This window comes from Gallinula chloropus (genome assembly GCF_964237585.1).
Source record: "Gallinula chloropus genome assembly, chromosome: 3".
In the NCBI taxonomy this organism is placed as follows: Eukaryota; Metazoa; Chordata; class Aves; order Gruiformes; family Rallidae; genus Gallinula; species Gallinula chloropus.
The window spans coordinates 42,858,624-42,913,656 of record NC_140087.1 but is presented as its reverse complement, the minus strand read 5'-3'; the positions used below and the strand labels follow the sequence as shown (position 1 = coordinate 42,913,656).

Sequence of the window (55,033 nt, the reverse complement as noted above, 5' to 3'; positions counted from 1 at the left end):
GAGCTCCACCTTTCTGTAAAGGAAAGTGAATTGAGGAAAGTTGGGTTATCTTTGCCTGAATACAATGTCAGAACTTTTTGGTTGCCAGGTTCTTGCAACAAAGGGGCTGCAAGATTCAGTTCCATCTCACCCATGCCCTGAAGCATTTAACCAACATGATGGAAAGAGTAGTTTCTCTAAAGGAAATAGTGACACTTTGACCTTTTCAGTTCTTTGAGTGTCTCAATAAAGGAGAACACAGAGTAGAATTGGTAGTCATGCAATATCCAGATTTTTTTCAAGGGACATTTATGAGTCTCCCTTAAGAGACCATTAAGGAAGATAGCCATGGGCAAAATCTTGTTAGATTCTTGCCTCCTTTCAGTGTACAAATGAGCCCAGGTCTTATGCCACACTGGCTGCATGCTGCGTGCTGCCCAAAGCTTTCTAATAGCGTCTCTCTTCATGCACGTCCACCATGGGCCTCAGAGCTGGCTGGTCACGTGCCATTGACTTTTCTTTGCTGCTGCTGCTAGCGACATGAGCTGGCAGGCCTGTCAGCATGACAGCCTGTTTTCCAGAGATCAGTTTTCACAGGATTCCTTTGTCTGTCCTCAGAAGACCCTAGCGACACTGACTGTATTAATAGCCTAAGCTGAGGAGTCTAGGAACTCCTCTGAGTCTGCACTTCATCGGATTGGAAAGCCAAAAAGGGAGGCAGGCTGACATCTTTCTGTTTGGGAAAATAATCTATTTCTTCTAAAGTTCCTAAGAAAGGTGAGGAAAGGATTGATAACTCCTCAATACAGACAGTGAAACTGTTTAGGTTATGGACATTGGGGGAAAAAAAAGAAGACAACACATTGTTGGGATGCAAATTTACAACCCATTAAGCTAATAAAATCCTTCATACCCTTTTTTTCTTTTTTTTTTAAAAAAAATGAATGCACAATGATTTCATAAGTTAATATTTCAGTATTACTGCAAGGTGTGGAGAAAGGTAGGCCTCAAATCCCCAAAATGGAATTTCTCTGCAGTCCTTCCTGTGCTTTCAGAGGACGCACACAGAGATCAATAAAACACACAACTCCCTGGGGACAAACTCTGCTGAAACACACACAGCTCTACCCTTCTTCTTGCTCATCTCATCTCCTGCTAGTGTCCTAAAAAAACCTGAGTCACCCACTCGGGGCAATAATTAGGCTAACAAACATTAAAAAAATGAATGTTCTGAACTGGCTAGCTGTGGTATATAATTACAGTTCTGGTATTCATCAAGGCGCGTGTGTCCTCTGTATTAGACAGGAGATACTTACCCAGAGACAGTATGCAAATTTAACAGAAGCATCTTTAGTTTGCAAACAGCTTGGGGACAAAAATGTCTGTCTCTTCTATCTCCAGCTCTTGTGCCCAACATGCACGTACATGCCTGTATTGTACTTTGCCAGAGAGGTAAGACTTGAGTCTGTAATATCAGAAGAGTAAATCTTCTCAAAAAACACAGAATGAAAATGGTGTATTTTTGGTAAATGATACCTAGAATTGGGATAACCCAAACCAAAATTTGCTGTCTTCCAGGAAAATACTTTGACATTATGTAGAAGTTAAATTCCAGATCAGCTTGTCTTTTCATAGTATATGTAGTCATGATTCTTAAATTGTAGAACCACAGAACAGTTTGGGTTGGAAAGGACCTCAAAGATCACCTACTTCCAACTCCCTGTAATGAGCAGGGACACCCTTCACTAGCCCAGGCTGCCCGAAGCCCCATCCAGCCTGGCCCTGAACACTGCCATGGAGGGGACAGCCACAGCTTCTCTGGGCAACCTGTGCCAGGGCCTCACCACCCTCACAGTCAAGAACCTTCTAATCTAAATCTAAATGTAATCTATATATCTATCTGTATATATAGTATAAAGGTTTATGTCATTGTTTTTTCCTTCTCTCACTTGCGTTGATGAAGATTAATGTTTGAAAGGACTTTAAGCATTTTCCAAACAATTTTCATGGTTTGAGGATTTTCAGAACAGATTTTTGTCTTCTTTTCCTAAAAATTCAATCCTTTCTGGCAATTTTACTTCGTATATATCAGGTTCTTTTATTACATTTTGTGTTTCTGATAGAATAGCATCAGCAACTGTTCATTTAGCCCTTACGACTATTACACGTAAACTTCAAGTTTATACATTAACTTCTGAAAAGCCTTTGCTTATTTGCCCAAATTGTGGGTTTTTTTCAGGTAGGTTCACCCTCCAGGAGTCCAGGAAACATATCTTTTTATCTGTGTTCAGGCAACTTCTCCATCCAGTCTTATCTAAACCTCTTTGGCCGGGGTGATGACGTTCTGCAGACGGCTGCCCTCTTGGTGGATCAGTCCGTAGCCACCCCACTGGTCCAAGCACTGGCCGTAGGTAAGATGCCAAGCTGAGCTTGGATTATTGACATCTCATAACGATTTCTACAGGAACAAGGCTGCTACCGCCAGTTCTTGACCACGATCCAGTCGTAGTTAAGGACACTTTGTCTAATCCCCCGCCGCCCTGGAATTTCACTCAAATAACATATGACCTGTTACTTGCAGGAATAAAATACTCCACAGACAGTTTGTAATGCCATCGCAGCTCTTGGCCAAAGGGAAACTCTCTTGTCTTTACTGGGTGAGGAAAGGATTGTTCTGGAAAGTTTATTTCTGAAGATTTTATTTTTTTTATTTTTAAAGGCGGATTCAGCAGATAATCGCAGCGTTACACAAGTGAAGATTAACCGGGGAGGGGTTTTCTGCCTGCTGGTGCCCTGGCACAGCCCCGAACCTCAGTCCTCCGCTCCGGCAGGGCCAGGCTGCACAGCCACGGGCACGGCCGGCCCGGCGGGAGGGGAGGCCGGCGGCTTGGGGCCCGAGGGCTGCCCCGGCGGTCACAAGGGAAGCCCCGCGGCTCCCCGCAGGGGAACAATCCGTAAGGACAGCGTGCTACTACGGCCCCGGAGACTCTCGCTCTCCCCCGACGCTTCCCCGCCATGCGAAACGCGAGGTAAAGCCGCGCTCCCTCGGCGCTTCCCCACCGGGGAGGTCGCCCGCTCCGCTCCCCCTGCTGAGCAACCCCGCCGCTGCCCCGCCGTGCGCGGCAAATCCGGCCCCGCTCGCCTCAGCCTCCCGGGACCGCCCCGCGGCATTGTGGGGGCTGTAGGCGGCCGCTGCCGCAGCCCGCGCCGCCGCTGCCCGCCGGGGTTGAGACGGGACTGCAGCTCCCGGCGGCCGCGGGGCAGCAGAGCCCGGCCCGGCCGAGCGGCAGCACGGGGAGGAGCCGCGGGCGGCCGAGTCGGCCCGTCGCCCCGGCGCCGCTGGGAGAGGCCGGCGCGGAGGGGAAGGGGCTGGCTGCGGCCGCGGCCAATGCGAAACTGGCTGGTGCTGCTGTGCCCTTGTGCGGTCGGGGTCGCGCTGCACCTCTGGCTGCTGCTCAGCTGCCCAGGCGGCCCCGGGAGGCACTCGGCAGGTAGGGAAGGGGAGGGTGGCGGGAAGGCTGCTCGGGGCACGGAAGCTCCGTGTGGGCAGGAGTCCCCCCGTCCCCAGGAGCCTGATGAGAAGAGGCCGGGGCCATGGGGCTGGGTGAGAGGGGTGCCTCGGGCGGCTGGGGCGGTTAGCGAGGCCGGGGAGCGGGTGTGCGCGTGGGGGAAGGTGTGTGTGTGGGGGGTGTCTCCGGCCGTTAAACGGTCGGGGCTGTCCCGCCGCTGCGATGCCGGCGGCTCTGGCGTTTCCGCGGCTGCGGGCAGAGCTGCTGCTGGCGGGTCTGGCTGCCGGGCTTGGGGAGTGCCGGGGGGGAGTTGGAGGGGCTGGGACAGCCCGCCGGGGAAAAGCTCCCGGAGTGCCTGCGTGGGGTCCATGGGGAGGGGACGGCTCCGCCACGGCGCGAACGGAGAGAGCAGCGCCGGCTCTGCGTGTGAACCTGGAGGTGCCGGTCGCGGTGGGCGGCTGCCCAAGGTGCGCCGCAACTTCCTGCGGGGCAGCGGCACCTCCTGAGCGCTCTCCGCTCCCACCGGTTTCCCTTGCCTCGCGTCACGCCCGGCCTTTGCGCGGCGCCGCGCCTGTGGTGCGGGAAGCTGTTCATAGGAGCGGGTGTGAGCCGGCACAGGCGGAGTCAGACCCCCCATCCCCCCTAGGGCTTACTCTCCGCTCCTCATAAAACGAGCGGTAGTTTTTAGGCCCTGAATCTGTGTGGCTCCTAGAAAGGCTGTCTGCTGGCCGGGAAGCTGTCAGCTGCCCGCAGGTGCGGTTTGGGAGCATCAATAAATACTCCACAGGACACCTGAGAAAGCGATAAGGAAAAACAACGGTGTGCTGGTGTTTCACTTAAAATCTGCTTAGAACTCGGTTTAAGCAACCCAGTGGCCTGTTTGTCACTCGTACCTGTTCTTGTGCGGTGCGTGCGACAGCTGCGAGGGGACGAGAGTCTGGCCATTTCCAGCAGTAATTAATGACGCAGGTGTGAAAGGAGCAAGGGCTCAGTGCATTTGGCAGCCCGAAGGCCACAGAGGGGGGCTGGTCTCGCTGTGTCTCTGTTCAGGCCCTTGTGTAACAAATGAGTGAGTGGTGGTCACACTTGAATTATAAAAGAACGCCTGAAATTGACTGGAATTGCCTGGTTGGCTTTGTGCCTCCTCTTTCACGGTGCTGCTTTTGTACCTTCCGTGCGTTAATTTGGAGTTGGAAGTGGCAGTGTGGAGTCTTCATGGCGATCTTTCCTGCAGAAATGTGTGTTCCACTAATCAACATTTCTAAAGAAAATCCAGAAGTTTCTCCCATTGGGAAGGGAGAGAGGAAGCTTTGCTCTTCAAAGATGCAGTTACTATTGGAGTTTGTGTTTGTTGCAGTGAAGCTATATTGCATTTGAAAATGTTAATATAACTAGGATTAAAAAATGTTTGGGGTTTTTTTGAAGAGTACATTTTGTTTGTGCAGGGTTTATTTAGTTGTAACTCAGGTATTCACACTGAGGAGAGAAAAGCTGATGCCTCTTACTAAAAGAGAGCTTCCATCATGTGTAGGAAAATGCTCAATGCTGTACATGTGCTGTCTCTTTGTAGGCCTGATCCTTGCATGGTAGTTGAAAGAAGTCTACCTCTTAGCCCTCAAAGTACCGGAGAATGTCCAAGTTGTAGGTATGGCTGCCTTGGCAGAGGAAAGAAGGATGATCTAAGGGGCTGCTTTTGTTTTTGCTTCTTCTGTCTCTGATTGTTTTTATTATTCAGAGTGTTTTAGGAACTCGAATGAATACGTGTACACAAGACTAATAAATGACCCTATTTATTAAAATGCTTCTTGAATCTGAAATTGGTTAAGAGGATCTGGTACTGCCTGATAAAGCCAGACTTGTTTAAATTGATTATTGGGTAATCTTTTTTTTTTTGTTTGTTTACTGATCCAGCTGCTCTTTATTATCCAATACCTGGAATCACTGGTATGAAAAAAATTGAAATCTGATCATGGGACAGTATTGTACTATAACTGTGACATAAGAATGCATTATTTATATATTCTTTGGTATTTCTGCATACTCTCTTTGAGTCTCAACAGTTAGTTGTGTAGTGTCTCAAGACTTGCAAAATTCGTTACCAGTGGAGGTCAAAGGCAGAGTGAACAGCAATTTTATTTTCCAAGGAGTTTAATTCCTGTCTTAGTAGTCAGGTGCATGCACACAAATGGAAATTTGTTAAAAAGTCAATAATTTGTCTTAGTGATTAGTTACCTTGACATCATTGGCTCACTAATCCAAGACCAGAATAGACATTTCTGGCCATCAATTCTGAAAACTTTTCTTATAAGCAGCTCTTGATCTCTGTCTTAAAATGGCAGCTGGGCAGCTAATATTTATTTAGTGAAGGGCTGGGGTGGCGTTTTGTTTGTTCACTTGAATTCCTAGCAGTCTTAGGAAGAAGCTGTTCCAGAAGCTTGGAAATGTTTCCTCATTTCTGGCCTAAATTTACTTGCAGCTGGTTTGTGCTCTCCCATCCTTAAGCTGCTCAGTTAAGAGGTTCTTTCTCCTCCTTCAAGTATGCTTCCATCATGTAACCATAGAGAACAAAGGTATCTGTTTTAAATCTTTGTTTTCTTAAGCTGAGCAATTCAGGTACTTCTAATTTCTACTGACAAAGGTTTTCTATTTCTGGAAAACAGTTGGTTTTTGTTGTCTATTGGTCAGATGATTTTAACTGGTAACCGGTGTTCTAGTCTTCGCTTGTTCCATCTACACCTCTTCCTCTATTGGAAGTACCTCCTTTACTAAAGGTTTCTTTTTTACTACCCCTTGTGAAAGGCCTGCAAGTCTGCTTGCATGCTTTGGTTCTTGGCTTTGTCTCTTCCTGTGCAATATTCTGACTCTCTGTGTTCATGGTCACTTTCACCTCGGTGTCACAGAAGATAGAGTACGGTTGTTGCAGGCATGCTCATTAATTGGGAAAAAAAATAAATAGGATTAGTTCTGAGACCAAAGGCATTGGCCTTTGTGTCCCTGTCCTGACTTTGGTGGCTCCCTTTCATCAGTTAATGGGACTGTAATTCACACATCTGAGCGAGATTTGTGCAAGAACATGCTTTTAGGTTTAATTGAAATCCCTGTCTAACTGGTTACAAATAAGTGCTACCCAAAGGAAGTTTGTGGGTAGGAGGCTTCGGTTGTTTTTTTATAAAAATAAAAAATATCTAAGATAAGTGCTAATTATAAAATGACCTCAGAAACTTGAGAAAGAACAGACAGACCTGCTTTTAGCACTCCAGGTGGATTCATTGCTAATTGTGTGTTTTAATTGATGGTACAAGTCTTATTGAGTAGGAAATTACTCATTGTAGGGCTTCAGTTGCAGTGCCTCTTCAGAAGCCCCACACATTCAGTGTAATATGCTGCTACTTTGCTGTTGCTAATGCCCTTTAAGATGTTATTCCTGTTACATTTGTGGGGGAGGGTGGCAGCTAAGAATTGGCCCCTTTGGTTTTGCTAGAGTCAATCTTTTATTAGTGAATAATTATGCAACAGATTAAAAACCACCATTTTCTAGAAACTGCTTGTATGCCATCTGTTGTCCTGTGGTTCAGCACGTATTTCTTCAGGCAGTGGCCTAACACAACCATATACATGTTGGTTAGGCCAGCATTTATTTAGTCTTTGTAAAATTAAAGCTGTACCCCTTGACAGACTAGCCTGTGTACATGAGAGGTCAGAGGAGAGAGACTTTAACCTGCTTCTGGCTTTTCAGAACTGAAATAACAGTGTAGAAACAACCTCTGAGCTTATGAGTGATGCCATAAGTCTGTAAGGAGAAATTCTGCCAAAATATGATTCTTTCTTAAGGAAAGATGTCTGAAATCTGTTAAGCCTGTCTGTTAGGAAGCAGTATGCTTGGTCACAAAGTTATTTCATCCTTTGTAGGTGTGTAAAGACCAGTCAGTTGATGACCTTAGAAATGGAAACCTTCCATCAGCATGTCAAGTTTGGCATTGGCTGTGTAGTTCTGCCTAAAATGCCAGTTTCCTGGCTTTCATCTGTCAGATCATGCTACAGCATTGTTTTCCAGGGATGGGCCATCCCCAACAAAAAACACCCTCTCACTTTTGATGCTTTGAAGTACTTGACAAAGAATCCACAACAAAGCTGACTATTTTCCAACTGAATTTGGATTTAATTTTTTTTAAGGGTTTGAAGTTATTCTGGAGACTGATATCTGATACACTGCAAACTACTAAACCAGCACTAGATGTGCTTGTTTGTGTTTCGGCATTGGAGCAGGGGCAAAGACTACCACTTCTGCCAGTGTTGGAGGCTTGTGGCTGAAGGAAGGTCTTCAGTTGTCTCTTAAATTGCCCACAGAGTAAAGAAAGTAGCCTTCCCTGGGAGCTGGTCTTTGTTTCACAGCATCAGGGATTGGTAAAAACTTTTCAAAGGATAAAGGTGCTGTGCTTCCCTGCTCCCCTCCCCGCCTCTCCCCCCTAAAAAAGGTGGGAGAATTAGTTCATTAGCTTCAGTGTTGCAAAAAGGGATTTGCTTTACTCCTTTTGTCTCTGTGCTTCTGATGCTTGGCTGTTGTTCCTAGATTTGTCTGGAAATGTGTGAGTGCGTTTAGGGCACTGTCACCTCACCACTATTATTACTGCTGCTTTGCAACTCAGAAGGACCCTGCTGTCCCCTTACTTGAAGGAAATGCTGTTTGGTAAAAAAAATGTCACCTACAGAGGAGGAGAATCTATAAAGCTTGTCTAGAAGCTTCTCTAAAGGCTTGTCTGTCTCAAAGAGGACTGTGCTCCTGCAGAAGCATAAGGTTGTACGTCTTGGTGATGTTTAGCTCTGGTGTAAAGTAGATACTGCAGGGGGGTCATGTACCTCTGTTTGCAGAGAAACCTGTAATGCAGATGAGCTATAGCAGATTAAATGAAGATTAGAGAGGGGGAAAGAGCTGCTTTAGCTCTTTGGTTTGTTCTTTTTCTGCAAGCGTCAGCATTCTGTGAATACAAACCTTCTTTATATGCAGTTAATTCCTTCCTCCCTGTTTGTTTGGATCTTTCACAAAGCAGCACAGAAGAAAGAGAAAGGCATTTAAAAGCAGGAATACGGTTGCAAAGTCTCAACAATAGGCAGAGATAACAACCTGGAATGTGTGGGACCTTTTTTGGGGGAGTATGGGATGCTGTTCTGTTTTAGTTTTATCTTAAAAAGTAGATTATTTGAGAATATTCCTAATAATTTATGTCTGTCCTACTTAGTTCCATTCATTGATTTTTATTTTTAAAGAAATAATGTAGCAGCACGGGTAGCAGCAGATAGAAAACCCAGCCTTCTGTGGAGTGTGCTTTTTTTAGTAGTCTCCCATGGTGTTTCTTTGGCACCTGACAGCGCAGGTAAGCCTACGCCACTGCGTTCCTCAGTGCAGACGCTAACAGGGAGTCTTTTCTCTGTCCAGTCCAGCCCCATGAAATGTGGGAACTTAATCACATTGGGGACTGCAGACTATGTCAAACTTACCTGAAAGTCACTGCCAAATTTAGTTGTTGGTAAGGGACCCTGTATCAATAGAGATATTTGCTGCAAGATTGTATTTACCTTGTTTATTGACAAAATCAAGCTAAATGATCTCTCAATCTTTTCATCTCCTTATAATGGCAGTAAATATAATTAACAGCTTAACTTGACATTTTGCTTGAGAACCAGACTCAGGGGAAGAAGAGTTGCATGGTGTTCTTTGTAGTTTGGGATTTTGGAAAACCTCAGGAGCCACTGACTGCTCCCGAGGTGGCTGAAATCTGCTCAGGGCCAGCAGGCTGCATGTCACCAGTGATGTCTTTCCACGGCCAGCTCAGCAGGGGAGACACACCTCTGCATCTTTAGCCTTGTCTTCTAAGGGCACAGCATTGTGCTCTTTGCATCTTTAGCCTTGTCTTCTAAGGGCACAGCATTGTGCTCTCTGCTTGCACTTGTTTTACCTCTTCCTATGTCCCATCCCTAACTTTTGATTCGTTGGTAGTTCTCAGTCAAGCGTGACAGACAGGTGGATGTCTCAACAACCAGCGTTTTCACCAAGTTTCATGAAAATTGGTGACAAAGAATCCTGTGAAAGCTTACTGCAGCTTATACTGAGGTGAAAAACTGTACTAATAAAAAGCCATATCTGGTCAGGCATCAGAGAATTAGGTGGGAGACTGTTCTTAACAAATACTCCCCAGCTATGTTATTAACCGTGTGACACGAGACTCTGGCAGGCTGGACTCTGGTAATCTTAGAGCTGACAGAAGTACTCCTTACAGTTGCTCTACAGAATTAAATGGATCGCAGCAGCTGAGAGAGGGTTGCTTCCTTTCATGTTTTTGTAGCTTTTGCTGTAGGTAACAGCCTCCAAGCAAAACAGCAAAGAGAAACCCAGTGAGTTTGTGATGCTACAAGAGCGTAGGGTAGGCATTGCACATTTGGCTACTTGAGCTCCACTGAGAAGTCTAGGGCAGCCTGATGCAACTGTGATGCAGATTTAAGGCAGTGAGAATTTAAAAGCAATGCAGCTAGTGATAGTGTGAGCTTTTGATTGGAAAGGCTTCCAACAGCCTGCCCAGAGAGGTTGTGGAGTCTCCTTCTCTGGAGACATTCAGAACCCACCTGGATGTGTTCCTGGGCAATTTAGTCTAGGTGATCCTGCTCTGGCATGGAGGGGTTGGACTAGATGATCTTTCAAGGTCCCATCCAACTCCTAGTGTTCTGTGATTCCTCTTCTGAATCCCTCCAGTCAGCAGCACTTTTATCACGGAATGTGGTATGTTACTTTGTTCTCCTCCTCTCCCTCTGGTCCTCTCCTTAAACATTACTGGGTTTTTTATCTTTGTAATTGGAAAATCTAAAGGCATAATTATTTTGCACAACCACTGCAAGGTAAGAGCGATATAGCATGTATTTTTTTAAAGCCTATTACCAAGACTTAAAATTCTGGCCTAAGAATGCACAAAAATAGAACATCTGACAAATAGGTTTGTTCCCTAGTGGCAAGTATCGATTCCTTGTATAAATACTTTGTTATTATGGACTTGGAGGTCAGTAATGTTTTCTCTTTTGTTGTATCAGAGTATGTATTATATGCACATACCTGAATTATCCTTTAAAATTAATAGTAGTCTTTTTCCCCTGCACCTCTGAGTTTATCTCCCCCTTTTTTAATAGTGCTGGTACAGAGAGAGGTGCACAAATCTCTTTTCCTGAAAGTTTGTTTTCCATAGGAAGTAGAACCCTTTGCTAATAAGGAGGGAGTTTATTCATATTTTTTGGGTGAAGTAAGCTGTCTTTTCTCCCCCCCCCCCCTTTTTTTTTCTTTCTTTTTTTTTCTTTCTTTTCTTTCCTTCCTCCTTTCCATTTTCAGTGGTTTTAAAAATAAAATGGCATAGCTCTTTAGACAGATAAGGCAGTGTTTTGAATGTGGGGTGCTGTAATGCTACCTTACTAAGCCTGAAGACAGCCTAAAACAAGAGCTGTCTGCTCTAAAAGCAGTAGGATATTAATTCAGAAACATCTGTTACATTAACATTGTTCCCACATGAATGGTTCATAATGAACAGCTTCATTCATTTTAAAATATAAACTAATTAAAAGTGTGTATATTCTGAGTCAAGCCACCCCATAGACTGTTGCTCTTAGTTTTGTTTTTTTTTCTGATTTTGGTTTAATGAAATGGTTCTGCTTTTAATTAAAAGTGAAATCTAAAACAAATGTGTGTGAACAGTGCCTCATGTGCAGTCTACAAACATGTTAGTCTTCTTATGAGTCTTAAATTGGAAGGCTTGTGATTAAGGCTGCAGAGGCTGTTTAAAGAATAGCTTCCATCTAAAGATGGAAGAAGAGCCAGGAAAGAAAAGGGTAAGAAAGCAAATTCCTCTCTAGTCTAATACTTCCATAGTGATGTAGCTTTAAAATGTGTGGCTGTTTCATGTACCTCTGCCGTGGTGGAGACCTTGTGAGTCTTGGCTATATAATGCCCTCTGAGGACATACAGAGCTTCTGAATAGTTGGTGTTTCCCAGCATGAAGGACAATTAAAATTGTGTGCAGAATAGGCAGCATGTTTGTTTTACAAGCTTCTTCAGATGTTATATAGGGCAGTAGGTTTGTATTTAGCTCTGTCAGCAAACACATTGCATTCCTGAGCCTTGCCACCAGTCCAGGGTATGGTTGTTATTAGAAGTGTAACAGTTATAGTGAAAACCTAAGGAATGGAACAAGTGGCTTGCTGCTTGGGTTTTGAAGTCATTCTGAGGATAAGTCGATGCAAACTTTCTCAGTAGGTTAATGCTCAGCTTAATTTATTGCTAAACATCTCTGTTAATACAGATTCATTTAAATAATTGTGGAGCTTTACCTTTTTCTTGAAAATCAGTGTTTGCATGCTTAGAACTAAACTATTTAGTGGAAAATAGACTGGGAAAGGTTTTTCAGTGGAAATGTCGCTCTGTACTTTACCTGTTCTTGCTCTGGTCTGAGAATCAGTTGCAGAGCAGTGTTTTATTGGGCTGTGGGACCAGGGACTCAGGTGCAAGCTGTTCTCAACAGCCTTTAAAGAAAAAAATAAAACAAATTTCTGAAGTCTCTTGATGTTGATTCAGTGCAGAAGGCAGTCGAAGCCTCTCCACTGCATATTGAAGATGGAATATCAGGCTCAATGGATGTCTGCTGCACCAGCAGTTCTTGTGGTGGGTGCTATGACATCCTAAGTTAGTAAGCAGTTGTAATGACCCATCTGTCTTCTCAGATACTGGAGAAAGGGGATGCTGGTACAGAAGGTAGAATCTGGATTATAATTCAACCCCCTTCTAGTGAGAGTGCACAATACAAACTTGGAGGTATTTTTGGTCTGTTTAAAATTAAATTTAAAATGATCTTGTCAATGCTTTATGCAGTAGTTTAGAGGGCCCTCACTCATGTTTATGGCTGTTTTCTTTATCTGCAGCCTAATGAAAAAAATCATGAGATGAGAGGAAAGCAGTCCTTTGCTAAAGCTAAACATAAATATGTCTTAACTCTAGAATGTCTGATAAATTAAGCTATGCAAATTCACTTCAGCTGTTCACTTGCCTGTTTGCAGGCCCTTGGACCTCTATCTGGTCATAATCTTGCTTGACATTAAGTCTAGCTTTTATGATCTCTAAATTAAATCAGCACAAGCTAAATCATAGATTACAGGTTTTGGTGGTGATATCCAGCTATGAATAAAGCCAGAGTATTCTCATGGGTAGGGCTTTAATACCCTGCATGAAGGCAGGGTGGTGTTCAACTTCAAACAGTGAGAAAAAACAGGCCTTGACATACTAGTTTGAAAAGGTGAGGCAAAAGGGTGATCCAGCAGTTTTAAAAAGACGGGGGAAAATGGCTCTGCTTATGAATCTGCCAGGACTTGTTGAAATATTTGTTTTTCCTAGATAGAATAGTGGGCCATTCTAATAGTGAAGGCCTGGTACCACTGATGTCAACCCCCAGGCTTTAGGGTAAACAATACAGGAGGAGGTATCAGTGAGCAAGCAGAAGGCCCGGACTGTCAAGAGTGTGGCAGAGTGAACAGCAGGACCTTTTGTCTTGCCCACAGGGTTTCTGATGTCTGATAGGAAAGAGAAACCCAGAAGGAGCATGTTCTCAGAGGGCAGTTTACTCATAAGACAAGCAGGCAAATATTTAAAGAATGGAAGATGCTATCAGTCAAAACTAAGCTTTATGTTCTTTCCTGCTTTGTGAGTCACGGTTTTGTTTGCTTGCAAGTGACTTGCTTAGTTCGTTGCAGTGAAGCTTTCCTAGATTGCTATAGTGAAGGTTTTGACATTGTATAAATGTTTCCCTGAATCTGAACAAGGATGTAACAGTAATTCTGCTGCTTGTTTTCAGTGTTTCAGGTTCCCTGTACTCTTGCTTTTGAGATGCATTTTAATTACTGCTGGCAACTCAGGCTTGTGGTGATATGTGTATATAATAAATCTTTGTCACTTTATGCTTCTAGGTCCACTGGCCTTCTTTCCTCAGTGGAAGCTGAAACATTATGATGTTATTGTAGGTGTTTTGTCAGCTCGACACAATCATGAACTGCGCAGTGTTATAAGGAACACTTGGTTCAAGCACCTGAAACAACATCCTACACTGAGCCAACGGTAATCTCCAGTGTTTTGCAGTTTGGGGCATTGTGAGGGCAGGGAAAAATAGCATTAGCTTAAATATCTTGATATTTAATTTTTTTTAAAGTGTTGTTTTTTCTTCTTTATTTGTGGGGATCTCTATTTTTTTTTTAAATCTGTTTAGTAATGTACAAGAATACTGCTTGTTCTGGGATGGAACTGTATTCTATACAAGGAATAAAATGTATTGTTTGACTGTTCACTGTTGTTTGTTTTTGAAATTAGTTGTCACTGTTCATTAATGATGTATAAGACTTTCCCTTTTTCTTTTGCAATGTATGCTTTGTACAGTATGCAACTTGAAATGCTTAGTAATTCAGGATATTGGAAAGCAGGCAGGATCACATTTGGTGAGACAACCATGAAAAAATCTTAAAACATCCTCAGATGTGAAGGTCAGGTTTGTTTCTCACTGCACCAGGTATGCCAAACTGGTGCAGTGTGAGTGACCAGCAGAACCCTTCCTGATTGCTCATATAGGCCTGACAGTCTACAGACAGCCCTGTTTTTGTTGAGAAAGTTCTGCTGCTGTTCATTCCTGGAAACAGTCATCTTGATAGGCAGGTACCAACATGCAAGGCCTTGCACTGAAAGCCATTTACCATTTGCAAATTTGGTGTCAGTATGCAATTTGGAGTGAAGCATAACAACTTCAGTTGCCTAAAAATGTGATCTCTCATAGCTTATTCAGAGTTCCTGGAGGATATTTAGCTGCTAGGTGAAAGACTGGGCTAAGGTGGGTGTTCTTGCTCTTCCTACTGCTTGTTATCTCCTGACTGTAGCACACCATGATTGGGGTTGGAAGAAGCAACCTGTTGGTTTGCTACTACCTGAAGTTGAGACATTTAATTGTAAGGGATAGTCTGGAGTCCTTGTTCCTCCTTTGATACTGTGTGTCTTTTTCCATATTCTTTTTTGCATTGCCTTTTGAAAGCAAAAAAAACCAATCTTGAATTTATAACAGTGCCAGGCAGGGAAAGGCAGGACTTCAGGATCCTTCAGTGTTGTCTTAGATTGTTTTCTGTTTAGTCTGCTGGCTGTCCTGAATCCCATTCTTAGTTGCCAATCTTCCTGCGTCCTCATGATGAAATGTAAAACGCTAATGTGAGTTTGGAATTGAGCCCCTATAAGGGGTCTAACATGGTTGGTCTACATAGAAACCCTCATTGTTGATTTTTAAGGGGTTCAAAATCTTAATCCTGTCAAAGACAGGCTGTTGATGAAGTAAGTTTATTGATGGTGGAGGGAGGAGGGAAGAGAACTGGTGTTAATAAAACCAAATTATTTTAGTGTCCTTGTGAAGTTTATAATAGGTGCACATGGTTGTACTGTGCCGGTGGAGGACAGAGAAGACCCCTACTCCTGCAAACTTCTGAACATCAGTAACCCAGGTATAGAAATTAACTTTCAGAAACTTTGTGATCTCAACTACAGCTAATGATCTTTGATTGTGAGAATAGTTTGGGGTGCTTAACTGAGACAGCCGGTCTTGAAAATAAATGCTGCCTAGACTTTGCTGTAACAGTTTCATAACCTTACTTTAAGTGCCACGTGCAGGCAAGAAAGTGGGGAGTGAAGGGAAGGCCGTTGACTTCTAATGGATTTGCATTTGCTTTGTGTTGAGGGACCGTCTCTCCCATATAACATATGCTTTTACTTGATCCTCATGAAAAATGAAGATGGGAGAGAGCTGGAATGACCCGAACCAATGTCATATGTGAAGACAGTAGTAAGGTGCCAGAGTCTCTTGAGTGTCAAGTGGACTTCTCTGGTGACTAAGTGAATGCTGTGCAGGTCTGCCTGATGGGTTTTTCAGATTCTGCCCTGGAGAGTAAACAATTAAGACATGTACCATGGGGAAAAAATGAAATTCTGTCTTATAAAAATTCTCAACTAAAATTGTAAATTCTTCCCATCACCTCTTTTTCCTATTTAATTTTTCTACTTTAATTGCAAGTTAACTGGGGACTGCTTGGCACTTAAGCCATAATTCACCATAAAATGAAACTTCTGTTACTTTCTCTTTGAATGGCAACATCCACTGTTAACCAATCTCCCATGAATAAATGGTACCTCAGTGCTTAGGAGGGAGATAATTCAGATGCTGGCTTTTTGGCATTAAGTGCAGGTGCATGCCATTTTGATACTTGAATAATTATTTTATTATGCTAATACACAGATACTCGTGCAATCAAATAGCATTTTTGTCTTCATTCAGTGGATTTATTGTGTTTCTAATCTTTTCACTGCAGATGTGTAGGGTCATTGGCCTGCAGTTGTGGGTAGCTGGCAGATTGCTATGTCACTCAGAGTTTCTCTATGCTGTAGTCTGCACCCAGTTGTATTCTCTCCTGTGTTTGATTATCCTCATGCACTTGCAAGCCACACTAATCAATCAGGATGCTTTGCATGTATCTAGTGGGCTTTGTGTGTATCCAGTTCAAGAACTATGATGCCTTCTCACGTTACCTCTGTCCTTTCTTCTTCATGCAGTTTTGAATCAGGAAATCGAAGCATTCAGTCTCCCTGAGGATGTACCTTCTGTACTGTCTGAAGACAGAATTGTCAGTGTGAACTTCCGTGTGCTTTACCCCATTGTCATTACCAGTCTTGGGGTATTTTATGAAGCTGATGGGGTTGGATTCCAGAGGAACATCACTGTAAAACTATATCAGGCAGAACATGAGGTGAGGTATTGTAATTCTCTTTTGAAAGTGGAGTAAAGCATGTGGTGTCTTTATTGTAGACTGAGTTCTTACAGAAGGCCACATGCTGTGTTGATGATTTAGTACTTAACTGATAAATATATGAATTACACTTTTTCTGTTGTGTTGTGAATTCTTATTTTACAGATATATACACACAGGTAGTCATGCAAAAGATGAAAAAGTTCACTGAGTGCCATGAGTAATGTATAAGAATCTGAAGATTGGGTATCTGGCAAGGTCCTCTTGTTATGTATGAGCTGCTTGATGGACTGTGTAAAATAGCAGCACTGAAGTTTTAAGGGTCAATATCCGTTGTTGCCATTAATAGTAGTCAGCTATGTAAGCAGAACATAGGAAATCTGTAGACTGGAAGATGAGTCTGAGTCTTCCAGATATGTGCTCTGTTGGTTGGATTCTAGCTGAGCTTGCTCTCCTATTCCATTGTTGCTTGCTTCTACCACATCAATCCAACATTTGAATTCTGTGGAGTCTGTAAGACTGTTGTGTGAATAAAAACGTCACTAAGTTTTATACAATCAGTAAGCCTTTTCCCATTATAACTTGACTGAGATGATAAGGACTTGCATTATCTCACAGAACTTTTAATGTGCATTTTAATTTTTTTCTTTTCTGTTGTTCACAGGAAGCTCTCTTCAGTGCTCGCTTTAGTCCACCAAGCTGTGGAGTACAAGTGAACAGACTGTGGTACAAGCCAGTAGAGCAGTTCATTTTGCCAGAGGTATGTGCCGTATTGGAACTGCCTGTGGTTCTCTTAAGTCATCTGAAGAGACTGATAAAATTGGCCTTTGCTTAAGGCAGGAAAGGGCAAGTGAAAACCTCTTGTTGAGGGGCACGTGCTGAAATCAGGAATTTCTTTTTCACCATCTCATTAGCACCAGCAGTTATAAAGCAAAACCCAAATTGATTTTAAAAAAATCACATTTGCAAATACAATCAATTTCAGAAATCTTTTCAGTTTCTGAGTGAAAAGTGTACCTGCTTTGATTCTGTGGAAGAGTTCACCAGAGACTAGGTAAAAAGATGCTTCTTTTTCCCTCCTGCTTTTACAGAAACTAGTACACAAGATAGGTAGGGGAAGATGGCACAGATTTCTAGGGAAAAGAGGTTTCTGCTGCTGATGTCTAGGACGTAACAGCAAGATACTGTGTGTTAATTTGCAATGATATAGTATTAGTTGAATAGTTGTAATCAGGAAGTGCTTACTTGAGGGCTTCTGAAATGTTGGTTATTCCTTTATTGGTGGCATCAGTGGGGAATTGTTTGTTCATTGAACCATGCAAGGAAACAAGAACCAAAACCTTAAGAAGATCTGCAGCAGGGTCCATCTGCAGTGTATTAGATGGAGCATGTGGCATACAGAAGACTGACATTTGGGTTTTTAAACCTGTCACCATCCTGTGCCTTTTTTTTTTTCCCAAAATGTGTGGCCCTCAGAAATTTAGGAGAAGACAGCTTTTTTTTTTTTTTTTTGGCAGTAATGAAAGTGTTGGGATTCTTGCTTGTTCTGAGCTACCATTAGCTAAGCTGCCAGCCAGGGTCTAAAGTCTTTTGTTCATTTGCTTTTGTGGGTTTGCGGTTGCAGTCCAAGAGTAGGGATATAGAACCTACCTGTGGCTGCTTAGGAAGGAAGGAAAGTAAATACAGAAGGAACACAGAAAATAGGTAGGAAAAACCTCCTGGTATTGTTACAGTGAAGGTTTAGTGAACACAAGTTGACTCAAACCAAGGTGTCTAGTTCAGCAGATGCTCACAGACAGGTACAAAGAATTGTCCCCGGTGGATCTCTCACTAGAAGTCAGCTGCTGTTTTAGGCTGTTCTCATCATTTAACTATTCTTCTCTGTGACTGGACCCTTGCTAGTTCTGCAGTTTGTCTTTGGGCCTGGATTGTTTTGTTATGCAAGAAAGCAAGTGTTTTATGAAAGAATGGAGCAAGAGGAGACTAAAGGGGAAGGACAGGACATGACATTTGGGGCCAGTTCAGAATCCTAGTTTTTATTCCCCTGGCTGTATAGGAACAAATGCATTTACAAACCACCTCTTTTGAAGGGGAATCCAAGCTGATTAACTAGTTTGTCATCCTAAACAGTTTTCACTGAATGCTATGCAAGTTTGTTATGCTGTTAGGAGACCTTTTGGGTGAGCAGACCTCTTGCAGTATTTTGTGCATATGTTTTGACAGTCTAATTTGATGTCAAAAAGATTCCAAGTTTTTTTTTACTTTATTTTAAAAAAGAGTATTTGATAGTGTAATGTGTTAAGCCTTTTCCTTGTAAGATTTTGTTCGGAGATACCAAAATTCTAGGCAGTTGTAGTTTTGCTATAAATGATTGCATTTTTCCTGAAAGACAGTTGGGAAGTATTTAATTTAGCAAGGGGATATTAGTATTCATGTATTTCTTTGTGTGGGCTTCCTTAATCTGATCCGTGTCGCTCTGAATGCTTACAGCATAGCATGTCTCTAATGTGGATTAATAGGGCTTCTGCACAGCCTGTCGTCTCCTGTATGCTTGGGATGCTGAACCATGCAAGATGATTCAGAGGAGATGGAACAAACGCCCACGTGTTCCTATCTACTTGTTTGAGAGGAGTAAATTTAGTGAACTGTTTAATTGTCACAAGATGGCTTCTGAGACAATATCTATTCTCTGCCTTTCCACCTTCAAGAAGTAATGGTTTGTACAGACTGCTGAAGAGCTTCATTCATCTTCCAGCTGAAGTGCTGCTCTTCCTGCTTGTCTGGGGGAAGGAGAGGGAAATGCAGCATTAGAACAGGCATCTGGCAGGCCAGATTGTCGAAGGCAGAATCGATCAGTCAGCTCTGGAACGACTGCAAGCGTGGAAGAGCAGAACCACAAGCAGAAAGCTAAACCTCATGCAGGGGCTCTTACAGCCAGGCCTTAGCACTGCATTTATTTTGACAAAAAGCCATGGGCCACTTGCATACTCTGTGTTACTGATGGGGAGTAGCTGGAGAAACAAAAAGCACAGCGCTGTTTAGCACTAGGAGAGGAGTTTGGCAGGGCTGCATTATGTCAGTACACCTGTTCGGTATTCACTGTAAATGCCACTGCGCTCTGGCAGTAACAAGGCTGGAATTTAAATGGGGAAAAACAGATGATGTAGTCTCAGGTGTGCCACTAATGTTTTGCTTTAAGCATTTTCAGGCCTCAGCTTTCATTAAGCAGCTTAGAGTAAGAATAGCTGAAGGCTAAAGCCATTAGAAAATTTGCTTACAAATCTCTCAACCTGGAAAATAATGATTGTATGCAGCTTTAGAACACCTGACACTGAGGTTCACTGGTAATAACCAATTAAGATTCTTGGTACGAGTTTGAAGTCAGTATCAGTAATTGTCAGTGGTGAGAATATTAATGCTTCTGGTTGCTGAGGAGTAAAAGGACTCACAGGCTCACTGAACAACTTAGCAAAGGTTGTGGCTGTAAACAAAGCATAGAAATGGGATTAGAGCCCAGTCCCTACAGCAAGAAACACTGGAATGGGAGATGACACCCTCTACAAATAGAGAAATGGAGCATGAGGGTTTTACTATGCAAGGTGTTTGGAGGTCCCACTGCTTAAAAAAAAAGTCTTAGTAGCAGTCCATCTGTTTTGGTAACTGACAGGTAATTAAACAAACAAGGGGAAGGTGTTGAGCACACAAGTCAAGCTAGAATAAACGCTGTTGGGCTCCATCATTAGGTTATAGAGCTGGCATTATAAATAATAGATGGGAGACTTTCAAAATACACATTTATCATTAAATACCAGACAACCACAGATGCTAAGACCTACTTCCAGAGGAAAGCAAAGAACTGGCTTGAACTGTCACTAGGGTTTCTGGAGAAGGTTTCTGGAGTAAGAAGAAGCTGAAATGGGAAAAAGCTGAGAAGTTAGTGCCAGTAAACAGACTTTCTACAGCAACAGAGATGTATCTACAAATAGTTGAAACAAGTTTTTTGTTTGTTCCAAGGCCTGCAGTAGCCACCAGTGTTTTTTCCTGTGACTGAAGGAAATGAAAGAGATTGCACTCATCTAGTAGTCAGAAGTATACTGCCTTGTCATAAGGTTGAAAATAATGAATGGTACTACCAGCACTCTTACCTGTACAGCATACCACTTGTCTCTTTGAATGTTCTAAGGGGTCTTCAGGAAAGCTGTATCAAAAAATGAGCAATAGTCTGACTGTTAGGTGAATTAATATCAAATTGAGCTGAAATACTTTTAAATGCAAGAATGTACACACACAGACATCCATGGCATGACATAACTTAAATTTGACACTTAAAACTAGACAATTTTAAAGATACTATTTTTTTCTTCACTAGCCAAGCTGTAATCTCAGAGTTCTGCGACTGTCCTGCAGTAGCTTGTGACAGCTTTGACAGCATAAAGGTGTCTGTATTTTCCTTTGAGTTTTGCTGATGTCAGGATTAAGGCTCTGTTCTCTTGTTTTGGCAGATAACTAAAAAGCAGCACTTATTTTCAAATCTGTTTCAGTATATTCTCTATGTAATGCGAGATTTTTAGAGTTGATTTAAAAAAAAAATTCACTTCAGGTCACCTTTAAATGCTTTCTTAATGATGTTAGAAAGCCAGAGTCTTCTATGCTAAACTTCTGCTAAGAGTTTAATGTTCCTAATACAGAGATTCATGATTAGTCTTAAAAGCACGATTACATGTTACTGAGTTTTGCAGGTGTATTTCTTTCATTTGTAACGTACTGAAGTGTAAGTAAAACACTTGTGTTGTGTGCTCACACTCTACGTTGGGTGAAGTGTATGCAGGAACTAAAAATTTAAATTAAAACCCCCAAACTGTTTGATTTTTATCCTTTGAGGTCTTTCAATACCTGCATGACAGCATTTTTCTCTCTTAACAGAGTTTTGAAGGCACCATTGTATGGGAAAGCCAAGATCTTCAGGGCCTTCTTTCAAGAAACCTTCATAAAGTGACGGTGAATGATGGAGGGGGTGTTTTCAGAGTCATCACAGTGAGTCACTTTGCTTTCCCTTCCACAGTGTTTCTACTTTTCATACAAGTCTTGTGTATTTAGTATTTTGCTTTCCCCTGTTTCTCTGAAAACCGTTAATTCATTTGAGCTGCTTCTGTTGTCTCAGGGGGGAAGTTTGCTTTGCCTGGGAAAAGGATGAGGGCGTGCAAAAATTGATGTTAGTAGTGGCATCTTTTATTTTGAAGGGAGTAAAGTTCACCTACTGTTGTTGTCAGGTGTGAAGCAGCATCAGATCGTCAGAGAAGGCAAAGTGTGGATCAAAAACTCTGTGCTAAAATCCCAATGGATGGGATTAAGTCTGAACTTTGCATTTTGGCAGCATGTCTCTTCCTGTCAAAATGTTGCTTGCTTAAACAGGCTGTGCTGTTGTCATTTAGCCAGAATAACTTTACATTTTTCTCTCAACTCTCTAAAAATTTCAGTGATGCTGCTAGATTTAGGGGAAACTTCAGAAAACACCACAAAACTTTACAATTAAAATTCTTAGTCTTCCCTTATGCAGGTACCCAAAGCAGAAGAGCTTTAAATTATTTTCAGTCTCACTTGCCTGAAAACTTCACACCTTAAGACCACAGGGAAAACACATCAGTAATGAGAGATTAATTTATTTCTTTCCATTAATCTGTCTCTAGCAGGCAGGGGAAGGGTCACTGCCACATGAACTCACAGAAGGTGTGGAGGGAATAGCAGGTGGTTTTATCTACACTATCCAAGGTAAGTCTACGAAACATAGCATCACATTCAGGAACCTGAAATTACATTTCTGAGGTAAAATTAATCTTTATTTCTGTGAGCTCGATCAACTTCAGTTTTCTGTTAGGAGAAACAATTTCTTTCTTTTTTTTATGCCTAATGTCAATGTCCTGGTATTTCTTTGCTTGCTCTTTGTCAGCCTCTCTAGTTGATTTGCATCCCCGTGTCTTTTTATGAACAGAAATACCATTTTAATCTAGATTCTCTGTCCTTCAGTCTGTTACCCAAACCCAAGTTTAAAGATGTTGTGCAGTGTGGTCCTCAAGGAATCTTTTCCTGATAATAATTTTTAGAATGTTCAATATTAATGCTCTGACAAATAGTGACTGTCTAACATAGCCTACTTTTAGACCTCTTTTTTTCTGGCTTACACCTATTTCAGCAGAATCTTCACAGAGCTGATGGGGTCTGAATATCCTTGCCAGTGTCTAAGATTTTGGCCATGTAACACTGGCGATCGTGTATCCTTATCAGTCCATCATAAGCAGTGACTTTCAGAGCATTATTCCTGTGTTGTTGTAGTCAGGCCTGGCAGATACAAATCGGGCAGCCTTTTGTCTTGTCATCTGTGTAGGAGCCTAAGCTGAGGTGTGCAAAAGCCCTCCCATCCTGTTTGTCAAAACATTCTTCAGTGCCACAAACTATCTCCTTACTGAGTTGTTCAGTGTTCTTGCTTTTGGGTTTCATCTGTGGTCAGTTATGTGATGAAATTGAGCAGGGGAGTACCTCTGCTGTGTCAAAGCAGTGCCAGTTTGATTAACATAGGAGGTTTTTGGTTTGTTTGGGGGGTTATTTTGTAGTGCTAGTTATATATGTTTAAGAGTAATTAATACAACAGTAAGCCTTCTACTCAACCAGTAAGAGCAATAGTGAATTCTGGACAACTCTTTAACATAAAAGAACCTTAGAAAGTTAAATTCTTTTATTACTGAAAAGAAAGAGAATACTGCAGAAAAAAGATTTCTTTGTTACTATGCAACTTAGAACATTTCTTAGAATTTTTTAATTAATTGCAGGGTTTTCATAGCCCCATTGAGATGAATGCTGCTTCAGATTAATTTTGTCAGTATGTCATGTATGATCCAAGAGAAATGTGAAGCTGTATGTAGGTGTGCATCTTTGTTTAATGATGGGTGCTGCTTCTTTCAGAAGGTGATGCTCTTTTAAAAAGCCTCCATACTCGCCCAGAAAGGTTTACAAGTCACATAAAAAATCTTGAGAAAGAAGATGCTTTACTGAAGGAAGAAAGCAGTACCTATGACGATATTGTTTTTGTAGATGTTATTGACACTTACAGAAACGTTCCAGCCAAACTGCTGAACTTCTACCGATGGTAAGTTGCAGAGAGAGCACTTTCACTCAGGAATGTTGCTGTTTGTAATGCAAGGTGATCCAGCATGTTATGTCCTCTGATAGATTCTCTGAAATACTCACCCGGTGGGATTTACTTCGTTAGGTTGTATTTCTGTCTGGCAGTTTTGGGGGCGTGTAGTGTATCTAATGAACACAGTCACAGGATCTGTATTTCTTGAACGCTGACCCCTGGTGCTTCAAATAAGTATAAGCTGGCAAGACAAGCCAGGTGTGAAAATTTTCATGTCCCCTTGTAATTTCTTTTAGTTTGTTTCTGACTGAAAATTAGCAGCTTTAGTCTTCTGAAGGATGGCTTTTGGCCAGCTTGTAAACTCAGCGTTTCAGTTGGTGGCCACTTGTCCTGGCACTGGGCACCACTGAAAAGAGCCTGGCGCAGTCTCTTTACATGCTCCCTTCAGGTATTTATATACGCTGCTGAACTCCCCCTGAGCCTTCTCTGCCCCAGGCTCAACAGACCCAGGTCTCTCAGCCTGTCCTTGGAGGAGAGATGCTCCAGTCCCTTAGCCATCTTGGTGGCCCTTCGCTGGATTTGCTCCATCCAGTATGTCCGTGTCTCTCACGTATGAGGAGCCCAAGGCTGCACGCCATGGTCTAAGTGCAGCCTGGCCAGGGCTGAGGTGAGGGACAGGGTGCAAAGCTTGTGCCAGGGGGAAGGAAGGTTGAGAGGAAGAATTTGCATAGCCTATTCATGTTGACTAGGGTGAATCAAAGCTGCTGCCTCTAATTTGCAATTCTTGCCATTACTCTGAGACAACTGTTTCAATTAATTGTTGTTGCTGTGGGGTAGGAAATACAACTGACAGTTGTAGTTGCTTGCAAGATTATGCACTTCTTTAACAATTTCACGGTTATGAATGTAACTGCAAAACTGGACCATGCTTTCAGTTCTAAAATAGGAGTTTGAATGGCAAGTCTTGGATCCTTGTGATCATTACTTATCTGTTAGCAAACTTGTCAAGATTTAGTAATAAAAGGCTTACAGAAAATGCCTTTCCCATTAAATTACCCTTAAAACCAATTTCTGTTAATCAACCCAAGAATAATCCTTAGAATAATAAGTTGTTTTGGTTATTTGACAAGTGACAATATATTCAACTATTTCAGACAGTTAAACGTTACTTTTTTCATATTTGAAGGGTGCTGCACTGAGGAAGAGTAAGTACTGAGTTGTTTCCACAGATGTTTCTTACAACCTTCTACAGTTGTATTGCCCTTGAGCTGACTGTCTCATCCTGAAAAGTATGCTGCTGACATGTAGCCACTGGCTTTTAACAGCTGTGCTGCCACTGTCAACAGAGATTCACACCCCTCTGAGGTCAATACTGTTCAAGAGGGATTCATTAGTAAATCTACCATCTGTCCCAGAGAGCAAAACTTCATGCTTGTTTTCTTCAGCTCATAAACAAATCCACGTTGTAAGATCATCATAGGATGCAGCTGCTCCTCCTTTACATAGGACAAGCAGTCAGCCTTGGTCAGTAGGGAAAAAATTTAAAAGCCAAGGGTAGGAAAGATGTTCCTTCCCCTCTGCTTCCCAAAAATGCCCTTCCAGAGTGTTCTGTTGTGTAACTGTAGCTTGTGAGCTGCAGCTCAGCATCTCATCACTTTTCTTTTTGGCTACAGGACAGTTGAATCAACTAGTTTTGATTTGCTGCTGAAGACTGATGATGACTGTTACATTGACTTGGAGGCTGTTTTTAACAGGATAATGCAGAAAAAATTGGACAGGCCAAACATCTGGTGGGGAAAGTGAGTTGGTTTTCATGTTTTTTTTAATTTGTCTTTAAGAGATACTATGTCTTTAGTGAAAGGTTTACTGCTGTAAGTCTGTAACTGTGTGTGTGCCCCTTGTCAGCCTGTGGAAGGTAGTTACAAGACTTGGTATGTGTAGAACTTTGTATCTCAATGCAGACATCAGTCCTTTACAGTAGCTTTCCATGTTTGTACTATGAGTTGAACTTGCTGACTGCCTTACCTAGCTTTGATATGCATTGTATGTCTTTGTGAAATGGGTTGTATATGTCTCAGTTGTGGTGCTTCAGTACATAAAAGTATTCCAGCAGTGCAGTGAAGTGAAAAGGCAAATGCATACTAGAACTGTCAAGGCTGCTTTTTGGGAACCACTGTGATTTTTCTGATGGGCTTGAGGAAATGGGGTAACGCAGGAGAAACAAAATTGCCTGCATAGTCTGCAGTTTATTTGGAAGCCTGGGAATGACAGGCATGCCACCCATTTGGGGCTGCCCTGAAATGGTAGATCTGAGTCATGAATTCTGGAGTGGAGCTCCCCAGCCTGCATTACCCTTGTGAAAACTGTGAGGATCAAAAGAGCCCATCTCTTCCCTTCCATCCACGGAATGCACTGCTACACTGCCGGAGTATCCGACACAGCACAGATGATGTGCTGCTGCAGTGTGGCACGACAGCACAGCGTGCCTCACTTTGCTGCTCACTGAGGAAGAGCTGGCCTTTGCTGCTAAAGATGTCTTGCTCCACCTATCTGGTAGTGACTGTTAGTGATTTAACGAGGTGTGTGACAGTGTGTGTCCAAGTGTGGGGAGCGGCGCTCTTGTCATCATCTTAAGGCTTGATGCAGGGGGCTGACCTTCTCTGGCCTGTACAAAAAGCCTCATTGCCTGGTGCCTGTTCAATTTTCCTGGAACTAGCTTTATGGTAAGGCAGTGCTAATAGTGAAGGTAAGACAGGTTCATTCTAGCAATCTAAAAGGTCAGGAACTTGATGAAACAGACTTGCCAAAGGAAAAATAGCACGAGGTGTAAGCTGCCTGGGCTGCCACTCCAACTGATGTAAGGAAAGTTCTTCAGGAGAGTATCTGTGAGAGATGAGGGTGTGATATCGAAGAGATTGCCTGGCGTCCCCCTACCCCTACCATGGGTCTGGCCTGCTCCTTGGTCAGTTTTCTGGTTATGTGTTCAGCTTTGTGGGTAACCACTGGCTGTACAGAAGTCTTCTGAGTGGTTTTGGGGGATCCTTTCAGGCTCTCCTTTCAACTCAGTAACTTCTATATTTAGACTTGAGCATTGGTGAAAGTGCAAATGAAATGCTGTTAGGCTCCTCTAGGAGCTGGTTCTGGTGCATGGAGAATGTAACTTCCTGAGCAGAAGGTTAATACATCTGGCCCTTGAGGTGACTTTATTCATGGTCTCCCTTCTGGTCTGCTGAGCATGTGAACTCAAACCACATTCTTCACTTGGACCTTGTTAAGCTCTTTCTAGACCAGACGTGTGTGTTTGTTGCCCAGTGTTCCTTATAATCTGCTAATACTTAATTCCTGTGTTGGTGGAGAAATTGCTCAGAGTCCTTGTGAATGCTGAAATTGATCATTTCAGATTACGGTGGCAGAAACCAGGGAGGAGATCCCAGTGAAACTGGGAAGGGAATGCTTTGGATTAAGTGATCCTGTCTACAAATGACAAAATTCAGGATGGGACAGAACATACCCAGTTGTTTGAGACTGAATCTAATATGAATGCTGTGCACGAAAAGGCAGTTGAGATGCTGGCTTACCTACCATGCTGTGGAAAGAATGGCACTTTTTCTTAACCTTAATTAGGCCAAAAAGAAACTTCAGATACTTGAAACTTTCCATGGAGATACGTTTAAGTTCTAATACAAACCTCCCCTTTTCCTGGGGTGTACAAAATGCTGTTGAGTGTAACATGCTCTGTGTCGTACTAACGTTTCTATGCTGGCCTTAGAATAACCATTGAATGAACTTAATGAAGATTGATAGTGCTTTCTTCTGCAGACTAAAAAAATTAGTTTGGATGTAGAAATGGTGTGTTAAGGTATCAAGTAATTTTACTAGGCTACTGACAAAGAAGTGACAAGTTGTGCTGGGAGGGGAGAGTTGCACAAAATGGCATCTTTTCTGTATGTGGAGAACGTTATGTTGGGGTGACATCAAGTGTAAATTCTCTAACAGGCACAGCCTTCAAAGTAAGGCAAGTGTGAGGTGTAGGAAACAATGCTGAAATCACTAGAGTATAATTAGCTTTTTATACTAATTATAATTAGCAACCCCCTCCCCCCTTAGTCTGGAGGGGGTCACACCCTTCCTGTTGCAAGTCACTAGAGTGGAAGATGCTGAGTCTGAAGTGAATTCCGGTATCAGATGTGACTCTTACCTGCTTGGTGCTTCTGCCATGTCAGCTGAGAACGGGTAGAGCCTGAGAACAGATCTGCCACCCAGCTCTAATTCCTCCTCACGGGGCTGTTGTCAGAGGTGACAGCTCTTAGCAGCTTGCTGAAGCTTTTAGCTGCCTGTGCTCTCAACTGAGTTCAGCCACACTTACACCTGTTTGCAAAAAGGGGGAGAACCTGCTGCACTGACATAGTCATGCTGCTTAGTTGTGAGCACATGAAGTACTTGTAAGAGGTGTATGAGTGGCCTGTTCCTGAGCAGGAAGAGCTGGGCATCTCTGCTGCCTGACCCAGCAGCCTGACAGGGGCTGTAGCGCTGTGGGGTGAGCCATGAAGCTGGCCGTGCCGCGCTGCCTGGGGATCCACGCAGGCAGAGCGCTGCTGGCTTCCTGCAGCCCGCTGGCAGCAAGTACAGCCCTCCTTAGAGGAGAGCTGGGAAGGTGTTTTGTAATTAAATCAGGGATGGCAGCCTTTGAGTGAAAACAGCCTAGCAAAGGCATATAAAAAACACCCAGTGCTTTGCCTGGCTTCCTGGCTGTTAAGTAGCCCCTAGATTTACTGGGAAAATGGGTTATGTGACCCCTGCTGCTGCAGAACGTGGGTAAGGAGTTCCGAGAACGCTCTCGTACTGCCTGAGATTGAGAGCAAACAACAGTTAGGCTTTCAGTTGTGTTCAATTAAAGGTGTGCCCTAGGGAAACAAGGCTACTAACTATAGTTAGGATCATGTTCTTCTGCTTCCTCTTAATACTGGTTATTATCAGTGTTCATAGGTTTCACAGAGGGTGTGTATAAACGTCTCACGTCTAACACGGGTCTTCAGTTTCAGACTGAACTGGGCGGTTGATCGAACTGGGAAGTGGCAGGAGCTGGAGTACCCAAGCCCTGCGTATCCAGCCTTTGCTTGTGGATCTGGCTACGTCATCTCCAAAGATATTGTTCAGTGGCTGGCAAGCAACTCTGAGAGATTAAAGACGTACCAGGTAGTACAGCGTTGGTTCAGTTTTTTCTATCTCAAACCAGTCGGCGGGCGGTGTATGAACTCAGTGGGTTGGTAAGAACATTGATCCAGTCTTCGTGTTGGATTCTCCTGGGCTTTGCAGCACATTTGGTTGCTATGCTTAAAGTCTGTTCTAGGTCACAGCAAAACTGTTGGATTGAGAACCTCTGGAGTTGTAATACAAAAGCCAAGAACAGGAAAAACTGGGAGGATGATTGTAACACCTCTAAAATAATCAGACACAGGTTTTTGTAGTTACCACTTTTTACTGCTGGTACATGATGCAACTTGTTCTAGTTCCCAAAGCCATGCTTTGTGCCTTTCTGGTGCTAATAACTGCATTTTTTTGTTTTAATGTGTTGTCTCAGGGTGAAGATGTGAGCATGGGCATCTGGATGGCAGCTGTAGGACCCAAGCGGTATCAAGTAAGTCTGAGGAAATTCTCTGATCTTATGGAAAGAGAACATGCTTGTTGCTTCAAGTGGCAAAACATAGGGAAAATCTTTTTCTTCCCTCCCTTAACAGGATAGTCTGTGGCTGTGTGAGAAGACGTGTGAGAGCGGCATGCTGTCTTCCCCCCAGTATTCTCCACAGGAACTAAGCGAGCTCTGGAGACTGAAGGAACTGTGTGGAGATCCTTGTCAATGTGAGGAAAGATGATGGACTTGCCTTGGAAAACAGGGTGGCATATAATGATCATGGAAGAGAGTGCACATTTGGATTCATTCTTGGAATGATAAGGAAGATTAAGGTATTTTTTAATGTTGGGTTTCAACTAAAGTATAACAATATTTGCACATCCCTTTTGATAATTAATTACAAGTGGACTGATACTATTAATTTTCTATAGTATAGATGTTGATCTGACAAAAACCAAAATGTTTAAGATAAAAATTTTTCCTTTTTATATAAAGTCCAAGACCTACTTGTAATGAATAAATGCACATAAGAATGCCAACTAGCCTGTCTTTTGTAAATTAAAGTACTACTGATTTAGCTCAGTGTAGAGCTGTACCAGGATGCAGCAGAGAGCTGTGCTCAGCGCCACGGCCTCTGGGAAGTCTTGCTGCAGCAGGTTCTGTGCTGTCTGGGGGTTTGCCCTCAGCTGCGCAGGGACTGGGACAGCCAGGCATTGAGACGTAGGTTTAGTTTGTTTATACTGTCATTGTTTTAGAGAAAAAAACATTATCAACATTTGCTTATACCAAATCCTGAAGTACTGCAAACTTGGCCTGAGTGGGAGGGAGTTCTGAGAGCTCAGTGTGGCGTTAGTTATGGAGCTGAGGGTACGCAAGTGAAAGTAAAGTGAGAATGAGGGATGATGCACTAAAGAATGTAAAAGAAATAGCAATGCCATGCAGTATGCTGAGATCTTATTTAGACTGTGGTGTGTTAATGCTGCATGGTAAAACAAAGGTCTGTCAGCTTTTGACCTTAAGTAAGTAGTCTAAGGCTTCGTGGATACTTCTACAGTGACTGCTGTTGTGCTTTGGTTGCTTTAAGGTCTTTGGAAGTAGGTGAGAACAAAAAGAGCAAGTAGCCTCTTTCAGCACAGCACTAATTTTGTCCTGCTCTAAGCAAAGAGATTGCAACTAAACCATGTAAAAGAAATTCTCCCCACTGCAGTGGGAAGAGAGTGTAAAGTTGGCAAATGGGTAACCTTGTGTTTTATTTAACTGACGGATTTAAGCACTGTTTGGTATCTCTCAAGTAAGACAGTTCAGCCCAAAGCAAATGCTTTCCTAGAGGCTGGCAGTAGTACTGCACAGCCCGCTGGCGCTACGTATGAAATTCACCCTGTCCCATACGTGTGTCCCGGCACAGACTGTCAGCGCTGTCTGCAGGCAGGCTGTAGTTCTTCTGCAGTTCCCGTGGCTGCTTTTCCTTCAGGCCATGGAGGGAGTCCCTTCTCACCACCGTACTAACACACAGTCTCCATTTTCTATTGAGTAAAACTGCAAAGGCTTTAAGTCATTGTCTAGTTCAACTTCTTTTCCTTCCAGCTAGAATAAGAAAGGAAGAAAAACCCGATCAGACAAACTGAAATCTGTTCATGTAAACCAAATATAAACCAGGAAGTTGCAGTCATGGGGGCTCTGCCATCTTACAGGAGTGAAATTAGGATGACAGGGTGATGACTGCCCTCCTTGAGCAAAGTGAATTTCAGTAGGTAGCATTTCAGAACATGCTGTTGGCCTTTGGCAGGGTGCTGTATTGGAATGTTAAATTACCCATGTTCAACTCACTTTAGAACTTTGGTAGGACAGTTTCAGTTCTGAACCAGGAATTCTAAGCAGGCGATAGAGCAATCCTTTGACCCTCTGAATAGTCATAGACTCTGCCAAGGGGAAAGAAAGAAAAGTGAGCTGTAGCAAAGCACTAGTGTTTCAGCTATAATTACTGACAGCAACAGCAAAAGGCTGTGCTGCTGCTTTGGCTCTAACACTGCAGGGATGGCTGTTGTACCAGAAACCGTAACTGCTGGCATCAACTGGAGAATGGTTTCATCTCTGGGAGAGAGGGCAGGATATGCTACTGCTATGGTTTAAGTTGGTATTTGGGACTGAAGCACTCCAAGTGTTATGGCTTTGTAATTTACTTTTTTTGAGTTGTATTCACTATATGGTTAAACTAAGTGCCCTTTGGGACACATACCAGTCAGGTTCTGACTACTGGCAGCCTGGCAACTGCTCCTTGAAGCCTTCAGTGGCTTTCCTGGCACAAATGTGGAACCAGTGCCATTGTTAGAAATGGTATTACGTTAATTAGTCCCAACCAAATTGCGAGTGGAGCTGTACAGCAGGTGCTTTATGACATCAGTTACACGAAGGGATAGTTCTTGTAATGGATCTTGAATAAAAGCAGTTTGTTCCAGAGGTGAGACCCATGTTTGCAATAGATACACTCAACGTTTTGGTTGAACTGTCACTTCTTTTGAAGCTTTATCTAAAGGCACAGCAATAGTGAGTTATTCCTGTAATACCACACATTGTACTTAGACAAATATTTTTCTATCAGACATTTTTGTAAAAGCTGTATCTATCTGATTTTATGCAACTTGTGATAATAAATGTGATTTTTATTTTAGAATAAAGCTTGTGTAAGTCTTTTCTCTCAGACTCCATTTCTGACACATCTTTCCAAAGCGTTGCTTGATGCAGAGCAACATCTATTCATTCCACTATAACAGCAAAAGACCAATTTGTTCTGAGTCAGAATTACACTTCTAACTCAAGGTACCAGGCACCAGAGCTCAGTAACTGCAGACTCTGGAGCTGGATCTTGCAGCTTCATGTGTGTGGTGTTTGGTGACTGTGTCCACCAGATTTCACACCAGTCAGTTAGCAGCTGGTTGCCTTTGCCACATTAATCATGAAACCAGCATCAGAAGCCGCAAGGCAAACATCAACTTTCAGTCATCAGGCTGGACTGAGAGTAAGTTTGAAGGTCAGAAAGAGAGATACTTTTTCAAAGGGTTTCTACCTTTGTCATTTCTTTATATGAGAGCCTTAAGGAGCTGACAAAGCCCGAGGCAGCTGCTGTTCTCTAACACAGTTATTTGAAAAGGAGCTACAACTCAACTGCTTCAATACAAGGTGAGGTGCCTTACCTGGTAGCTTCTTCTCTACTGGCTTCTGTTCAGGATTCTCAGGACATTTAATTGTCAAAGCTTAAGAAGGAACAGTGAGGCATTGGTGAATGTCAGGAGCACAGAGACTTTCTGGGTTTATTACCAATTGTTTCCCATAGCTCAGTCTGATCTAAAATAATTAGGTTGTAGCCTGTATCTGAGCAGCTAACATAGCATTTGGTCATTCTCTGAAACATTAGAAGTGTTGTGTGTGTGGGTTTTTTTAAAATAATGAAGTTTTTTATTAACCTTTGGTAAATTAGGCAAAACATTCTTAAAGTGACTCCCTAATACTTAACATTATTTTTGGTCAAAAGGAGTATTTACCTAAAAATGCTTAATTCCTAGTTAAGCTTTTCAAAAATAACCTGCAGTAGAATGGAAACCGCTTCAGTATAAAGCAGGTTTTTGATCCCCCAGTTACTGCAAAAGCACCATACCAGCACAGGGTAAGGAGCTGCTTCTTAACCTAATTCTTTTATAGAGATTAAAAGACTTAGAACTAAAAAAGTTTAGCCAACTCCCTTTCTTGTTCTGTTTAGTCCTCCACCTGAATGCCTTGGAAGGTAAGGCCTTAGAATACTATTTTTGCCCGTGGAGTCAAAAAGGTTCAGTCCTTCTGTCACCTAAGTGACGCTGTAAGTGTGGGCTGTAACTCTAGTTTAAACACGTGGACAGCCCCAAACACCAAAGCTCCCTGTGGTTTCCTGACTGTCTTAAAGTTAAGGAGCTGCCAAAAAACCCAAAACCTAAAACCTGTGCAGCTAGTGAGGTTAAAAATCTCAGCTGCCTTCTGTAGGGAAGCCATTCTACTGTCAGAATTGAGTACTGGTTACCTCTGTTCTCCATGAAGGCTTAAGACAATCATTTGGGATGGGAGATAAGGGTACACAAAAGTGGGGATGTGGTCAAACTAGATGATACAGTTCAGAGAAGCAGAATTACAAGCTGGAACTCTGCGATATTTCAAAGGCTTCTGACCCTTTTGGTCTCCACAGAACACCCAGGAACCACTAAGCTCATGCAATATTTTACATGCAAAAGGAACAATTTTGACCATTTCTGGCCTCTTACTCAGAAGCTGATTTTTCAGAGTCACAGGCTCTCGTCCCTTCAGTTCTCCTTCTTCGAGCGCACCATATTCTGGGTGAAGGGAAGTGCACATAGCAGTGAATCTGTCGAAGTCTCAAACTCAACCCCACCCCAGGTCCAGCACTGTCCTGTTGGAGTAGGCATGAGCCTGCTGCCTCAGGCCCTGCCCTAGTGAGGACACTGAGCAGAGAAAGCTGTGGGCTCCTGCAAGGCCACTAACTGGGAGCCCTTGGGAGGGTGTGCCAGCAATGGGATAGTGGAGGTGCTGCTTAAATGGTCCCACTTTAAAGCTCCCTGGGTGGAGACAGCAGCTGCCCGCTCACCAGTAACACTGTGGGACAGGTGCCCCAGTATAAGCACAGGGCAACGCAGTCAGGGAATGTAAGCAAGCACAAGAGAGACCGAACCAGCGCTACTGCCCTGCCAGAAGTGAGGAAACAGGGATTTTACTGTCCTTGTACTTACTAAGACAGAGCGAGGGGTATCTGGGATGGGCAGCAAGAAATTCCTCACTCGGTTTGTTTTTCTCTGGGTTCCAATTCCCACCAGCTGCCAACCAGTCACTGCCAAATATTTTGCGATAGTCAAGCTCTGCTCCCTTTCTTTCAGCAGGAAGGATCTGTACTGACACAGGAACAGCACGTAATGTAATTGCACCATTTTCCAGAGAAGAAAATCTAATTAGTGACACTGAGTCCTTGCTCTTATTTAAGTGTTCAGCTTGTTTTAACGCTACCAACAATCTTACAAATCCTATCATCTCCAGAAGTACTGACTGGTCTCCAGATTCAGTACAGGTTAAAGCTATTAAGACTCTTACAGCCCCTACTGCCATGTACTGACTGAGCCATAAATATCTAAGCGAAGCCGTTACTGTAAGTGATGATGATGATGATGCTGCAAGGCTGTTTTTTTGTAGCTATGGAACAGATCCTGCTTGTGCTCTATTTGATGAAAGTCTGATTGGGTTTCTAGAATGCTCTTTCCCTATTACAGAAGGGAAATACTTGTACTACTGCATTACTCTCACTGAAACATATTCAACTAGGCTGCTTTTTTCTTTTTTAAAAAATATACCCTTGGCCAGCATATTTTGTTTTTTGTTAACAGTCCTGCAACTTCAAACACCCCCCCCCTTCCTCCCTCCTGTCCCAGCCCCCACTGGGTTCAAAGCACTCAGGAGCAGGGCTGGTTTGTGCAGCCCCACTGACTGAGTGCCCGCTGACTAGCTGATGCAATAGTTGGCACTCTCCTTTTCCTTCACCCAAACACATGGTGATAATCTTAAAAGAAACTGCAAACAATTCCTTAGGCAAGGATTTGATGATTTTCCCCAGGCTCACACGACTTGTTGAAATACCACGTACGTCAGACTTGTTCAAAACCTCCAGCTGACCTATCTTGGCAATAATTAGCTGTCGCAGGGTCTCTGGGTTTTTCTCTGTGTCCATGCAAGGGTTATTGTGACACAGCAGTGACCGCAGGCTTGGCAGTTTATCAAGCTCGTTGATAGATGACCACTGAAATGGAAGGGAACCATCTTTTGAGGAAACACAAAACAGCACTGCAGAACAACAGTGTAATGTTGACTTTCCCATTTTTACAATGACCATGACAAATTATTCTTTCAGTCAGCAGAACCACAGACACTCATCCTGTTCCTTCAGCTAAGGAAAAACACTACATCACATCTAAGTAAATTTGAAGAAAGCCCAAACCAAATGAGGAACTAAGTCGCTGTTGTAGGTTGTTAGGAGAAACAACGAGGCAGCAGAGAGCTATGACTAGCTGCCATAAACATATCTGAGACGTTAAGTAATGTTTTAAAATTTTAAACTTCTGCCTCTGTGTTGATCAAAGTATTCAAAGGGTTACCTCAGGTTCTTACACGGGGTTGCCTCAGGATCTCACACATACAATCAAAGAGATTTTAAAAAAAGCAAACTGCAAGTCGCTCTGAAACAGATAAATGTGTTTTCAAAATGGGGAACTTACCACAATCTAACCTACCTGTGATATTTTATTGTCATTTATTGTAAGGTATTTTAGCAAAGGGAACATTTTAGTCTTGCATCCTAGGAGAAAGAGTAAATTTACAAGACAATGGTGAAAACTTTAAACAAACAGAATTATAAAGCTATAAATAAACTACTTCTTTTACATACCAAATCCAGCATCAGGGAAGTGTATAGAAGATAATCCAGTGTTTGTAAGTATTAGCCGTTCTAATCTGAAATTTAATGGATATGATGATTACTGTACATGGCAGGGGAAGTTTTTTGTAAAATATTACTGCCTCGGGGTTTGGGTTTTTTAAATAAAGACCCAGTAAACGTCTGATGTCATGCACAATCACTGACAAGTGAATGGTAACTCCAGAGGCAGTACCCAGCCTTCAGCAGAGCATTGAGGGAACACATTTTTTCAGGGTGTAAGTGCAGTAATTTCAAGCTTTCAAAAGGCTCCTGGATTTAAGTGGTGTGACTTTCCAAATGATTCTTTTAAATAGCGTGTAGCTGTTTAAGAACGTGGCTGTTATTCTGGTGTACAGTGCAAGATAATAAAATTAGCAAATCAGCAAAACTATTGCATTAGTCCCACAATTTTCCAGCCACCGTAACTGACGTACTTAAGGAAAACACACCCCCTCTCCCAAGCAAGGAATGGCAGCTCACACCTGGAATTACGAGAGATGCTGCTATTGAGAGCACAGGAAACCAGAAATATCTCCATAAAGGGTATTACCACAGACATTCCTTTAACAAAGTGGAAATACATTTGCCCAATGTACTACTGTTCAGTGGTTTGCTTCTCTCTGATTTTAAAGCCTATCTTTTTCAAAGTCTCTAAGCTAACCCAAAGCAGCACTGAGACTTCCAAAAGGAAGTGCCTGTGCAGGGTGCCCCAGTAACCTTCCCTATTGTTAACAGTCAAGAGCAGTATCAGCGATGGGAGGGAATTAGCACCACACTTTTTACATCACTCCAAACCCTCTTTGCTTTGCTTTCTCTACAAATGAGGAGACAATGAGATAAGGTCCCCATGGCAAGCATCCATCACCAACCACTCTTAGTGTGCCACAGGCTGTGCAGCTCCTGCTGAACCTGCCTTAAGCTGTCACGGTCAGAAAACTGTTCCTAAGAAACAATTTGCACAGCTCCTTTGCTTTGCCACTCCATACAAGCTCTGCAGTCCTGTCACCTTGGATAAAGCCCTCAGCATGCTAATATATAGAGAACTTAGTTAATGTGATACAATCACTTTTGTTTCATAAGCACATAATGCAAACCTAGTAACAAACAGCTAAAGAGTGTGTTCTATACGACACAAATAAGAGTATATTAGAGTAGCTCAATTAAGTAACTCACTAACTCAGTTACTCTCCTCAAGAGAGCAAAATGCCTCGATTTCAAGACTCCCTAAGTCTTCCATGCAACATCACTGAGATCATATTTCGATCAACCAAGACTATGGAGGTGAATATCCAGGACAAAGAATTTCCAGCAGATTTGTGTAACAGCTACCTGGGGAGATGTGCTATCAGATGCAGCTGATTTCCATCCGGCAAGTGGTTGTCTGAGAGGTCTAACAGCTTCAGGGTCTGCAGGACATCATCACCAGGCCTGCCACATTACAACAACACAAACACAGAACATGTGAGGCTATTTGTTCATGAAAACACAAGTTTTCCAAGTATATAACTGCACACCAGTAACTGTGAACATGTATAAACGTTCTGAAGTTCCTCACCTGAAGTTTGCATCGTGTATTCTACAGTTACATCCCGGTGATGTAGCACTACAGGGCTGTAACTTTATACTCTGCAGTACACAGGTCACAGACAACAGACACATGTTGCTCACCTTACCTTTCCAAAACGGTGATACCATTAGAAGTCAGGTACAATTCTTCAAGTGTCGGCCATCCTGGAGCACAAAGAAGAACCTAAGAGCAAAACTTCATTTAATATGACAAAAGTTGGGGAAAAACATTCCAGAAATTACAGTTCATGCAGGCTTTGCCAGAACATGTTCAGAATAAGCCACAGCCCCCAAAAGTAGAGAAACAACTTCCAGCTGGCTCTTCTCTGTGTCTGCATCTACCAGCACAGATGACATCAAAGGGGCTCAGCACTCGCAGGATTTATGGTTCAGGCCTGGGGCTAGTAGCTGCCCTGCCTCCTACCTCACCCTGTGACACTTGGGAGCTGAGTTTATTTTATTCAACAGGGTTGGAGGGATCAGGTTTTCCCCATGAGAAGGTGAGGGAATGGCAGTATATACTCTCCTGCTAATGGTTCAGGAACTTTCGCACATCACGTTATGTCTGATGGACTTTTAAAATGTCTTAATTCATCAGAGCTTGAAGTCTTCTTTGTCATGGGACTGTGCCAGCACAAACCACTAAAAGCCAAGAACTGCATTTGGCCAGCACACATCCTGAAGTTTTCAAGTACTCTAGAACAAACAAATTTGTTCCAAAAAAGGCTACAAACCGAACACAGATGCATTTGTTTTAAAGCTTATGTCCTGAAATGACATAAAAATTATTATTTTACTTCATAAGGATTTCTTTTTTGCAATCATCTGTAGCAGGTAACATGTTACCTTTTAAAAAGAAACACTTAAAGCCAGAGAAATGGCTGGCATAAGCCCCAGTTTTTTGAGCCGCAAAGGGGTTGTTTCGCTGGGGCTTTTCTTGTGTGCATTGTCCCGAGTCCAATCAAGCATAAGCTCATCCTGCTACTCCTTCCTTGGTCAGAAAACTTAAGAGGGGCTCTTTCCTCCATCTACATTCCTATTTTCTTGGACCCTGTAGGCAATAAATTATTTCTAGGCTCCCAGCTCCTTGGCTCAGACGGGTACACTCTTCGCTGGGCTGAAAACTGCCTGGGTGGCCAAGCCCAGCGAGTGACGTGGGTAGCGTTTCCCTCTGTCAACAAGATAGAGCTGATCTGTTACCAATGAGGAAGCATGAAGAGAAGCCTGCAGAGGCAAGAGAAATTAGGTGGATGTTCACTGCAGAGGACCTTAGGGGCACTGCCCCACAAAAGGCCTGTGTTGTGATGGATGGAATAGAAAACCTGCAGGAAACTGAAGTATCAGAAGACTTTTCAATAGATTAACCAAATGAGTAGAAAATTGCCAAAACAATTAATGAGAGTCATATCACAATTTTAAGGAACTCAAACTGCAAATTTTTCAACATTTCTTAAAACAGCTCCCATACAGAAATGGAAGTTGTCAGACCTGACACAGAATTAACACTCAGGAAAGACTGGGGCGTTTGTTGTGGGAAGCTGGTGGGGAGGTTGGGATGAATAACCATCAAAGAAGGAAAATGGAAATCCAAAGCCTACTGCAAAAGAGATAAAGGCCACAAGAAACAACAGTCACCACGATGTTCCTGTATTTTCAGTCTCTTTATCCCAGGAAGCAGATAATATGAATGGGAAAGACGCAAAGAAGCTTAACAAGACTCAAAGCTATGAAACAGGGAATAGCTGTTCTCAGTTACTCACATATACAATACTGGGAGCTATTTAAATAAAATTATCAGGCATTAAGATCAAACCCCCCAAAGGGTGTTTTTTCATACAGCACATAATTAAACTGATGTTAAAAGATGTGGATATCAAAATTTTCAAATGGGCTCTTAATGCAGTTAGATAAATTATGAAACAAAAATTTCACAAAGATTAATTAAATACAGATATATCCTCTCCAGCTCAGGAAGCCTCACAATTCTGGATTAATTTATAAGAAGCTCTTACCATATGATTGCCCTTAGCCTAGAATTTTTCCTAACTACCTGCTACTTGCTAGTGCCAGAAATGTGAACCTGCACCTCTGCTCTAACCCACATTTTTCTTCTATCCTTTATAATATCATTCTATGATTCTATGATATATATATATTTAATACATAAAAGGTCTTAGTTTGAAGACAGAATGAGAAATATAACATTATGATCTAAATGTTGAGTAAGAGAAAAAAATGGGGTTTGAGTCATCAATACGAATTTGTTACTCTCAAATGAATTAATTCAATTTCTAATTCAATGGTTTCTAACTGGAAGATCTTTTACAGGGCATCTTTCCCCCTTGAAGGTCATATGTTGTGTTTTGAACAATTAACTGACAATTACACAGTAATAAGCTCTTTGACTGATACGTTGATAGATGTTTCTGTCATGTAATTTTAAACTGCTCTGAGTAAACTGGGGCTTCTCTCTGGAGCTTACAGAGCTCAAACCTTCCTGAAGCAATGACTCTTGACCAGCCTTTCAGCCACCCTGGTACAGAGGACTGCTGCTATCAGCTGCCAACATTTTAAACAGCACAAATTACTCTGATAAGCACTAGGCAACGTTTTAAAAGTGTCTGTAGCTGCTGAGTTCTTCCATTCAATTCACCATTCGTATTACTGCTGTCAGGGCAGGGTTATCAATCGTCCTCACTTAAGCCCCACAGATGGTTTAAGAGCACAGTGCATGGACTAACCAAAAATACAGCAATCACCCACCTCTAGGTCTGCTGCAAGACAATGAAGAAGTTTCTTTCTACTTAACTCAAACCCAGTTTTAGAAGCCCTTTATTACTGGATAGTGTCTGGCTGAAAAATCTGAAAATTCAGGTAATTTCACCTGAATAAGCAGGACACACAAAATGCCAGTATGCAGTACATAGAAAACCCACACCTGAGAAATCCAAACAATGGGCTTCATAAGCCCCATCCCTGAAAAATGTCCCACTGCTAACCTATTTCACTACAGGACTTCATTCATAATAAGACATCGCATTAGGGCAGACTAACTAAAATGTTTGCACGCTTCAGGGACTGAAATCAGTCAGAGCTCTGCTTATGCTGTGCTGTACCTGTGTTGCATGTTACCCTGCATCCTGCCTTTCAAGACCTGTCAGCACGTGCAGAGATACTAAGCCAGTCTCCTGCTGGTGCAGAATGATGCCACGACAAGAGCTTTGTGTCACACTGACACCTTCTTTCCACTTACATTTGTTCTATAACCTGCATAAAAATAAACCTTCAATAACTACAGAGGAACAAAATGTTTTCATACACACAAACCTCTGGGGCAAGGAGTTATATTATACTCCAGCTGCTTTATCTTGACTAGGTAATTTACAGACATAGCTCAGGTTAATTGTTAATTCTTTCTTATTAGACTCCTGTGCCAATGTAACTTCCTAGATATTATGTAGGTACTACACAAGTTACTATGTAACTAATATGGTTACAAACCAGCACCTTGTCTAAGGGTGATTACCTTCAGTAGAATACTATAGTGCACAGATGTTCATTGTGTGCTCCTTGCTCCAAAGGCCTAACAATACAAACACCCCCAGGGACATTTCTTACCTCTCTCCATGTTATCCCAGTTCGATTAAGTGCCAGAATCCTCAATTTTGAGAACACACTGGATACAGAAGCTGATGTAGATGGAAATGTCATTTTGTTTTCACTGTGTAAAAAAGTAATTATTAGTACAACGAATAACTGCATTTAAGTCACTAATATGTAATTGTTCATTAAAGACAAAACCAATTTACACAAAAAAAATTAAAGTTTAATTCCCAAGGTGTCACATATTTCAAGTAAAAAAATATCCTTCTAGTTATGTTCAAATATACTTCTTCCTAATTTACTTCTCCTACTTAATAAACACATACTTATTTACCTGTGGTCTCCTTCTCCCTTTCCCTCTCCTAAGTTTTGAATATGAAAAGAATGTTAATGTTAAATAAAACAAAGTAAAATTCAGGGCTTAAAATAGAATCACAGAACTGAGAACCCTAACCTGGAGAGATGGGTAAAATGGGTATTTATTTGATGTGATTTAAGTTTGTAGTTTTGGGTGATTGAGTGTGCTTGTGATAGTGTGTTCCATGGATCTGCCGTGGTTGCAGTGAACTGCCTGTGGGCAGTAGTAGTCAGTAACCTGACTGTTGTGGGTCATAATACTGCACTTCATGGCTGTTGTGTTGGCAACAGTCACGTATTGAATCTGCACATGAGTTTTAAATAAATCATTCTTAATTTTTATTTTGAAACCCTGCAGTCGAGTGTCTTTCTGTCACACCTTGATCTTGCTGGGCACAGAGGGGAGACAGAATGGCCAGGAGCTCCCTGGGTGTTCCTTTTTTTCCATTTGAGAAATGAGGGTTATGTTTCCTCTTTTCCAGCCAGTGGGAACTTCACTGGACTTCCATGACTTCTCAAGTATGATGAATAGTGGCTTTTTTACTACTAACTCTTTAGTGCTGATTGAAAATAAAAAGCCTGTATGACTATCCAGCTGCCAACAAAACAAAAGGATGTAAAATTCACTCTCAATAGCAAAGTATCAGTATAAAACACTTTAAAGATTATAAAATTTGCAGTCTTCAAGTTAGATTTCACTACTCACGTACAAACAAAAGTGGGGTTTTTTTTTCCCCTATGGTCTGATCTACCTGCATATTATGATAAAAATCTCTCAGTGTAGTTATACTTACCTATTTATGGGTTAAGTTTCCCAATTGAAACAAGCTCTTAGAGTGCTGGTGGGTAGCTAATGACTTCTAGTCTTTTTCCAACATTCCTCACACAAAAAAATTCTGTGACAGACTTACCTGATAATGTCTGTCTTTTTAAAATTAAACAGAAGGTTTGTAGCCATAAACATCAAGATTCTCACATCAATCTCATTTTGCTTTCTGACTTTATCTCAAAGAACTTCTGAAAACCCTTCAGTCTAGACTACAATTCTTAACAATGAAAAACTGAAAAAATCATTCTAGGTGAATTAAAATAAATTCTCAGTGTTCTCATGCATGCTGACCCCTGTAAATGTTTAATGGCTGAAATCTCTATTCTGTTTTTCAGGTGACCACGATATTTACAAAACTCCAGTAAACATCCATGTGTTCCAAGCAGTTCTTCAGAATTCAGTTCTATATAGATGCTAAACTCCTAGGATTCTAGCCTTTCCTTGAAAAGGGTGTCTGAAAAATATGGCATACATACAAGTTGTTTAAGGAGAAGATAAAAAAAAAAGTATTAGAGAACTTAGCTACCATTAAAGCGAGTATTGAGGCATCCAGTTACCTTTAGAAAGCTGACCCTGTATCTAGAAGAGCCTCCCTTTTTGTGTCTACACCAAAGGAATGGAAACCCAAATATGAGTGTTTATACCTGACATCAAGTGTTTCCAGATTTTGTACTTGAGAAGCAATAGCTGTTACTGTCTCCCAAGATGATACCAGATTTTTAGTCAGGTCTATATGGGTGATATCTGAAATACCACATTAAGAAGAAGAAACATATAAAATTTGAACTTCCTTTTCCAAAAATTAGACGTAAGGTTTTGTTTTGAATCAATTAAACAGATGACACTTGTTTGGGCTAAGAGATGCTACTGCTCAGTTACAGCAAATTTTATTCTGATTTGCAGTATGGAAATGAACTGTAGTTTTATAAAAGAGCTTAATTTTACAAATCCTAAAACAGATTAATTTCTGTACTGACAGGAACTCTTACCAGTGCTTATAAAGGAACAAGTAACTTGATTCATATTTCTGTAACATTGCCTTAACGTGGAGTGTACTGAATACATTATTTATTATATATATTTAAACTTAAGGTGTCTACAGAACATAGAAGTTTTATTTTTATGAGGTTACCTATCCTAGAGTTAAATTTAAAAAAATAATTCTGAAATCTTCTGAAATTGCAGTAGCAACCTATGACAATATTTTGTCATGCAGAATTGTGTTCCCTCTCAAAAAGTATCTACTTATTAACTCTGTAAACACTACATTAAGCTTTTTAAATATAAACTGTAGTTTTAAACATTTTTAAAATAAAAGGATACAACTATAATTCATTGAAGTGCTAAAATACACATTTCCTTCGTGGTATCATGTAATATAGCAAAAAAAGGATACTAGCACACGTTCTGCCGATCTCCTCTGTCTGACCAGCATGGCTCACGGCACACTCACGCACCGAGATCTTTACCAGTTGGTTCAGCTGGCTAAATGAGAAAGAACATTCTGTTTAGCAGTCTTCAAACAGAAATAGGTACATTCTATAAATACCTGGATGTTACAACTAAGTATTATCCTTTTCATACGTAACAACCCCTTTAGCATTATCAGTGTGCAGATTGCTACACTGCAGTGTCTTTCTTACTTGACACTTCCAGACTCATCTCTATTTTTTGCCTTTACATTGCTGCCACAGAATCAGTCTGGTTGAACCACTCCCCATAAAACCCAACAAACTCTTCCAACTGAAAAACAACCAAAATATACCTAGGCAAATGTGAATTTAGAGGTTCCAAATGAAACAGGTTTCTTGTAATACTTTTTTAAGAGCCTTTAAGTTATTTAGCCATTCACTGTATAATTTATCAATAAAGAAAAGCAAAAGAAAACCAGAATATTTTCAACTGCTTAGTACATTCTGGGAGACAAGGAGAGCAGCTGTAGAATAGCAGCTCAGAAAGAGACTGCCACCTGCTGAACTAATACCTCCCTAGTGCTGGAAGTCAAACAACTCACAATCTATTATACATCATTAAGCTGCTCCCTTTCCCTTCCAGATAAACAAACATGCAATGAACTGGCAGAAAAACTCCTCTGTCTTCCTTCTCTTAGTTACAAAGTCATTACTGATACAAGTAAACAAAGATGAAGAGTGTACAATATTCTACAACATTCAGAAAGTATTCAAAGCCACCTATTTAAAAAGAACCATGTATCTGTATGATTGCCAACAGCGTGATAATTTCACTCATTCATCCTCAAATATCATCACCCCCTAATTTGTGAAATTGAAATGAGGACTGTGAGCACTCAAATGTGACAACCCCAACCCTTCTCTGTAAAACATATAAATTGTGAAGCCACAAAAGTTTAAGATTTTGCATCTCCTCCACCACAGTACAGTGTGGCTTACTTTTAGAGGTATGACAGCATTATATGCAAGGCAGCCAGCTAGTGTGAGCTAAAGCTCTTCCAAACACTTCCCATCCCCTTAGTCAAACTTCTGTGTTAACAGAAGTTAAACAGGGAAAAAATAAAATCAACACTGACCATTACATACCAAAAAGCTGTTAAAGAAGCAAAATCTTCATTTATATGAAATAATAATGTATTTAATGTCCTTAAAATCTTTCACTTACAGAAACTGCTTGCAAGAAACACAGAATGCCAGCACATAACGATGCTATCATTTCAAATGCTCATCTTATGATCAGAGTGGTACTTCAACTTCTAGGTAATTTTGGAGAGCCATATTATTTAGTTATTTAAGAAATAACTATTCTGGACATTTATTTTATTTCTTCAACAAGTTTCTTCAATGTTCTTAGGCAAAACAACGCTCCAATAACCATGGAATAATTATGTTAGTCATATAGTCTTCCTTTCCTTACAGTTTAACTACTACTTGACCACACAATCACTGAGAGTGCACCTTAAATTTTCATATATTACACTTGCCTTTGCTGTTCTGCAATAGAGTCCATGCCAACAAATTCCACAGTCTTCTTTCCAAATACTAAGGCATTCTCTGACCCATCTTGCTTATTATTCGTTCCGTACCGGTCCTTGACTGCAGTAAGAAAATCTACTCCAAAATTGGCTTTGTTTGGCCGGATGAACGATCCTCCTCTAGGATGCCTACAAAAAAAGCAGCCAAGAAAAGGTGAGATACAAAAAATTATCATGAGAAAGACTGGCTTCCAAAGTACCAATTATGACTTTCTTAGAATGCTGGCAACCAAACAATCAAAAAGCAATGCTACAGGCTAATTTTAGACAACCCTGTTCCCACTCAGTGAGACCAGGTAAGACTTGCACATCATCATTGATAGTATTTGACCCAACGAGTTCACACTGTGAGATGCTGTGAGAACTGAAGTCCCAGATCTCCAAATCTACTTAGGCACTGAAATTATAGCACCAATGCCACTATTAAGAAATAACTGCTCTGGTGTTCCCAAATTCATTATGAACTCAGTTTTTCCTGAAAATTTTCTATCTCTGCACAGACCCAAAGCTACGTAAATCATACAACAAATGTGTCTGGAGTCTCAGCTCAGCCTAAGAACCACAAGAATATTCAGAACTGTCATTGCCTTATTACAACTGACTTGAGTAATTCACTTGTAATTCTAAGAGAATGCAGCCTTGTCCATACAAATCCACAAATGACTCACGATGCAAATTGTAGCACTTGGAATTCTTATACTAACTCAAACTTTTAGAAGTTCCAGTACTAACTTGGTAGCAATTTTGAAACTGAATATTTAACCAAATTGTCCAGCTAATAGTTCTGCACAGTCCTATCAAGTTTGTTAGATTTTCTTGAGCACTGAAAAAACTTTGTTGCATGACAATTTCTTGCCATGCAATTGCTTTGGGAATTTCTATCAAAGTTAGCAAGGAAACACAGTATCTAGGAAAAGCTGGCAGAGACAGGTTGTGGGAATGGCATCACAGAGCACATGGAGGTTGTGATAGGAGGATCAGCCAGAAAACAGCAGGAAGAAAATTGGTAGTTATGATTACCTGCCTGCCTTCCAGCTGAGAAGAGTACAGACTTTGGTTGGAAAGTACCCAGGAGGAAGAAATCACTTATGTAAATAAAATTCCTCTCTTCCAAACAGCATGTAAACGTCAAGTGGCTAATTAGCAAACCATAATATAAACCACCAACTCTTCAGAGTTCAAAATTCTCTCAGAAAAACAGTATCTAGAAACTCTGAATCCTGTAGACCTATTGCAAGTAGATGGAATAGCTTGGGCATGCTAAATTCACATTTTTAGTCGTTCTTTAACAATTCTAATACTTAAGTACTCTCATATTCCAAAGACAGATCTGGGTAGAAACTACATGCTATTTACTTTAAAAATATTTTCAGTTTAGTTTTGTAGTGTCCAAGCTTGGAGCACAATGATTACAAAACAAGCAGAAAGGCATAATCTTAGAGAACGTAAATCCAGTGTATACTTGCATACTTGATAAGCATTTTAAATTCAGAACGTCTTTAATCCAGGAACTTTCTCTCAAGTCTTTTACTCTATTCTTTTGAAGTTCTTCATAGGGTTTAAATGCTAAATGAAAAAAAAAATCGTGTGACTCTCTTAACACCATTTCTTACAACGGTTAATGGCATTTTCACCATCTTAACTATGACATCTCTCGCCTGCAAAATATATCACTCCTACTTTTGCATTTAATTAGGTCAAACAGCTTCATAGATGACAGCTAGTGCAGGATTCTACTTGGGGCTCTCGGGAGAAAGCTTGTGCTCTTGTCTATCTGCAACTCACCTTAGGTCCTGCTGTATGTTTATTCTGACACCTGCTGTCCTTTTTCCCCATCACCTCAATTGTCCCCATTTTGGCATCTTCATCCCTCTGCCCTCAACAGGCTCCCAGCCTCCCACCAGAGCTAAGCCACACTCCCACATCTGCAACCCTTCTGTCACACCATTTGTTCTTGGCATAGCTAAGCCCTTTGGGTCTCTCCATCACTATACCCATTCCTAAGCCTACTTCTGTCCTCTCAGGTCACCTTTTCTATTGGCATTTTCCTTGTTGTCTTTGCAGGAGCCAGTTAAATCCCTAGGATAAAAAAGCAAAGGAAACTAGCTACCTTGCTCCTTCTCATTTGAAGCTACAGGATAAGTATGGTGCACTTCTCTCTCAAGATGCTTCTGTATTTTGTTTTGATCACAGGGTTACTTTCTCCTGCTTTTATCACTTCCAAGCACTAGGCATGCTATCTTATCTAATGTACACTCAAATCCATCCCACAGCCTAAGTTTCTCTTTCAGTTCCTTTCTATTAATTTGATCTACTTTTTCAAGAACAGTCACAGGAGGACAGAAAAGGACACTTTGCAATAGGAGTCTATTTTCAGGTAAAATGATTATGTGTTCAAGGAGAGAGGTCACTTCCCATTACTCATTTTCCTGAAAATACACTGCCTGTGTTAACTTTCACACCAGGGAATATGAACTGTACAAGCCATATGTACATATCAAACAGCTAATGTGCAGCACACATTTTAGCTGTCAGTCTCCATACCTGGGAGCTAAACAGACAAATCCGAATCCAAAGAGTCGTCCAACATGTGCATTATGAGATGGAAAGGCCCTGCAGACTGCTGATCAATCTGATTTAAGCTGAATATTTGGGAGTCTGAGAACAGAGATTTGGCTCCCATGTGAGCCAGGACAATGCACTGTGCAAAAGAAGTGGTAGAAGATATGCCCCCGTTTCCTTAAAGCAGAAAGCCTGTAACATGTCCAGATGGGGTTCTGGCAACTAGCTGGCTCTGGTTAGCAGTGACACTTCTTGTTGACTTTTAAAATAGAGAGTTTAACCTCCATCTCAGTAACCAGCTTGTAGGACACTTTCTGTTCATGATTCAGTAGCCTGAAGCAATACAGCCCATCTGCTAGCACACCCAGGGCCCTTGAAAGGTATTCATTAAAATTTAGATTAGCTAATAACTTCCACTGGTTGAACAGTTTCCTGAATAAAGAGGGAATCTGGCATCACTTTTCTTCGCTAATGTAAAACGAAGCCGTGGCACTGCCCATAATTCCAGGTACACAGTGGCTTTTCCCTGACTAGAGGAATGTCACACACTTGCTTCTCAGTATCCGTGGTGTAACGCAGTAGTACATAAATGGTGTCCTGCCAACAGTTACACACTTGAGCTGCCTGACAGCGGAAGCAAGCCTCTACATCAAGGAGAGGTCTCACCTTTATTAACCTAGATAGTAAAGGTAGATAGATGGGCTTCTTTGCCCAGGGCCAGCTGTTTGCAATGATTACTTCAACACAATGGTCACCTTGAAGGGGGCACACACATGACAGAGCTTGCAAAGTATCATAAATGATAGCCAGTTGAATCCATGCATGGCTTTTCTAGAGAGGCCTGAACAGATCTTTTTCTTTAAAGGCAAGGTGCTCAACACACCAGACTTCAAATTCCTGACTGAATGGCAGAAGCTTTGGTAACATCAGCCAAGTACCTGAAGTTCTTTCAAGCTTACCTTAGGCAAAAAACCCAAAAAAATAAAGGTCAAAACTGAGCCTGGGCTTTCACAAAACAAGGAAAGGAAAACACCTGCAGTTCTAGATACCATCTTCTGTGGTAGTGCACAGGACAGGCAGGTATAGTGGTTAGGGACAACAGTTTTGCTTCAACGCCGCTTTAACGACAGCAGAGAGCAAGTCTCTGATGAGTACAGTGACACACAATGAAACAATGAACACTTCCTAACTGAGACCTCCTAAGGCTGAAAGGAGTCTGGGGAACACAATCTCCCATTGCGAAACAGCAAACGCTTTTGCTTTGGAGACACTAAAATATCCAGATCTTCCTGTATTCACCCTCCCGCAGGTGGATCTGTCATTCTTGAAGGAGAGCTAGTCTAATTTAATACAAACAAATCTTCTTTTGGGCAGGAACATAAATATCACAGACAGTGACATCTGATTGGTGACAACTGCTGTCTGTATATTTAAAAACATTTTCATATGCAACTTATAAAATTCACGGACAAGGGAAAGACTGAAACATGTAATGCCTTTTCCAGGGAAATTTCCACTTCAGGACTACATCCATACATAAAAGTCAGTTACCAAGAGAAGAAAATTTAATACAGAAGGGGGGTAAAAAAAGCCACAAATATCTGAGAAGCAGGTGCAATTCTGCCAGGCTGAAAACAGCACAGAAACAAGCTTTACTGTACTTCCCTCTATCTCTCTGGCTTGCTGTGAAAATCAAACCTGGAGAAAGATTACAGTTTAATATGGTCAATGCTTCAAGTTACAGCATCTGCTGAAATATCATGATTTCCTCTGGAAAGTGATCTCTGTAAGAGCAAAACTCATGCTTAGCAGGGGCAGACACATTCCTTTCAATTAAGTACTCTGAATGTGTGTACAGCAGAACATTACTCCCCTCTTGTGAGGTAAGAAGAGAAGTATGTCATCTACTGCTGGGAAATCCACGTTATCTCCCCTGGCAAAATGGCAAGGATTAAAACAATTGCTAAAATAGCAATGCCTATGTAAACACTATGTGTGAATGGAACACCCAAGTCGGACTCACAGGAGGGCTAAGGAGGAAGATAACTCTTTTGCCAGATTAAACAGTAACCAGAGACTTTCTCCTTTTTTGGGTGGGATGGGTAAAAGGACTCCACTTGACAGGAAGCATACAAGCAGCTTGAACATCTGTAACTGTGTGGAAATAGAAGAGGGTACCACAGCAGCAGCTAAAACCTGTTCTGATGCCATCAAACACCACCCCACCGGCAGCACATCTCTGCCTAGGCCTGACAGAGCTGCCTCTTGGTCAGATGCTGAGGCAAGCCTGTGCCCCACAAAGACAGATATTGTGGGGAGCAGCATATACACCCTATATCTCAGTGTGCAGTTGTGACCTTGGGGGTGCTTTCTACCAGCATGGACATTAATTGACTGCAGGAAGCAGTGCAGGGACACAGCAGTTTCCCAGAGCAGGAGGTGCGTGCAGCTAAGGCACTAGCATCCCCAGGGGAAGTGCATGTGCTTTTGTACATCTCCCAGGGGAGCACAGGCATGTAACTGTGTGAATGGGTCTGTGGGACAAGAACTTGGTTGACAATATACTTGCCTTTCAAAAGCTGTATGTGAATTTTAGCACTATTTTAAGACTTGATTACTCCTCATTTCCCTTGAACGACTGTAGAACACATTTTAATTACATGATACACTACTGCAACTGACAGCTAAAATAATAGCTTCCTCAGTTACTAGGAAACAAGACTTCATTATCACAAAAACGCCCCTGGGGTACACATTGCCATTTCCAGCTACTCCAGCGTTGATGAACACGCTCGTGATGTCAGCGTACTTGGACATACAGCTGTTTTGCTCTTTGGTTCTCATATCCTTAAGAAGTTTACTCCACCTCTGGCTCTGTAAAAAGGCTTTGAACCATGACTAGCCAGTGCTGGTGAGACTCTGGACAATCATCACTATGTACTTTTCTTGCTCTTTCACACTCCTCTAGTCATCTGCTATTAGCCAATGCCAGAGGCAGGAAACTAAGCAAGACAAATGCATGGACTGACTTCATCCAGCTGTTCTTATGACTTCCATTTATACACAAGTTGACAAAAAAGAAAGATTATTTGCTTGTCTTCTCATCTATGGCTTTAACATTTTTGGACTAATTAACATGAGGAATTAATTTCAGAGACAAGTATTACATTTTCCAACAAAACAAAGCAAAAACACATCCCAAAGCAAGACCACAAATATCTTGTAATTTATTTTCTTGGTTTGCCACTTTCATATTTTCAAAAGCCTTCTATTAATTCTGAGTGCTCACTGTCAAAGGATTCATGTTAGATTCATTTTACTTGAATGAGCACTTGAACAGTCAGTAACAAACCACCCTTTTACCCTTACTACCAGCCTTGGAAAGCAGGAGGTGAAAAAAGACCTAGAAATCTCTTCTTTTCATCTCACTCACATAAGGCTGGCCAAGATCCAGCAGCCAAAATAAACAACCATGTAACACCACATCTTTTCTCCAAAAGCAGCCAGTAGAAAATGGTTGGGAAAAAACCAGCAACAGGGAAACTATTATAATGACAGAGCCACAGAACATTCCCTCACCACTTCAACACTCAAGAACTTACTGAGCCTGCAGCCCTTAGTATTTATGCGCCATTTATGACTTTCTTCTATTAATTTTTCCAGTTACTTTTTTAAACTCACAAACTTCTAACTACTACAGTGTCCTCTGACACGGAAATCATCAGCCTTAGCGCCCTGTATTTCCCAGTTTCAAACACATTAAGTGCTCAAGTCTTTAAACTTAAATGTAATACATGTATATACTTTAAAAACCCCACACAGATACATTGTGTTTTGCATGCATTAAATGCAAGCAAACACACTTTAATTCCATGGTGATACAAATATAATCGAAATCATTATCAGGGACCTGGAATTTTCCCTTTCTCAAGACACATGCAAGTCATCTTGTAAGTCCCAATACAAACTATATTTGACACAATTGAAGTGGACCAATACTTAGAATTACCTAAGGTAGGTAAGTAGGGCACAGTGATTTCCTCAGTAAAACAGAAGTTCTAAACATGTTAAAAGTAGCATCAATAACATCCAAAAATTCACATTTTCCTATGTATCTCTAAAAACATGACTTGCATTTTTTAAGTACTTACCACATAACTGGATTAATAGCAACACAACAGCCTTTATGGCATAGCTTGTCACAGCATTCACATTTAGTATCTTTTTTAATGTCAGCCAACTGATAACAAAAGGGTTTGCCCTAAAAATTGCAAGAGGGCATCTTCCCGTAACCATCTGGTCAATACACATAACATGCTAACGCTCTGAATCCACTCACCGGCACTTAAAATACTGTGTTCCTTCATAGGTGCCGTCATGTTTCCCTCTCTGAGGATCATCCCACTCCACGCCAAGCCAAACTCCTGAAAAATACAGTACAGGTATTTTTGAATTTCACAGAATTGTAGTCAAAGGAACCACGGTTGGAAGGAACCACTGAAGTTCCTCTGGTCTAACCTTCTCTCTGAAAGCAGGAGATTATCACTCGCACTAAAACAGGTCAGCTAGGAAATTCTTTACCTGGCCAGGTCTTGAAAATCTCCAAGGAGAGAGAAATTCCAATTTACCTGGGCAGCATATTCCAGCACTGCAGTACTTCTGTAGATGCTGTCCAATCTCAACATTTCCAGCCACAACCTGTGGCTATTGTCCCTTACTATATCATCTATTAGGAAGAATTTGGCTCTGTCATCTTTGTGCCTTTCAAACAGCTGCAAGCAACTATTAGATGCCACTTAATTTTCTATTTTCTCCATTAACCAAGCCCAGATCCCTCAACTTGTTTTAACAACAACAGGACATGGTCTATGCCCTTGACTACCCTGGCAGCACTCCACTGGATCCTCTGCAGATTACCCACATCCATCTAGAATTGGGATGGCCCCAGCTACATAATTCCAAGCGTCCCCAGAGAAGGAAAACAGCTTCTTTTGTTCATCATTCTAATGTAAACCAGTACAACCTACATCTCTTCTTTGTGACAAGAGCTCATTCTTGCCTCATACTTGTGACAGTATCTGCCTTAAGTCCCAAGTCTTTTACAATAAACCTTGTAGATTGCCAGTGGTGCTGATCCATTGGCTTATTTCACTCTACATGTGGAATCTCTTAGGCCCAAACATAAAGTTCATAAAGCTTGCTCTGAATTACGATTCTACCTTTTGTCACATCAGATGGCTGAGGGTGAACACTGTTCATTATCTGAGACACTGATGAACATGTTAAACAATAGAGACCCCATCATTTATTTCTGAGGTACTCAGACATGACCAGGTATCGTATCAATGATTACTACTTTTCCACTTGACATATCTGTGGATTCTCAACACACTTAACAGTTCAGTCACCTGGCATACATTTCTCCACATTCAAAACGAGACGCTTCAGAGAGACAGAGTTAAAAGATGTTAAAAAGATGTTAAAAGATGTACTAAAGTCAAAAGTACTGCATCCCTCATTCTTCCTTTGTCCACATTCCCAAGCTCATCATCATATAAAGCAATTAGCTTTGCTTGTTCTTCTTAACAACTATCAAGTATTCCCAACCACCACTTTGTCCTTCGTGGGCTTGGAAATGGACTCCAAGGGAACACGCTACATGACATTTCCAGGAACTGAAGCAAGGCTGATCCGCCTGCAGCTCCCCAGTCACCCTTCTTGCCGCTTGTAGAACAGTATGCAAAGCCAACCTCCTTCCAAGCATCAGCAATCTCACACTCAGACTAGTCAGATTTTTCAGCTACCTAGACTGAGCCTTTTTTGTCCCCATGCATCTGGATATTACCAAGGAAGCACCTAGTCTGCTGATCTGCTACTGCCCATCTCCTTCACTGACTATGCCAGTACACAGAGATCAGGGAACAGGCCGTCCGTGACAACTAATGGAAAAAAGGATGGCACCAAGATCTTTCTGCTGTAAGAAAACGCTAACGGATCTGAACCAAAAGTACTTCTCACGCTCCTTTTGACAACTCTGACTTCTAAAAAAGCCTCACAACTTACCTATATGAGAAGCTGCCATATCTACACAGTAACAACAAGGGAAAACAACCCGCAATTACCACGTTCTACTGGTCTTTTTAATTTTATTTCTTTTCCAAACTAAGAAAAATCACGGGAATTCTAAAACAAGCATTCGACATAAGAGTTCACGCGCTGTTGCGACGCTCACCTGCCGTAGGGGGGACGCTGCCAACGTACCGCACAGTCGCATGGTGCGCGCCACAGGCGACCCTCCGCCCCAGCGCGTCAGAAGGCACACAGGCAGCCATCCCAGGAGCGGCTCACGGACCTGCGCAGACAGAAGCGACACCCTCAACACGCACACACACCCCCCGCAGCCGCTGCGCCCACAGGCCCCGCACCTCACGCTGCTCCCCGGCGGCACGCAGCCCGCCCGCCTGCCCGCCCTCCCGGCGCTAGCCCCGCTGCCGGACGCGGGCAAACGCTCCCACCGCCGCTGCGGGACCGACCCCCACGGCGCAGCGGACCCCTCGGTAGCCGCCTTCACGCCGCAGACCGCTAACCGCCCCCTGGCCCCCGCTCCCGCCGCCGTCTCCACAGTGGGGAGCCACGGCGGGCCCTCCCGCCCCGCCCCGCGGCGGTGCAGCCGCGTCACGGCACCCCCACCGAGAGGCCGGGCAGCCGCCCCCGCCCGTGCCTACGCCCCCCCGGGAGGCACCGCTGCTGCGCGCGGCGGGTACAGCCGTTAATCGCCGCCTCTCCGCCGGCCGCAGGCGGAGGGCAGCCAACGCACCGGGCGGGAGGAGCCACGCCAGGCTGGGATCGCACGCTGGCTCTTCGCAACCGCGCCTAGGAAGGAAACGGCGACTCCTACAGCTCCGCGAACGAGCAGTCCCGCCGGCCCCCTCTTCCGCCCTGCGCGGACTGACAGCCGTCACCCCGCCCCCTCCGGCCTATCGGAGCGCTCCCATTGGCCCCGAACCCCCAGCACCACCCTACCTTGGTCGCTATTGGTCTATTCCTATCTTCGGCCCCACTCCAGCCACCGCCTTCACGGGCAGTCGGTGCGGGGTGCTGCAGCTGTAGTGTATTCTGGGTAGTGTAGTTCCTCAAGGCGGCCGCGACGCGCGGCCTCACCACCCCCGCACTACATCCCCCGACAGGCCGCGGGGCGGGAAGGCGGCGCTCCCATTGGGCGAGAGCGAAGGGCTGCGCGGTGCGAGCTCGCGTGCGGTGGCGGGAGAGGTGTCCCGGCCCTTGCCGACAGGCGCTGAGGGGATCGCGTCTGCCCGGCGCAGAGAGCCGGGCTCGGGCCAGCGCGGGAGCGGCCGCGCGTTTGCAGTGGGCGTGGGAGGAGGCAGGCAAGTTCCCCCGGGAAACGGCTGCCGTGTCGGCGTTTTAAAGCGGCATGCGGTGGGCAGGCAAGCCGTGCAGCCGCCGGCCCGGCGCCGAACGCCGTGCTGTGACCGATCCGCCGCTATGGCTGAG

At 42.5% G+C, this 55,033-nt stretch overlaps 2 protein-coding genes across 2 annotated transcripts; one reads left to right on the top strand and one right to left on the bottom strand.

Moving 5' to 3' along the window:
- The first annotated feature begins 3,297 nt into the window (after window positions 1-3,297).
- B3GALNT2 (beta-1,3-N-acetylgalactosaminyltransferase 2) lies at window positions 3,298-29,391 on the top strand. The gene is made up of 12 exons (XM_084261965.1): window positions 3,298-3,470; window positions 13,434-13,623; window positions 14,938-15,038; window positions 16,141-16,334; window positions 16,999-17,094; window positions 21,258-21,368; window positions 22,025-22,103; window positions 23,292-23,475; window positions 25,140-25,265; window positions 28,503-28,662; window positions 29,048-29,104; window positions 29,205-29,391. Exons 1-12 carry the CDS (start codon window positions 3,368-3,370, stop codon window positions 29,337-29,339), a joined length of 1,536 nt encoding a protein of 511 aa, XP_084118091.1. The 5' UTR covers window positions 3,298-3,367; the 3' UTR covers window positions 29,340-29,391.
- Window positions 29,392-30,547: 1,156 nt separating this feature from the next.
- Window positions 30,548-54,426, bottom strand: TBCE (tubulin folding cofactor E). The gene is made up of 17 exons (XM_084261964.1): window positions 54,339-54,426; window positions 53,754-53,873; window positions 51,861-51,945; window positions 44,905-45,088; window positions 43,349-43,433; window positions 42,597-42,696; window positions 40,782-40,884; window positions 37,271-37,347; window positions 36,927-37,025; window positions 35,568-35,632; window positions 35,413-35,477; window positions 34,770-34,922; window positions 33,868-34,021; window positions 33,385-33,453; window positions 32,290-32,349; window positions 30,926-31,017; window positions 30,548-30,682 (listed from the first exon to the last, which is right to left on the bottom strand). The coding sequence occupies exons 2-17, from the start codon at window positions 53,851-53,853 to the stop codon at window positions 30,590-30,592; spliced, it is 1,584 nt and encodes a 527-aa protein (XP_084118090.1). The 5' UTR covers window positions 53,854-53,873; window positions 54,339-54,426; the 3' UTR covers window positions 30,548-30,589.
- Window positions 54,427-55,033: the final 607 nt, after the last annotated feature.

Excerpts from the sequence above, each read along its gene's own strand:
- B3GALNT2 (XM_084261965.1), top strand. The coding sequence starts at position 3,368 with ATGCGAAACTGGCTGGTGCTGCTGTGCCCTTGTGCGGTCGGGGTCGCG. Across the intron at positions 16,335-16,998 it reads TATATCAGGCAGAACATGAG|GAAGCTCTCTTCAGTGCTCG; the intron begins GTGAGGTATTGT and ends TGTTGTTCACAG. Across the intron at positions 22,104-23,291 it reads TTTTATCTACACTATCCAAG|AAGGTGATGCTCTTTTAAAA; the intron begins GTAAGTCTACGA and ends TGCTTCTTTCAG.
- TBCE (XM_084261964.1), bottom strand. The coding sequence starts at position 53,853 with ATGGCTGCCTGTGTGCCTTCTGACGCGCTGGGGCGGAGGGTCGCCTGT. Across the intron at positions 33,454-33,867 it reads ATACCCCTCGCTCTGTCTTA|AATATGGTGCGCTCGAAGAA; the intron begins GTAAGTACAAGG and ends CCCTTCACCCAG. Across the intron at positions 32,350-33,384 it reads TCTGAAAAATCAGCTTCTGA|CTTTGACAATTAAATGTCCT; the intron begins GTAAGAGGCCAG and ends TTCCTTCTTAAG.